General features: G+C 36.0%; 1 protein-coding gene across 1 annotated transcript; it reads left to right on the top strand.

Annotated features, from left to right (window-relative positions):
- The first annotated feature begins 29,271 nt into the window (after positions 1 to 29,271).
- Positions 29,272 to 39,854, top strand: tent5ba (terminal nucleotidyltransferase 5ba). The gene is made up of 2 exons (XM_056475680.1): positions 29,272 to 29,675; positions 36,443 to 39,854. The coding sequence occupies exons 1-2, from the start codon at positions 29,520 to 29,522 to the stop codon at positions 37,466 to 37,468; spliced, it is 1,182 nt and encodes a 393-aa protein (XP_056331655.1). The 5' UTR covers positions 29,272 to 29,519; the 3' UTR covers positions 37,469 to 39,854.
- Positions 39,855 to 72,089: the final 32,235 nt, after the last annotated feature.

Below are 72,089 nucleotides of genomic sequence, written 5' to 3'. Positions count from 1 at the left end.
TGGGAAAATGGCAATAATAATCATATTAAACAATCTAACAATGTGCTTGATTTACAGTAGTATACACTTGTACTAATGGCAGGTTGTACTTATGTTTTCTAAGACTATGGGTAGTTCACACCAGAAAATTGATATTGGCCACATTTAAAACAACAATGTTATAGTTAATACAGTATATTTATTAACAAACGATCAATGAACAATACTTTTACCATGTTTATTAATCACAGTTTTAGCATTTACTGCATTTATTAAAATCCAAAGTTGCACTGTGCGTGAACAAGAACTAACATTGAACAATTTATTTTTCATTAAGGCTAACAAAGATAAATAAATATTGTAATTAATGTGGTAGTTGTCATTGTTTGTTCATTTTGGTCAGTACATGAACTGATACCACCTTCCTTTAAAGTGTTAACTTCAGTTTTTTTTTTCTTCATTAAATATGCTGTACCAGTGTCACATTATTGGCATATTGATTCCACTCCTAACTTCAAAAGCACACCCCATGATGCATTTTCATTTCTTTTTTTTACTTGGGCTTAAAAGCAGGTTTACAGTCTTGGATTTATTAGTCTAGAAAAAGAAGAAGCCAAGGTTTCTTAGCATCTGTGTCCAATATTAAAAGTACCACATGTTAGAGTCAACTGACAAAAAGATTTACAATAATCTTTGCTTGTTATCTCACATTAAGTTTGGAGCTATATTCCTGTTTGTTAATGACTTGTTTATTATTTAAATAACCACTATTAAGGATGCTTGATTTCATATGCACCATTCATTCTGCTTGTTCGTGTGTGAAATGTAATCATGGTAAATTCTCCTATTTTAAACACTGGATTTCATGCAATGGTGGCTCATGGTTGATCAGTCAGGAAATCATACACAGTCAGGAAATCACACAGCCATGCTTTTATGCTTGTCTCATGATGATATCTATAGTTTTTTTTTTTTTTTAATACTACAAAGGGTTTGCTGGCACAGGTCAGAGGGAGAGGGCAGTATTTTATTGCAGATGTCAAGGCCAATGATTGATAATGCAAAAGCGTAATGCTCTTCAGATGGACGTGTTATATGCGGAGGCTTGGAGATCTGGGTTCATGCCCTTCTCTGTCTCTGATTCTTTCTGAGTTAGGAAAACAGGCCTGCGTTGATTTAGGCATGGCTTTTGTGTACGAAGATTTGAGATTTCAAGACGATTTGAGATTCTAGTTGGTGCACTGGCTTTTTACAGGTGTGTAAACTTAAAAAATAACACCTAACTCAAATCTTTTAGTTCAAAAGAACAATACGTTCCCATTATTTACTAAAATAAACTAAGATTGAACAATATATTTACAGCATTTATTATTCAGCTCAATATTTATTGTGTTATTAAAATTAATTCTAAATAATTCTTGGTAACTTTAGTCACTTTGAGTTAGGTAACACTAACAATGAATGACTTTATTTTCATAAACTATTGTTGACTAATATGAATAAATACTGTAATAAATGTATTATTCAATGTTTATGTTAGTAAATAGGGTTGTCAAAAGTATAGAGTATCAATCGGTACCAAAATTTTAAAAACAGCGCTGATTGGCCGTTGTGTTCACGTGCTCAACAGCACTCAAATGTTAGCAAGAAATGGATGATTTTATATTTTTCAGTACCGATTGGTACCGTAACTCAATGCTTTTGACAACCCTATTAAATACTAATGGAATCTTATTGTAAAGTGTTAGTGAACTTTTAGAAATCATTCTAATATGTTCTTTTCTCATTTTGTATGTGTGTGTGTGTGTGTGTGTGTGTGTGTGTGCGCGCGTGTGTGTGTGTGCGCGTGCGCGTGTAGGCGTGTACGTATGTATGTATGTATGTATGTATGTATGTATGTATGTATGTGTGTGTGTGTGTGTGTGTGTGTGTATGTATGAATCTGTATGTATGTATGTGTATATATATCTATAAAAATATTAGTTGCCTAATATTTTGTACTGTGGTGCAAGATTTTTATCAGGGTTGTTTGATGAATAGAACTAATAAATAGAAAGAGAATTTTAAAAATGGTGTGTTTTTAACAGACTGTAAAAGATATGGACGTAGTATCCGTGACGTCACCCATAGTTTTCTGAAGAGCGCAAATGAAGCTAAAAGTAGCCGTCGCCATTTTGTTTGTATGTCATCGCGCTGACTGGGGGTTACCAAAAAAGCGCTGACAGGTTTGTTTTGCTATGACAGGATTTTCTTTGGGAGAAATGCTTAATACTTCATTACCTGCAACTCGTTTGTGTTCTGACCACATGTGTTTGGTTGTACACTATAGCAATAAAGTGTTTAGTCTTTTAAAAACACTGTAATACATTGAGCCACCAAGCATTGTTCTTATGACGTTTTTCTACTGGAGGTAAGCTCAAATTACTTCCAAAAACTTCAGATATAGTCTGTGTTAGTAATTGCAAGGCTATTTATGAAATCCAGGCATAACACTGTACAACAATAGTTTGGATGACTGCTCTATAGCCTACAGCTAATCAATCTGTCAGATTCTGGAGTGCATTTAAATTCTAAAGAAAATTATTAATGATAAATTATCTTAAATAAAACAAATACATTTAAAGATATGGTATTTAATTTCACTCACCTAGGAGAAGGAGGCCACGTGAATGGTTTTTAAGTGCACACAGCATGCAACATTATCTGATAATTGTAGGAAATAATTCCAAAAAGCAACTGACTGTGTAAAGCTACATAAAGCAAAACAAAAATACGATACGTATATGCCGAATTCAGCGGCTAATCAGCTGGAATCAGCTGAGGTAAAGTGACAGCGACCAGCGAGACCTAGCTGTCACTCAAGTGGCCACGCCCTTAATTATGCAGACAAAACGGATGAGTTATAAAAAAAAATCATGCCCCCGCAGTTGTCATGAGGTTAATATTAGCTATATACACCAAAATAATTTTTTGTACCAGGCTGTAAACTTTTTTTCTGCTGCAAAGTTGCCCATTTTAACATTGGGTCAATAGAAATGTGCTCTATTATGGAGCCAGCCCTAGTGGAATAACCATGAATTGCAGTTTCAGTTACTTCTGTATTAGCTTCCTAGAGGAGAGCGGGATGTTGCCTCTTGATTTTAAAATAGGAAATTATTCTTTGTGTTTCTTGTGAAATATAAACCCATTAGGAACAATCTGAACAGATCTTTTTGGCTGAACTCAGACTGCAGTTGAATTTGATTGTCAGTTTACCTTTTAGATCTGTTTCCTGTTCCGTACACTCACACACAGCTCAGTAATTTATGGGAGTGACAACCAAATTAACTCTCTAAAAAAGCCATTAAACTCCCTGTTAATGGCGTAATGGATGAACCAGTAATTAAAGCAATTCACTCCTGGGTTTTAATGCAGCTGTCACTCCTAAACTTTACAATTATATGTGCCCAATATAAAAATTAGCACAAAACAACACTGATTGTTTGAAAGCACTGTGCTCGCCAGAACCTAAAAACTATTATCGTAGCACGAGGCATGTTTTTTTTTTCCTCAATGACTTTTGAATTAGTTTTAGTGAGTGCCTAGAGGAAAATACGATAAATGACAAAAGGGTAAAGTATCACATAATTGTTTGTTCACGTGTCAGAGCACCTACTTCAAACACATGGAGAAAATGAAAATGCTGATGTATTTTCCCTCAGTCACACCCACTCTGTTACATATTCCAAAACCGATCATATAGTGCTATATTCTCTTCAGCTAGCTTAAATGAAAGCAAAGAAAAACAAACAAATATTTAGCTGTTAACATTTTCAGTGTCTGTTAGTAAGAACATTCATTGACAGCTGCCTATGCTAATGAATACGACCAGATATGGGACAAAGGTAAGCCATGGTTCATAGGCCAGATCTTGTACTAGATTTGTTAATGACTTCAGCTCAGAGCCTCCCTTCACTTGTAATTAGATGAGTAGCCTGACAGGTTAAGGATTAGACAAAGCTCGCTAATAGACTGTGAGTTGCATTTACTCAATGTTAGTTCTCATTCGCATTTTCACTATACACTGGCCATTGAAAAGCAATAGTACCTTACATGGTACTGTGTTATAATGTAAAGTTAGTTTTAACAAATAAATCCATCTCTTGATTCAGGGTAGATAAAAAAAAAAAATTGGGTCAACCTTTTCCCGCTCTAAATAATAGAGTAACCACACTCCCACACTGTCCAAGGGTGAAGGTTTCAGCCTTGTTTTAAGTCAAATAATTGCATTGACAGCTGTTGTAATCCATTCACAAGGTCTTTTGTTATTGTACAATGTGTTGAAATGCTATCTTAAAGTGTTGAATTTACAATTTGTATATATAAAAGCTGTAAAATTCTGTTGTTGTTTTTTTTACCTCGTATCAAATCTTTTTTTTTTGTTTTTTTTCTTCTTCAGTGGAGCACAAATCAACATATTTTGAATAATGTTATTGCTGCTCTGTTGTAAGTCAGTGAAGAGTTCTGTTCAAAAATTTTAACTGAAATGACCACAATTTGTTTTTTGTGTGGTGTCTTTTAAAATGACCTTGCTCAGAGTCATTGACTATCTGATCGTTGTACCGAGGAACTGTAAATGATGTAGGCAATGTTGCTTAAATTAGAATAGCAAATAATTGGGCAAAGAAAATGTTTTAACGGGTTCATGAGCTATATAGGACTAGAAAGTGGCTGCAGCTGAATCACGAGTACCTTTGGTTTGTTAGCAGGTCACATCTTATCAAGGTGCTGTAATCTCTAGCTGATATGCTTTCCCTCCATCTCTAATGGAGTCATTGCTTAATATTGATGGGTATAGTGAAATAATAATGTTTGTCTAAACTCATTAGCACTTATTTCTTTGCATAAAGCTATATGCAGTTTGTGCGGATGCCCATTCAGACCAATGCTAATATATATCTATATAACTATAAAAATAACTAATAATAAATATACTTACCAGGCTGGATGTAGAAGTGGATCTGCTGTAGTTCAGTCAGAGCATGAGAATGGTAAGAATAGTGATATAAGACTTTGAACATGGCATTATTGTTGCCAAATCCTAATTCAAGAATTAGGCGCACTTCCATGAAGCTGACTAGTGTCTAGTAACTAACAGTACATAAGGCAAGCATAATGGAGACAGCTGATTAGTTGTTTGGGTGTTAAGTTAATTTTTATTCAGCAAATGCATTTCCAAATGACCTTAAGCGAAATTTGTTTTCGTGAAATTGAGGGATTTTTATTTGAAATTCTGCATTTCTATTAGTGCCATATACTGCATTGATTCATAAAGTTAAATTGTACTCTGATAACTACATAGTAGGTACGTGGCTTAGGTAAGTTCAAAAAATTTTTTATAGGACCAAAGTTGCCCAAGGTAGGGTCCGCGGGCCAAAGTTGTCCCAACCTTTGTTTTGGCCCACCATCTGAAAAGAGAGAGAGAATGATGGGGAGTTGGTTGGGGCGAATGCCTTGTAAATAAAATACCATGTACATAAAATGTATATACAATGCACAAGACATCAGTGAGCAAAATCTGTTGTTATAAATGGGATTGTTTATGTCTTTACTTTGATAAGTTATAAACCCTATTCACATTTCCGGGTCATAGGCGTCATAGCTTGGTAAACACAGAGCGCAGTGAATCAGAGAAATAATTGTTTTACAATTTTATTTGCTGAAATAATAAGAAAAACTCCTGGAGGCTGTTATCAAGACTTTCGGAAAAAGGAAAAAAGTTGTGTGAGACTGATAACCGCAGCCAGAGGAGAGAAAAACGTCAAATTTACTCTCAGCCCCATTGACCCTACATTAAAAACACCTCACATAAGTGGTAAATTGTTTTTTGTAATTTGACGCAAAGATGATATACTACATTCATAAATCCATAATGTTCTTGCATTAAAAAAAAATCTAAATATTAAAAACTTTCGAGGATTTAAGAGTATGATGACTGTTAAACGTGTCATAACAGTCTTGTGAAAAGGGTCCATAAAACATTAAAAATGATACTGCATCATTAATTAATATATTTTAAAGCAACATTTTCGAGTTGTTTTTAAATATTAGCAAATAAATTAGGGAATTACCAATGGCAAATTTAATGTAATATGGTTTGGTATATTTAACTTCCCACAGCCTTTATTTGAATTTGGTTTTTGGCCCTTTATAAATAAACAGTCTGGGCACCCCTGTATATGACTTTAAATAGTATTCCTGTTTCACTCCAGAAAAATCACAGTAAAAGCTGAGTTATCTAAAACATGATGCTTAAACGTGCATTAAACACAATACTCAGCAGTCTACATGTGGTGTTACCTCTAATTATACATTTCACAAAAAATATGATAAGTGAATAAAAGATATGATTAAACATACCTTATGGCTATTCAAGATGGCGCTGGATAAATTTTGTATCTGTATATCCTGCATTTTGCATTCTGACAAGCTCTAAAGCAATGGCTGATAGAGTCGTTGCTTAGTAACACATAGAAAAAAGAAGAATTTAGTTAGTTTAGAGAGCAAATAAAGGGTGCAACCAGAAACTAGTAGGCTTTTTTTTTAAAGTGACTGAATTTAAAAATGAGAATTCTTATTTTATTCTACTTCATTTGGTTTCTAACCAGTTTGACTTGATTCTTACTATGCAGTCTGTTCCTCAAACGTAGGTATCTTGTGACTTTATGAGATGGTTTTATAGATTTTAAGGTACTTTTAGGAGCAATTTGTAACTTTAGAGCTTGACATTGACTTGATTTCATAATTTGAAAAGCAGCACATTATTATAATTATTAAATGTCTCCGTTTGTGATTCACAATAGAAATAAAGTCATTGTTCTATTTTGAAACAATATGAGGGTGAGTAAATATAATTTTGTTTGTTTGTTTGTTTTGTTGTTTTGGGCAGTAAAATTATGTTATTTAAGCAGGACGATGAACTCCTGAAATTGGAGAACACGCAAAGTTCCGTCATGGGAACCCATAAACCTAAGCGCTTTAGTGACACATTAAACAAGCTCTCTTTGACGTCCAAAACAATTTGCTTATCATCATAAAACACCTGCTAAATCCCCATAAAATCTAAGTGAAAAGGTCAGCTTCCACAAAGTCTTACCTGAAAGCAAATTCCCCAACGTGTTATATGGTGTTGTTGGTTATCGGGTTATTCCACATTGTTAGGACGTGTACGATAAAATCTTTTTAATAGCACATCTGTTTACAGTGACTAATGGCAAAGTATGTTTTCATGAGGATAGATATTATAGATTATGTAACAGAGCCATTGCACGTTAAATGGGTCATAGCAGGTGCAATAACACTAAAGATAAGCGTTTCCATAAAACCTAATTGTGTTTAGCTAGCTAACAGAAGAGTAAGGTTTAACGCATTAGTTCACTCAAAAAATAAAAAATAAATAAATACTTGCCTTCAAGCCATCTTCTGTGTTTATGACTGTTTATGTCAGATGAACACATTTGGAACAGTTTAAAATTGTAATCAAGCTCTTCCAAATTGTAATAGTGTTAAATATTGAGTTTAATTTTGAATCTTAAAACTAACCCAAATGCCGTCAGGGGGTTAGAGCATGTCCTATGAAGTAGATAAATGTGTTTTTGTAGCAGAAATATTTCAAATCTTTCTATAAACTCCAATTACTAATTTCTGGCGACAAATGGTACGACTGATGGTATACGATGTGTGATACATGACGTAAGATACATGTATGCTCGGGCTGCACAATATATCGTTTCAACATCAATATCTGGATTTGCAATGTGGAGTTGGGCTTACAGTTGATCAGCAATGACGAATGTACAGTGCTATTTTACATTACATTTGATTATTCAATTATATACAACCTGACAAGTCTTGTTGCCTATTCAAGTTTTAGAAAGGCAAATAATGACTTGACTTCATTTGGTATCAGAAGTGGCTTATATGAAAGGCAAAGGCCTCTAGATTAGGCTTACTTTAACAAAATATGATCATGCCTTGATTTTTAATTATTTAATTAGGACAGTAAGGTCTGACTGTGCTTGGACAAAAGTCTTGTCACTTAACAGAAATAATGTAGAGTATAGAAAATAAAGTCATGGTGCAGTGGAAAAAGAATTAATATTGTGTATGACTTCCATGAGCTTGGAGGACTGCATCCATACATCTCTGCAATGACTCAAATAACTTATTAATAAAGTCATCTGGAATGGCAAATAAAGCGTTCTTGCAGGACTCCCAGAGTTCATCAAGATTCTATAAATTCATCTTCAATGCCTCCTCCTTCATCTTACCCCAGACATGATCAAAGTCCAGTCACCAGACAATAATTCCCACGGCTGTACAGCAGGAGTCACGGGACCCTCTTGTAGCGCAGGAATAAATTTCCGAATAAAACGTGGTGGCGGTCAGTAACTATGGTGTAATTTGAACGGGAGCTGGAAGTCTAGCATTATAGTGCCCCCGAGTCCCGACGTTATTTCGGAACAGCATATTTGTGATTTCCTCATTCTTATTGAGCACCGGTACAGCCAGTGCAGATGACTGTTAGCACCGGGTGAATAAAGACTGAATATACAGTGGTAGTGGTCGGGTGCGGAATAAAACCTGGCGAGAGTGGGACTAAAAAAATCTGTCCCGTACAGGCCTCTCTACACCAAACCCTACCTCTAAACCCAACCGTCATTGGGGGATAAGCAAATCGTATAAAATTGTACGAATGAGATTGTTGAATTAGCCACTAAATCAAAAAGTTCTGAATTGCCGTGAGATCATGTTGGAGATACAAACATGAATTCGGCTGCCACTGGAAGGCAGTGATTGGAGTTTTCCATTTAAACATGTTAAATACTTTAGTTATAATCCTCTGTTGGCGTATGGTTTATTTGACCACTGATTTTGGAAGCTTCAAAATAAAAACCACTGACTAACACATCACATAAATATTTACATTAGATGTAGCCTACCCTGTTGTTATCCATTGGAAGGAATGCGTCAATAGAGTGGCCATTTTAGTACAGAGTAGCGCTCTTTTGAAGTGAATGCGAGACCAAGGTCCAGTGGAGGACTGTAGCCATCCAGGGCCAGAGATATATACATGTATGCATATATCTATGATCAGGAGTTTTCCCGGTGGTCAGTATGCAAATATTTTTTTAAATGACGAAAATTATAATTTTACAACACTTTTCTACATCGATGGATGAGTGACCGCACAGGCATTGCAGACAAAGAGCCTGTGTTTGTGTGCATAGAAATGTATTATCCTCCCTCAGTGTTTAATTTGATCTAATGCGTGTCCTCATCCTTTCACTTCTCATTCTAACGGAGGGAGCAATTCGTTTGTGAATGAATCTCCATTATGAACGACTCGTTCACTTAGCCGATAATAATACAAGTTTCTCGCAGTGCAGCGTCTTGTTGTCATATTTCATTTACATTGTTTGCGTATTTTATTCAACAAAACTAGCATAAGCCTAGTATTTAGTGCGAGTTAGTGCTACTTTGCTTTATGGTCAGTGCACAGTAAGGGACTGTATTATCATCAATAACGTTACTTGAGCACAAAAGTTTGTAACATACAAATACAAAAAACGAAATCTTACCTATGAAATGTTCTGCCTTTGTGCTCTGTTTTCTTTGTTTGCTCGTTACTACACTCGTAAGCAGCGCTAAAGTCCAGCATCTTCACATTGGCTTTAGTCTTGACTAGTGCGGTTGAATGACATTTGTCTTTGTAGCACTGTACAAATGTGGCGAAGCTACTGACGCACGCTCAGAGTCCGTATACGATATCTAGTGTATATATATATCTATGACAACCTCATAGAGCACTGAAGAGCCAGGATACAATGTAAAACTCTCTGATTATGTTTCAACATTCTTCAAAGTATCTTCTTTTGAACTCAACAACATCAAACATTTGGAATCACTACTGGGTGAGAATGTTTTATTTTTGGTTGACCTATTCCTTTAAAATCTAATAATATGATTGCTGAATCCATCTGTTTAATAGAAGAACAAACATCCTGTCAAATTTAGATCCGCAAATGACCTTACGCTCATATGCACACAGTATCTGATTCATTCAAAACAGGTTGATATGGCAGCAGGGACGCTACAATAAATGAATCTGAATGGCGTGCATGTCTCATAAAGTGACTGCATGGCACAGCAAACAGATTATGAGTCACTCATATCTTTATCGTATCTCTCTGATTAAATTTGTTGCATTGGTAATGTCGGCTGGAGAGATGGAGATTGTGGCATAAATTAATCAGCTAAATGACTGTGGATTCACTAAACCTTAGCTTTGCAGTAAAAATACCCCCTTAAACAAGCTAAATTTACATGAGGAGCGTTGTTGCTAAAGTACTGAGAACGCATATATTTTGGTAGTTCTGGAACAAAACAAGGTGAAACGCATGATTTTAGGGAAATGAAAGTATGCATTATCTAATTTATTCAGTCCGCAGTGGTTGAAAGTTTCAGGAATAGATAGCATATACGGCTACACAAATGCCTTATGAAGATTTAGTAAGCGTTCAATTGACCGAGCGACTACTGTAGATCATTGTGGTTTTTCTTGGATCTGTTGTCTCTGCTCTTTACTTGCGAGCACTAAAGATGGAAGTCAGTTCTGTAATCATAGCGTCTCACTGTTTTCATTGGAAGACAATGCGTTGTTATTATGGACTTTGGCAGTAGCACAGGGAGCTGCTCAAAGTTGGATTCGGGATTTAAGGAGAAAAACTGAATATATGTCAGAACGTCGTCTGCGATTTAAGAAAAAAGGAAGTAAAATATCATCATACTGAAATAGCTCTGTCATCATGTTCCCTTCCTCTCTCCTATTGATTTCCTATCAAGACCATTCTGCACTTCTTCGCTAGATTTTCCAAGCATTTGAATGTCTGAGATTAATTAAAAAACCGTCCATGCTTTTCCTGCTAACTTGCATAATATTTTGAAAGTCTTCAGTTCTCCAGTGTGCTAAACTTGTGTTTAATGAATCCATTTCCAGACTGGTGGTACAGACTGTAGATGGAAATAATATTTTAAGTCCTCGAGGCAGAATTCCAGTCTGGCAGCTTCCCACTGCGGGGGTTGTTGGGTTTATGACACTTTCAGAACTTTTCAAGTATTGAGCGCAGCATCGCCTTAGTGCACCCTAGTGTATCTTCATGCATATTCAAGCCTCTGATGGGGTTTGCAGGCATCTAATGGAAGCTGCCATGGGCTGTGGTGATGACTTTATGACTGCACACTTCACTGCACCACTGATGACAACGACTTTGCTTCCCAGAATTTTAAGAGCTGTGGTGTCTCCTCTCTGGAACATTATTAGACATTATATCACTCTTGAACTGGGCTTATGCTTCACAGGGGACTGTATGACATTCGGCATCTTTGGCAAGAAAATAATGGGGTAGACCTTTCTTTCTTTCTTTCTTTCTTTCTTTCTTTCTTTCTTTCTTTCTTTTCTTTCTTTCTTTCTTTCTTTCTTTCTTTCTTTCTTTCTTTCTTTCTTTCTTCTTTGTCTATCTATTTGTTTGTCCGCCTGTCATTTGGTCTGTGTGTATGTCTGTCTGTCTGTCTTTATTTTGGTTCGTATGTCCATATGTCTGTCTGTCTGTTTTTGTCTGTCTGTCTGTCCGTCTGTTCATCTGTGTATTTACACTTTAAAAAGTGATTGGTTGACTATTAAAAAAGTAAACCATTTGCCTTCAAATTATTAAGCAAATTAACTTTATGCAGATTTCTAAAAATTAAGTCCACTTAATGCTTCCAAGTTACAACAGGTTTACCCAACATGCTTTTTAAGGTAATTAATTTATTCTAGGGATGCACCGATATCGACAACTGTTAACTCTTAAGATTTGGAGGCCGATAACTTGGGCCAGACGGAATCTGCGGACAGTTTTTGCTATTTCTGCAGAGAATTTTGGTAAAAATCTGCAGATTTCTACTGAATTATTTCCAGAGTATCATAACTAAAACCTTAATATGTGAAATAAAAAATAATATCTTTTTAACTTTTATTTAATGTTTACAATGCAAATCCAATTACAAAAACAAAACAAGTCTCTTATATAATATCTCTACTAAAAGACAGAAAATATTACTTTACAAACTGCATTGTACATAAATCGTATGAATATTTTCATATCAGTCAATAATATTTCTGAAATTAATTTAAAAACTGAATAAATATAGATTTACACACATTTACTCAAGTAAATAAACAGAATTAATGATGGGCTGAAAATCTGCGGAATTCTGAGCGCGCAGATTTCGTGTCGGCCTACCGATAACCAATATATTCCTACGATTATAGCCCATGAAAAAAAAATTACTTCCTTTTCTTCTCATAGCAAATTAACATGCAAATTGACTGCTGCATAAAAAGAATAGGTTAAATAACAAAATGAGATTTAATTAACAAACAAGTAAAATAAATTTATTTTAAATAAAATGAAAAAGAAAGAACTAAGAACTGAAACCAGCTCAAATGTTCTTGAATAAAATGTGTTGCAGTAGTGTAGAAATGTACAAATATGAAATGTCCGAAAACGCATCTTGACAGTTTAGAGCCACGGTGCAAGTGAAAAGCTAAATAGTGCAGCATAAATTCCTCCCATTTGGCGTTTTAGTTTCTTTTGAACATGTGTAGGTGCTTTGTCAATCTGACAATGATTCTATTTTGGTTCTTGTTATAAATTGTGGGAAAAATGATTGTGGGAAAAATGATCTATGAAAGGTTTATGATAAACCGCTGTGAGTTTGAAACTAACTGCAGGCGCTGTGTGATGCGCGTGCTTGCGAAGCGAAATCAGACTTTTATACAACACCTTAGCATTGAGCACAGATAACTTTATGACAGACACAGTGCAAATAAAGACAGAATATGGCAGACGGTAATACCTATGCTGGATTCCGTGACTGGCACACGTCTCCCCTGCTGCCATTTAGCGCGCTGTGAAGGCTCTGACGGCTCACCATGTGTGTGATAGCCATCATGTGCGCTTGTTATAAGCATTATAAATATGCCGATCAAACTGAATACAATCTTACACCAACAACACATGGCAAACAACGTGTTGATCATAACAAATAGTCATGTTAGATTACAAACAACCCAACGAGTTGTTTAGCGCGTGTGCATCGCTACTATTATGTTTACACATTTAATGTTTTTCCTGTGGCGATTTAAACCAAAATACACAATGACACTCTGTTAAACATATCTATAATGGTAAGGAATATGGTTACTTACTTAGTTATTAACGCACAGCAATACACTACAAAGAAAGGATGGATTTTGAAGGAAAAAACAATGTGAGGAAAGCTCCATTACTGGACAAGTCTGAACAAGCTTGACCCACGCATGCGCGAGCAGTTCAGTGTGATAACATAATCTATCAGCTTAAAGATACTGGTCTAATTTTGATATTGAATCGATAACGATAACATTAAAAATAGGCCGATAAGGATATGACCTATATATTGCGCATCCCTATTTTATTCCTTTTTTTACAGTAAAGTAACTACACTTTTTACAGTGTTTGACTGTTGTCTGTCTGTCTGTCTATCTACTGTATCTCTCTGTCTGTCTGTCCCTTGGTCTAAACGGGTCGGTATCTAAAAGAACCAAAATATAACAATAAAAAAATCACACACAATTCTTGATTTTTAAGGGGGGACAACTTCATTTTTTTACGTTCAATTCATTTAAATTTGAATAAACTAACTTAATTTCTTGATGTTGTCCCAACACAAATCGATTGTGTGGAACCCAGCATTTTTTTACAGTGTATTTCTGTTTTTTTAACAATGTAATACTGCTGCCATTGGAACTTATATGACGTCAGTGCTGTTAGTAACATTAGGCAGAGTATCTTGCTTGCTAGAGGATTCTTCTGGTGTTGAAGGTGGACAGCTTTGGCCATTAGTGTCCATCACTGCTTCTCCTGTTACGAGAAACCAACTTAAATACATGAGAGCAGATGCATTGCGTAACTTCTGATACGGTTCCTTTTAAGGCTGGGGTTATCTCACTGATTTGGGATGCTCTATTGGAGGGAGGCCCTGAATATAGCTTTGCACTTCCCCCTATGTCTTAGAAAGTGTGCTGTAAAATGTGTTATATGCGTTTCACAATCATATTACGTCTCTGCTGAGAACTGCTGGCTCACTGTTTATGAATGCTATATAACCAGTTGTATTCCTAAGCCGTATTACATAAACTTAAGACCTGCAGTAAGACTTAAAAATCTTTCAGGTTTGACTATTGTCTCAACCGGTCTTTTTTTTTTTTGTAAATATCCACCCACACTTTTCATTTCTCCTGCGACACACGAATGCAGATGTCCTTACGCAACAAGAGGCCCGGCAGTAAATTTGACCCTTGTGCTTAAAAGAGCAACTGTCTGAAGGCATCTACCCTCCTCCAACACTAAATATGATACAGGCCTGAAAAACAAATCCACAATCTGTCATAAACCCAGTGCTAAGCTCATCTTTTCCTTACTTTTGTAGTTAATCTATGAAAATGAATCTTAGTTATACAATGTTTAATTATGATTATTTGTTCCACTTTTTTTGGAAATTGGCAAATTTTTCCACTTAAAATTCACTTAGGGTGTACTCACACTCTGCACGGTTGCATTGAACCATGCCAGGGCACGATTGTCTGTCTATAACCATAACATTGGCGATTACCTACAGCAACTGAGAGAGCAGCATCCACTAGTATGGGTATCTGCAGTCCAGCGGGAGGTTGGGTGAGAAATAATAGTGCTTTTCAGTATTTGGATCCAAGAAATGGAGGAAAAGCTAGAGAAAAGTACATTTTCTACCCCACTAAAGGTGTCTTTCTCATTATGTAGTTAATAACACAATATATACTATGTGGCCTTGTGTTGTTTCCATGTCACTTCTTGCGTGTGTTTGGTTGTGAGATGTAGTTTGTGGACCGAGACAAAGTTGTTGGCGATTCTTCCTATTGTAAAGTCATGCAGTGTGAAACCCCTTGTCGCCAATCCATCTTACAGCGCAAACGAAATGCCACCGCAGATACTATAGTCATGCAGTGTGAAAACATCTGTGACACAACTACTTTCAAAATCATGCAGTCTGACCTCAACATAAGAGAAGCGCTCTCAGTACAGTGAAGATTGCTTTAGTTATATTGTTTTGTATTATTTTAGATCATTTTGGGATGCGGTGACACAGTCAAATCTTTTGCTGAACCGATCCACCACGTTTGACGCTCATATTTCCATAAAGTTCAATAAACTGACAGTACGCGTTCATTGAAAAGTACAAATAATTAATAAATCCATATGAAATAGTCTATTAAAAGTGATCTCACATCTTCAGTTTTGCGCTCAGGCACACTTTGCACTCACGCTACATGCGTACCATGCCAAAACACAACTGAATCGGGCTTCAGCCAGACTCTGCATCTGTTGAGAGCACTTTGACCTTAGCTTAGCATAAATCATTGAATTGGATTAGACCATTAGCATCTTGTCAACAATTTTTTGCTTGACTCCTCTGTCGTTACATTAGCTCCTTTCACACTGTGATACCGGTAAATATCCGGAAAATTTTCAGAACTACTTTACCGATAACTTTGAAAAAGTGCTGTTCACACAGGCAAGGACATTCAGGAATTTTTCCGGAAAAGACCATTCACACATCCATTCCAAAATACTGGTATATTCCGACATCAACCAGAAATGAGCTCTAAATTGCTGCGCTTGTATTTGTAAACATAGAAGGGGTCGGCTTTTGTTGATGGTTTCACTTTTATTTAAAGCTTTAGCATTCATGCAGCTGCTTTGTGAGACATTCAAAGGCAGAAACGCAAACCACAGCTAAATGTTTACACATTTGACTACATTACAAACTCAGTGGATGGATAAGTATTGTGAAAAACTTTGATGAAAACATATGGAGAAAGCTTGCAGTTTATCATAAGCATTTTTTCGATAATTTTACACAGTTGCATTAAGAAGGAACATAGAAACGTTATCTGACTAACATCTAGCAGATAAATGTGTCTGGAAAAATATTCAAGGGCTTTAATTTTTTCTATTTTCACAAAGAGCGTTGATGTAAATGCCTCTGAATGTGCTGATTGGCTGAAGTAGACGTCTCCCGTCAGAGCGTTTTAAACATGAACGCACTTTTTCAGGCAATTTTCCTTCTGCGTTCACACAGTGCAGCATTTCGGCAAGTTACCGGTAATGTTACATCTTGTCTTTCCAGAAAATTGCTGGAAGGAATTTACTGGTATTTTCAAAAAGGGTCTGTTCACAGATGATCCCTAATTTTCCAGAAAGGACTGTATGTGAGAAAGGGGTTATTGTGTACTAATACTGACAGAAAATTAAAAGTTGATATTTTCTAGGTTGATATGGACAGGAACTATACTTAATTATCTTTAAATATAAAAAACAGCTTTAAATATAACTCGTTAAATGGATGGTCCAGAGTGTATTTTTAAGGCTTTGTTGTGTTTATGGAGTGCAAAGCAATGTGTGCTTATGCTTTATTTCTAAAAAATCACGTTATTTTTTCATGTATCTTACTTTGATTAAAAACTGCTACTCTGAAAACGTCATATTTTCTAATTAGTCCGGAAGGCCCACCCTCAGGAGGCTGTGATTGGCCAGCTAACATAATGTGCTGTGATTCGCAGATCGGCTCCATGTCACCAGAAAGCGTCTCTGCTATAACATTACAGCACATCTGGCCACGCCCCTTCACTGACCGTGGTGTATGCTTGTAACCTGAAGGGTTTTTGACTTCATTAACCCAGATGTATTTTTTGTAGTCCCCAAACTTCATTCGCTCTAGGCTTTGCTAAGCTAACTCTGTAAAAGCCAATGTTTTCCTTTGCATTGAACTTTGAGCATATTACATTCAGAGATGTTGTTTATGTTCACACAGCTACATTACACATCAACTAAAGTTTCAAATATGATATCATAGTGGACCACCCTTTTAAAGTTTTACTTTTAGTTTGGCTGAAATAAAAATAATAAATAAAGAATTTAAAACTGCTAATATTATTAGCCCTTTTTAGAAAAATTTTTTGGCTACAGAACAAACCAGTGCTGTCCAATTATTTGCCTACTTAACCTAATTATCCAAGTTAAGCCTTTAAATTAGACTTTAAGCTGAACACTATTATTTATGCTAAATAATTAGTATAATATCATGTGTCATCATGACAATGACAAAAGATATTAGAAATTGGTTATTCAAACTATTATGTTTAAACATGTGTTGGAAAAAAACCTTCCATTAAACAGCACTTGGGAAATATTTGACATAAGGGTTTAATTTCGCAGGAGGGCTAATAATTTGGTCTTCGACTGTACATCGGTGGCACACCTTGTTGTCCATGACGCAAATCTTAAGCAAACATGACCAAATAACTATTAATCACAGAGAGTGGCCACTTTAAGTGTGGAGTGTTTCAAGGCCTGCAGGGAGATTATCAGGGTTGGGCTGTTCTTTTGTTTGTGCGGTTTCGTGGAGAATTAGTGTTTTGTATGCCATGACCAGGTAGAACAAATGTGTCTGTGTACTGTACTAATGCAACATTGAGCTCCGTACATCTAAAAACGTAACAAACAATATAAAAATGAAACCTAAAACACAGAGTCAAAACTACCACAGCAAATGTGTTATAAACTTATGTTTATTTTGACTTAAACTAGTCGTTAAGGTCTGTAAAAGTCCTTCAGTCAGCGTTAATCTACATTATAGATACTGTAAGGTTACATAACATGGTTGTAAAAGTTGAACAGTCTCATGCAGGGACGCCTAGATAAGAACTTGTGGATCTTATCAAACATTAACAGGAACAAGGCCTAGAATAGTTGAATGGCCTGGTAACACCAAGACTAAAAGACAAACAGTGTTGTTTTATATAGGGAATCTCCCTGGTTCATACTTGAGAGATAATGCTGTCTGCCTCAGTAGTTATCTACAAAACATGTACATAAGTAAAAGTACATTCAATGATTTAGGGTCAGTGAGTTTCAAAAGAAATTGATTGTTATTTCACAAGGATGCATTTAACTTATTAAGCATGTCAAAAAAAAAACATTTGTGTTTCAAGTAAACGCTGTGAACTTTCGTTTTGATGAAGAATACAACATTTCACTAGTTATTTCGCAAGTGCTAGTATTCATCTTAAAGTGCAGTTTAAATGCTTAACTAGGTTAATATGTTAACTCTATGCGATCTTGGTTAATTGGGCAAATCACTGGACAAAAGTGGTTTGTTCTATAGCCAATCAGCATATTTTTTGCTGCTTGTAAACTACTTATTTAAAATAAGCTGAATCAACACAATTCTTGAGGGCTTTTTTTAAGGTTCAAGCTGTTTTAGTTCAATCTACTTAAATTTGCAAAAACAATTCAGTTAACTTAATTTGTGTTGTGACAACATAAATGAATGTTGTGGATCTCAGAATTTTTTACAGTGAGGGGAAAAATCTTATTAGGGGGCTAATAATATTGACGCTAATAATTTGCTAATAAATGTATTAAATATATAATCACTGGCCACTTTATTGGGTACATCTTTTTTTTTTTGCCTTTAGAGCCACCTTAATCCTTTGTGGCATAGATTCAACAAGGTGCTGGAAAATTCCTCTGAGATTTTGGTCCATATTGACATGAAAGCATCACACAGTTGCTGCAGATTTGTCGGCTGCACATCCATGATACAAATCTCCCGTTCCAACAGATCCTGAAGGTGCTCTTTTGGATTGAGTTCTGGTGACTGTGGAGGTCTTTTGAGTACAGTGAACTCCTCGTCATGTTCAAGAAACCAGTCTGAGATGATTCACGCTTTATGATATGGCGCGTTATCCTGCTGGAAGTAGCCATCCGAAGATGGGTACACTGTGGTCATAAAGGGATGGACATGGTCAGCAACAATACTCAGGTAGGCTGGAGCGTTGATTCAGTTGGTACTAATGGGCCCAAAGTGTGCCAAAAAAATATCCTACACACCATTACACCACCACCACCACCATCCTAAACCGTTGAAACAAGACAGGATGGATCCATGCTTTCATGTTGTTGAAGTCAAATTCTGACCCTACGCATGGAATGTCACACAGAAATCGACACTCATCAGACCAGGCAACATTTTTACAATCTTTTATTGTAAAATTTTGGTGAGCCAGTGCCAATTGTAGCCTCAGTTTTCTGTTGTTAGCTGACAGGAGTGGCACCTGGTGTGATCATCTGCTGCTGTAGCACATACACCTCTGGTTTGACGTGTTGTGCATTTAGAGATGTTTTTCTGCATACCTCGGCTGTAACGAGTGATTATTTGAGTTACTGTTTCCTTTATATCAGCTGGAACCAGTCTGACCATTTTCCTCTGACCTCTGGCATCAACAAGGCATTTGTGCCTACAGAACTGCCGCTCACTGGATATTTTCTCTTTTTTTGGACCATTCTCTGTAAACCCTAGAGATGGTTGTGCATGAAAATCCCAGTAGATCAGCAGTTTCTGAAATACTCAGACCAGCCTGTCTGACACCAACAACCGTGCCATGTTCAGTCACTTAAATCATCTTTCTTCCCCATTCTGATGCTCAGTTTGAACTGTAGCAGATTATCTCAACCATGTCTACATGCCTAAATGCATTGAGTTGCTGCCATGTGACTGGCTGATTAGAAATTTGCGTTAACAAGCAGTTGGACAGGTGAGTGGCTGGTGAGTGTGTTTTTTTAATTTCTGCTAGACTAAAGAAATAAGACTTTCTCCAGAGTAAAAATATAATAGTGAATACTATTGTCTTGCTCTGAAAAATGTCAAATTTCACAAGAGGGCTAATAATTTTGAACACTTGTCCATAACTTGGGGAATTGAAGTATTTTGTGTTCATTTACAGTTTTGAATTGCATTATAGGACATTGATTTCTGTTCCAACAACTTCTGATGCTTAAATGACACAATTGTATTGTATTGTATTGGTCATGTAAATCATGGTACAAGAACAACGTTATGAGCTTTTACTGATATTTTACTGCTTGATTTCTATGTATATTATTTCTTACACAATATATTATTAAAAGCATCCTGTGAATCAAGAGCTAATAATTATCACGGCGTGGATAATACAAGGAGAATTGCTACTCTAGAAAAAGATTCTGACCTCAAGTCAACTTAGACACAGCTGAAAAATGAGGAAGTCCATTTCTTCATTATTATAGGTGAACCGATGAACAGCCAGTTATGTAATATACGTCATACGTCTGTTGTTGCTGTCCTTTTCACAAAGCTTTGCGCCTCACCCGAGCGGTAATGCGGTATGGATAAAATGTATTCAGGATCATGTGAGTCACGTTGAGATGTCAGTCTTGTGACATTCTACAAGATTTGTGTCATCCTAGTGCGTGTCCCTTTATAGGTCTTCTGCTTGTCTTTAAGAATGGGCTTATTTATTTTTCTCAATTTTCTTAATTATAAGCGGCTGGTAATGGTAATTAGTGCTTGATGTGGTCGGAAGCATACCATCCTGCAATCTAGATATGCTACAACACATTTTATGAGGCTGCATTGAACCCTTTGTGTTTATTCTTTTGATGACTTGAGTAAGTCATTGTCAGAACCTCCCATGAAAAGCTCAATAACACCAGAATGTGGGTTGTAAAATGGAACATGAGGTTTGGCCTGTTACTAATGTTCAGTGCAGTCTTAAACCTGGGTCACTATGATGACTTGCATATTCCTAGCAAGCATCTATGCATTCATAATTATATAATAATAGCATAGTGTTACATGTGATTTTGATGGTCCTTATGTTGTTACTATAGGTATCTTTGCAACTGAAAGTGAACTAACATTATTACAGTACTGCGGTGTGTTTGCACCATAGATATTTACATTAGATTTTGCCTATCCTATTGTTGCATATTGGAAGGAATATGTCAATAGAGCCGCCATTTTAGTACAGGGTAGCGCTCCTTTGAAATGAACGTGGTACCAAGGTGCAGAGGAGGACTGGTCATCCAGAGTCAGAGATATATACACATATACATATGATCGTGAGTTTTCCCGGTGGTCAGTACGCAAATATTTTTTTATATTACGAAAATGTATAATTTTACATCACTTTTGTACATCGACGAATAAGTGATTGCACAGGCATTGCAGACAAAGAGAGTGTGTTTGTGTGCATGGAAATGTTTTATCTCCCTCCCTGTTAAATAATCCGTGTCCTGAAACACACCCTCTCCTGCTTTCACTTCTCATTCTGATCGAGGGAGTGATTCATTTGGGTATGAATCTCCACGTTATGAACGACTCGTTCACTTAGCCGACAATAATACAAGTTTCTAGCACTGCAGCATCTTGTTGGCATATTTCATTTACATTGTTTGCTTATTTTATTCAACAAAACTAGCATAAGCCTAGTATTTAGTGCAAGGTGGTGCTATTTTGCCTTATGGTGAATGCAGTAAGGGACTGTATTATCATCAATAACGTTACTTGTTGAGCACAAAAGTTCGTAGCATACAAAAAAACGTAAAAAAAGAAATCTTACCTATGAAATGTTCTGCTTTTACACTTTGTTTTCTTTGTTTGCTTGTTACTCCACCCGTACACAGAGCTAAAGTCCAGCATCTTTACATTGGCTTTAGTCTTGACTAGTGCGGTTGATTGACATTTGTCCTGGGAGCACTGTACAAATGTGGCGACGCTATTGACGTATGCTCAGGGTCCGTATGCGATATCTAGTGTATATATATCTATGTGTTTGCACTTGAGTGTTTTCCATTTACTTCTGTTTTCAAATTGCATTATGGGACCTTGATCTCTGCTGACAACATTTGATGCTGAAACGTTTAATGAAGTGACTTTTCTTGCCATTTAAAAAGTACATGGACACAATACATTTTCTGGGTTGATCATGTAAATTATGGTGCCATACTGGGTAATGAATTGCCAGTGACTTTTCAGTTATTTCTTTTATTTCTCTATTGACCTTATTGTGCAATGCTGAAGTACAGTTGTTTTTGCGATTTGTTTTAGAACTTCTGATTGAGTTGCCTATAGGAGAAATGACTAGGAATAATAAACGTCAGAAAATGGTCAAACTACTCATTCTACAAACAAGTCTGTTTATGACTGTACATAAACATAATAATATAATAAGAAAACATCAAGCAGCAAAACAAGCTGTTTTAACATCTTCCAATGATGTTCCAATGACATCACGTCCCCTTGTATGTGAAGAATAAGATCAATAGTTTTTGATATATTGTTTCAAACTACTAAGAACTAAAAAAGTTACTACTAAAAATGACTTTTATAATTGTCAACATCAAAAATATTCATTGAAATAAACTGAAACAACTGAACCTGGCCAACTAATAACATTAAAAGATATATATTTTACAGTGTGGTTTGTTTGTTTATTTGGTCAAAATTGGAAGATACACTGGGTCTTGCTTGCTTAGCATTTATACAATGATTTGTAAATCCAATATTGAAGATACAAAACAAAATATATAAATAATATATATAAATAATTATTATAATAATATATAATAAAACCATATGTTTTGAGATGGAATGTTCCAAGCATCTAATCAGTGCTAGGCTAAACATGCTCATTGTACAGCAAAACAGCTCAGAGAATTACTCCATCAGACACATGATGCAAGGAGACACATTTCCTATGACTGTAACTAAAATTGGCAACATTGTGACTATGACAAAAAAAAAAAAAAGCAAAGCTGGGTATGTTTGAGGATTCTTTGCTTTTTATGGTCACATCTTGTGACATCATGTCCTCTTTTAGATTTATTTGGCCCATGCTGCATTAGTATTACAGTCAAACTGTTACACAGTTTGCTTGGAAATGTTAAGAGATCCACATTTTTATTAGTGGCCTCAGATCCACTTCTTCAAATCCCATGGCAGCATTCACACTAAAACTCCGTTTAGACTACACAACTTTTATTGTCGATTATTACAGTTACTGTGTCAGATTATGTCAATTTTGTCTAGATAAAATATTTATGTCTTGAGAATCACATGTGCCGTGCTACATTGCTTCCTAGTTGCTAGTACTATGTTCTAGGCCACAGCCATGTTGGTAATGGTGTTAGTGAGGCCAGCGGTGGGTGTTCAAACTGCAGTCGGTGTGAATCCTAATGCCCCAGTATAGCGAAGGATGATGCTATACTGTCAGTGAGCGCTGTCTTTGGGATGAAACGTTAATCTGAGGTCCTGACTCTCTGTGGTTGGAAATCTCATGGCACTTCTAGTAAAAAGCAGGGGTGTAACCCTGGTGTCCTGGCCAAATTCCCTCCATCGGCTCTTACTCATTATTCCCATCCACTGAATTGGTTCTATTACTTTTTCACCACACCTATAGCTATTGTGTGGTGAGCGCACTGGCGTCATTGTGCTGTTGCAACATTCAAGTGGATGCTGCACACTGATGGTGGAGTGGGGAGACTCCCATCATGATTGTAAAGCATTTTGGGTGTATGGCCATAACCTTTAAATGCGCTAGAGAAAGGCACATTACTTACTGTGCTATGTACTAGAAATGTAGCACTGAGTGGTCCTGCAAAATCAATGAAAAATTGACATTATAAGATGGAAAGGTCTCATGAATCTGAACACAAGCAATCAAATAAGATGTATTTGAACGATTGTTTATATCACGTAGAAACAAGAAGGCCTTAGTCAGTAGTTTATTTGGTGACAAAGTAAAGAGCATCAAAGTAAAGAGTCAAAGTCAGAGTTATTAACCTGACAGTCTTCTAATACTCTAATGACTGCTAGTTGACATGTAGATGCAAAGTTACTTAAAGTACTAACAAAACTGCCTAAAGTAAAACAGGGTGGTAGTTGCATTCCAAACTGAGAGACTAGTTTTGAATCCTTTACAAACAATTTTGGGATTTAGATGCACCCTTTCTTGGGTGTGAAACAGGGAAGAGCCTGATTGTTTGCCAAAAAGAGATGCTTTTTCTTTAAGCTGAAGATATCTGTCTACATGCATTAGGTCAGTTGGAAACACCCAGATGGGTGCTCCATGTGCTGCCATTACCGATCCACGTCTACCCTTCAGTGACGGCGAGCTGAATATCAAGTATTGCCTTAGTCTCACTCTGTTTGGATGTTCTGAGACCCTTCTAATGTCAGGCTTACCGTGCAATTTTCATATAGACTTTTCTGATGGCAGCTTGTCAGACTGTAAGAATATGATCTCCATGTCAGATTTCAGTTGTCTATGTAAGACTATATGACAATCAAGACGCATCAAAAACAGATTTACCTGTACACTAGAAGACTCATTCGGGTTTATAAATGTGTTTATACAGCACTTTTAAGGTGTATGCTTGTACACTTTAATTGACAGGAAGAGTCTTTGCTGGTAGAGAGGACAGACAGTGATGGAGTTAATTAAATGAATGGGGATGATTAGGGTCATGTCCACTCGAATACATTTTCATTTAAAAATTCATATTTATATCTTTGTTTTGACCTGTGGTCTAGCCTGGACACTGAACACCCACCGGTGACCTACTCTGACGACAGACATCTATCGTTCTCTCTGTGTCGGATCTATGTTAAGCTGCTTTGATGCAATTTACATAGTAAAAGTGCAATAAAAATAAAGATAAATTGAATTCTGGGCACACTAAGGCTGCATCCGAAATCGCATACTTCCATACTATATAGAACGCTAAAAACAGTATGCGAGCCGAGTAGTATGTCCGAATTTATAGCATTCAAAAATCAGTATGCAAGAAGTTCCTGGATAACCTACTACTTCCGGCATTATTCTGAAGTGCGTATCTGATGAAAGCTAGGCTATCCCATGATGCACAGCAAGAGAGTTCAAGAATGGGAGTGAAGCAACGCCACTGATGCAGGTAGGGCACGTGATCATGACAAAATGGGGGATGTAGTACGTCCTAGTTCCATTCATACTTCTAACATTCATAGTAGTAAATTCAAAGTAGTAGGTGATTTCAGACGCAGCCTGTGTTGTGTTTTGAGGCAAAAAACTCTATCAAAACTCTATCACTCTATCAAACTTAGAAAATTTGTCTCATTTTGTGGATTGTAAAATGGAGACTTTTAAAAACGTTGCCGCATTTTTAGCCTTGTGACTAATTGAGCTGGTGGATGATATTGTGTTGTTGTGTTGTTTTGGATGTTCTCCATTTTGACAGCATTGTTAAAGATTTATGTTCTTCTGCACATGCTCCAGACACATGTCCTTCTTCAAAGGACACCGCATGTTTACTGAGAAGTGTTGATTTGGCACTTCTCCCATTCTATATTCTTGCTTGAATATTCTTGCTTTTGAGTGTGAATGATCAACTTTCGGGAAATGACTGAAAATTATAGAGTTGATGCTGAGCAATTATTGATGAAAGCGAAGTTTTCTAAATTCATCCAGATTAGTGTGGATGGCAGTGTTTCTCAACCACGTTCCCGAAGGCCCACTAACACTGCATGTTTTGGATGTCTCCTTTGTCTGTCACACCCGTTACAGGTCTTTCAGCCTCTGCTAATGAGATGATGATCTGAATCAGGTGTGTTTGGTTAATGAGACATGTGCTGCATCCCAATTCGCATTCTTATACTACACTCTAAAAGTATGTACTTTTTGTGTGAAGGGAAAATCTATACTTTTGAGTGTGTAACAGAAGAGTATACAAGCTTTGAGACATTCTACTTCCTCGTTAACAGATCGTTATGTTGCTTAGTGAGCCCTGTTAATCATCCACACATCATCCACATTTCTTTCATATTTAATTTCCTACCTTATTGGAGAAGCAGCAGCAGGTTAATCTCCCATTCACAAGTCTTTCATGAAGAGAAATCCAAAGTCCAAACACGTCTTTTTAAAAGTTCACATTGTCACAGATGAAATATAATATACAGAATGCTATTTAAATATTTTAAATATTATGTTTGTAGTTTATTTACACTTTTCACCCGCATTTAAAGTTCTACTCAAATTCGCTTCTACACTGCGAATTTTTTCTGGTAATAGTACACTATCCAGGAACCTTTGGCATACTCTTATCAACATACTACAATTTGGGATATACTCATTTTATTTAAAAATTCTATTTAGGACGGATATTATCCATATTGGGACGCAGCAATGGAAAAAGTGCAGAGCTGGTGGTCCCCCAGGAACATGGTTGAGAAACGCAGATCTATGGGAAAGGGGTAATGAAGGGATTTTGGTCAGGACACTGAAGGTCACACTCCTACTCTTTACAACATGGCCATCGGATTTTTAATGACCACAGAGATTCCCTAAATTTAATGTCTCACCTGAAGGACAGTGCATTTTACCGTGATGATATATGGAACAATTTTTAAAGCAATAGTCCAGAGAAATATTGGAGAGCAATTTTGTGTGTCTATTTTCCTATTGAGAATAAGCGACAAAGTTGTTTCTGGAGCCCTGTGTCTCACCTGGTTGCCTACTATAGTTTTCCCATCACAAGGACCACATAGACCGAAGGGTAAGCACCCCTGCTGGCTTCACTAACATCACATTTAATGGCTACCATTTTCCCAGTCAGTCCCCCATCCAGGCACTTGGCCTACAAATTGTTATACAGTCATGTAAAAAAATTAGGACACTCTTTGAAAGCCTGGGTATTTTGTAAGGTTTTTTAATAAATGGTCATTTAATCTCAATTTTAACAATGTAGAAAGATTAAGGTAATATAATTCAATAATCTAAACGAAACAAAAAAAATCTTCTGTTAATGTAATTCTACAAAAAATGCATATTGTAACTGAGGAAAAAGTTAGGACACCCTACCCCTTAATAGCTAGTGTTGCCCCCTTTGGCTGAAATAACTGCAGGGAGATGTTTCTTGTCATCTACCAGTCTCTGACATCGGTCTGAGGAAAGTGTAGCCCATTCCTTAATGCAGAATTCTTTCATCTGTGAGATGTTTGACTGGTTTCTTGCATGTACAGCTTGTTTCAAATCACCCCACAGCATCTCAATAGGATTAATATCTGGGCTTTGACTTGGCCATTCCAGTCCTCTCCGTTACTTAGTTTTCAGCCAGTCCTTGGTTGATTTACTGGTATGTTTTGGATCATTGTCGTATCGCACGGTCTAGTTCCATTTCAGCTTTAATTTTTGAACAGATGGTCTCACGTGTTTCTCAATCACCCTCTGATTGACAGTAGAATTCATGGTGGATTCTGTAATGCTGAGCTGATTTTTGTAGAAATAAATCTACTTTTTTCAGTTTTAATTGTTTACTTATATCACCTTAATCTTTCAATATTGTTAAAATTCAGATTTAATAATTACATATTTAAAAAAAACTTACAAAATACACAAGCTTTCCTCATTTTTCCAATGGTTGTATATCTGTTGACTGGTCATAAATCAAAATGAAATAAAGTCATACAAAATGTATCAGAATTCAAAACAAATCCCACATGTGTTCTACACTCATGTTTTAGTTTAGAACAAGGCAATGTATCTGAAAACTCTCTCCATTTTATAACCCTTTAGCATGCCATACAAATGCTCCTTTTCCATCTATAACTCCATACATTAATTACGTACCATTGACATGATGAATGGTTTTCAACATTTTCTCTGTGGTAATTTAAAGTTGTCGAAATTGTGTCATCACAATCAGTACTGCTATTGATTTTTGATTTGATGGTGGTCATAGTTGAAGTTAAAGAGCAGGAAAGTGTCTGTGGGAAAAATCTGATCACAACAGCCATTAACCGACAGATTTTACTGTAGTCTTTTCCAAATTTGTTCCAGACGACCAAATTATGGGCAAAACTGCAGCGTGAACTCAGTTTAAATCACTCCAGCAATGGATTGTCAGACGCAACAATGCTCCGCTACCTCAAGGCGAGTTATTTTTAGGCATATGACGCAGGTGTCTCATATCACCACCTGCTCAGCACACTGATGAGGGCTCCCTCTTCTCTGCTGCCTGGCGACGGGGGATGCTGTTGCCGGGGGAACTGAAACTGGTTGACATCACACGCCTTCAGGACCTCCCCTGTCGAAATGGTATGCGGTTCAGCTCTCTGATCACACAGACACACACTCACACACACTAATCTATCATGACTAACCCACCCCGCTGCTGTTGCCCCAAAGGCTGATCAACAGCTTGCGAAGTGTGAGTCATCCACAGATGCCACGCTGCAGAGTTGTGCGTAACAGACTTTTCATACTCTGTGTAGCTAAATAAAGGCATTGTGAACAGATGTTTAGATGATTTTTCGGGGATCCGTACAGATGTGCTGTTAATATTATGCATTACTGACTATATTGGTCCAGTAGCAGTGAGCTGTTTGTTCAAGCAGTAGTTGCATATTTATTTTCATCAGTAGAAATTGAGGGTTCGAACTGTACTCAAAAAGATGTTTGAATCAGATGTAGTTTACTACAAACAATTCTTTGTTCAGATGTGTCCTCCTGATTTACAGAGTTTATGGGTTTTTTCTTTCTAATTGCGGAGCAGTATAGAGAAATCCTTTTATTTTGTACAGAATTGGATTGGCTAAATAGGCTTTATTGTGTGGTGGCACAGCAAGAAGGTTGCTGGTTTGAGCCCCGAGTGGATTAGTTGGCATTTCTGTGTAGAGTTTGATTGTTCTTCTCATATTCGTGTGGGTTTTGTCCGAGCACTATATATATATATATATATATATATATATATATATATATATATATATATATATATATATATATATATATATATATATATATATATATATATATACAGGACGTTTTTAGTAATCAAAAACAACAATAAAACTTGGTGTGATAACATTCACCCATTCATGTCTTAATTAGTACACAGAATATAGTATGCAGAAGTTATTTGTAACGGGAGACACGTGAATTTAATTTGCTGATTTGATTTGTTGACGCCTAAACACGACTTCTCGTGTTCGTCCCACATGATACAGATACAGATGCAGATAATAAGAGTAACACTAAAAATTTTTTAACGATTATGTTCATTTGTTTTTGGCTCCTCTCTTCAAATGTGAGGCATTACGATCTCAGTCTTTTAGTACTACTGGGGATGAGAATGTCACGCCTCCGCCAATCCGATCCAAGAATGCTGTAAAATTATTCATGAGCATCAGCATTCAACCAATAAGAGGCTAGTATGCAAATAGCAGAACTATAAATCCCATTCAGATGGCAGTTCTCAGCATAACTGTAACATTTCACTGTCTAGTTGGATGTGCGTGAATTGGGAATAGTGAATCAGGAGCGCAACTGGATGACCTCACGAACCGCGTCCATTTATATATATATAAATATCTGATAAAGAGAGCAACTGTGAAACAACTCAGCTTTTCACATTTCGGATCTGCGAAGGAAGTTCATCTGCTGGAAGGAGATCGACATCTGCGCAGAAGACGACCAGAAGTTTTTGAGATTTTTTTTTTTAAAGCTGGTTGTTCTTTCCATCGCCATGTCCTCCGGTGATGTGACAGAGCAGTGTCGGCGGTTTTGCGTGTTGTCTTGGGAGCAGGTGCAACGTTTGGACTCTATTCTCGGAGAGACGGTTCCAGTACACGGACGTGGAAACTTCCCGACGCTTTCGGTGCAGCCGCGACAGATTGTTCAGGTAAATATGAAAGCGCATCTCTCTCAACTCTTTCTGTACACTACTACGTTTGGTTATAAAGTTTCCTTTTGAGGCTATACTTCATGACGTATTTATTATTGCAATTCCAGTTTTTAATTCTTAAAACCAGTAGGCTACTAAGTACATGTTTTAACACGAATTAAAACGAGTATCATATAGGCTACTCTTACATATTTTAGCCATTCAAACGGCCGTATTTCTTAGCAGGTTTAATGGTTATTGTTAATTATACATTACTTAATTTTCCAGTAGCGATTAATATCAGAGTTCTTGCTGCTACTGGTCACTACATGTGACATGACGATAGCTATTCGGACTATTCCGGTTGTAGCCGGTGCCTATTGCAATTTTAACCAGCCTACTTATGCAACTTTTCTTAGTAGTATTTATTCCTTAGTTACTGACAGCCATTGAAATGTATTTCAGATATTCTAAAACTGAATGAATATACGTATTTTTTAAACACTATAATGCGTTTTAGTGTTAGTAATGTTTAAATCTGATTTCTAAATGTACATTTTAAATCTGCTGAAATCTGAATTAAGCGATTAAAGTAATTAATCTATTACAAACACAGTTATAAATACAGTAACTGTGATGAATATTACAATCTCATATAAAAAGTTTTAAGTACATGTGTTTAAGTAGCTGGAATTGCTACTTATACATATGGGAACTATAAGTAGGATACTAAAACCCAATGGTGAGATGCCAGTTAAAAAGACAAAAGAAACTGAAGTGAATTGAAGTGAATTGTTAATATCTGAATGACAAAAGTTAAGGTAACTCAAACTGTTTGAGGAAATCGATTGCAACAAACCATTTAAGTTCAAAAACTAATCCTAGTGAGTACTGTGAACTTACTCTATTTGTGTAATCGAAGCAATTTGAGCACAGTAAAACCCGATAAATGAAGAGAACTTAAACCGAGGACTGTAAAACTCAATAAGTGAAGGCAACTCAAACTGTTTGAGGAAACCGATTGCTTCAAACCATTTGAGTTAAACTAATCCATGTGAACTTACTCGATTTAGGTTGAAGTAATGAGGTATTTAATTAACTATTTACACAATTGTCACAATTGAGGTAGTGGTAAAAAGGGAATGAATATTAAAATGTTAATTTACATTTATCAGGTATAAATTTGTATTTCTGATTCTCGTTAACATATAACTAGTTAACTGCAAATTAAAACGCAGCAATAACTACTTACGGCATAGTTACGGTTTTATAAATGTAAGTTCATGTTAGATAAAACTTCAACATCATTTTAAGTAATAAATCTCAACAATAAACATGCAACATTTTGTACTGAAATTTGATTTATTTTGTGTGCAGTCTGACCTGCCACTGCAAGGCCAGCAATTGGTGTAATGTCTCAACCCCCCAAGGATAAGCAAAACATTCTTAGCCTTTGGCCCTCCAGCAGATACAGAAATCTGTGCACTTGGCAAATTTAAGTGACTTGTTAATGACTTGGACATTCTCACGAATCCTGCACTGAGTGTGACTCATTACCGACCCTAATTCCATGCAATGTAACACTGCTGGAGTTAGTGCTGTGATAACCTGCATCAATGCCCCTCTTCTCAATGAAAAGATTTCTTGTTCTCATACGCAAGCAGTGTGGCCTTGCATCTACACATGCAGGCAGATATTGATCTTTTCTGCAGATCGTTTCCTTGAGTATAGCTTCACCCAACAAGAGAGGGTTTGTTTTAAGTGCTTAAGGGGTGAATTCTCTCGCAGTCGAAAAGAAAGTCACGCTTCCCATATGGAAGGGAGACTGTCTGCCAATCATATCTACATCTGACATCTTTTATTTCAATGTTCTCAAATATTGCGAAAGCTTTATACAGCGACATGCTTTAGATCTCAAAAACTGGCCTAAGATTGGTTCTAATTACACGGATATGAAACTGTGGAATCTGACAGTTTCTCTTCCTTTGATCTGGTCGTGCTCCACATGGAGTGTACAGTAATGAATGGTCAATCTCGGTTTCATAATAGTCCATCTGCTAGGGTTAGAACAGATAGCAACGTCCTCTCAATAAAAGCCAACTAGGACGCCTATTAGATTTAATGGAAAACCTGTAAAAAACAACTTTGATGTTTTATTACACAGCCTCCACGTGGCATTGCAAAATTGACAAAAGATGGCTGCTTGTTCCCTGTTTTTCTGAACACTAATGATTTGCCATGGCACCGTCTCATTACATGGACTTTGTGGCTGTGGTCATTATTATTCAATCATCATCATGTGGTCATGATTGCTTCTTTGCACCTTCTGCTTTTGACTGTGAGTTGGACCATAACATGTAGGTTTTGATAGCATTTGTACACTACCTGACTAAAGTCTTGTCGCTTACCCAAGTTTTAGGAACAACAAATAATATCTTAACTTCTAGTTGATCTTTTGGTATCAGAAGTGGCTTATATGAAAGGCAAAGTCCTCTAGATTACGCTTATTTACCAAAATAAAATATGATCATGCCTTGTTTTTTAATTATTTAATTAGGACAGTAAGGTCTGACTTTGCTTAGACAAAAGTCTTGTCACGTACAGAAATAATGTACAGTATAGAATATAAAGTCATGGTGCAGTGGAAAAAGAATTAATATTGTGTATGACTCCCATGAGCTTAGAGGACTGCATCCATACATCTCTGCAATGACTCAAATAACTTATTAATAAAGTCATCTGGAATGGCAAATAAAGCGTTCTTGCAGGACTTCCAGAGTTCATCAAGATTCTTTAAATTCATTTTCAATGCCTCCTCCTTCTTCTTACCCCAGACATGCTCAATAATGTTCATGTCTAGTGACTGGGCTGGCCAATCCTGGAGCACCTTGACCTTCTTTGCTTTCAGGAACTTTGATGTGGAGGCTAAAGTATGAGGAGTGCTATCCTGATGAAGAATTTGCCCTCTCCTGTGGTTTGTAATGTAATGGGTGGCACAAATGTCTTGATACCTCAGGCTGTTGATGTTGCCATCCACTCTCCAGATCTCTCGCACACCTCCATACTGAATATTACCCCAAACCATGATTTTTCCTTCACTAAACTTGACTGATTACTATGAGAATCTTGGGTCCATGCGGTTTCCAATAGGTCTTCTGCAGTATATGTGAGGATTGGGATGCAGTTGGGATTCATCTGAAATCAGCCTTCTGCCACATTTCTAAATGATCAACTAGAAGTCAAGTTATTATTTGTTGCTCTTACATCTGTGATCGATGACAAGACTTTTTTCAGGTAGTGTAGACTGTAATGTACAGTTGGACCGTAACATGTAGGTTTTGATAAACTAATTTGGCACTATTCGCTTGCACTGCAATTGGTGGGAATTCAAGAACCTTTTACTTTCTATTTGTCTCTAGTTTGATTGATGTTCCTACATTAGTCTTTTATTAAAGCAAACACTTTTTTTGTTTAAATAAATCACGCCCTCTTTATAAATTGACCATAATGCCATTCAGGTTGATTAATTCCACTGCAAGTCTGACTGATGGTGTTTTACAGACGTGCGTAGCTGCACTGCGTTCACTTGGTCAATTGCTGCAGTCTGACCCAATGTGTAAAAATAGCTGGCTAATGATGTGATTGACAGCAGTGAGGGCAGGTGATCTGATTGACACTAATCCCACAGAGCTGTGGAAAATGAAGGTTATGTGCGATCAGGATGGGCATAATGAGTTTGATTTAAGCACGTTTTAATCTTGGAATGGTTGCAGGACAATGTAAATAGCTTGCCATGCATGAAAAGCGGGCTGTGCCAAAATCAATATTTTAGCTTTACTGAATTAGGCATTTATGAATGTGTTCCTCGTTTATCATTTGAGATTTATTAGACCTCCATGTGAACTGTTACAGCTGCCTCAGTAGTTTCTTGTATTAAGGGAGTGTTTTGTGCAGCTGTACACAGTGGTGTGTGTTCCCAAGTGAGTCTCTGTGGATGCATTACTGTCAGTCTCTGCACACTCCATATAAACAGATTAACCCTAGACTTTACAATCCACTTCAGCTCAGTCTCTTGAACACATAGCTAATAGGGTATATGCACTGCTAGTGTTTCTTCCCATAACGATAAACCTACGGTGAACGGTTAATGTGACTTTTTAAACAGCAAGGTGTAATGTTATTAAAATATAATTGACTTCAGCTTTCATTTAGTTGTTCAAGTGTAAAACGAGATGAAAAGCCGTTTACACGCACTCGCCATCAGGATCAGCAGGCCTGCGCAGAAACCTAATTGAAAATACTGGGGTAAAATTAGTTTTCATATTTTAAAGACATGGCGGGGATCAATGTAATGTTGTGCTGCTTGTACATTCTGAGACCCACTTTATATCATATATCAATCAGGCAGTGTTGATTGTTAATTTTTAATGAAAAAAGACCTTAAACACGCCGAATTTGACTCAGGTTACCCCAAAATTAAAAGTCCTTCTGCATACCTCTGCATATACCCTATATGAACGTGTTGAGAATGATTAATAGTGTAAAATCACAGTAATGTATAGTACTAAATAAAGTGTAAAATGGCATTTGCACATCAAAATAAAAACATAATCCAGCTCTAAATGTATTTATTTGTTATGTAATAGAATGTGTCCTAAATCACATTCAATGTAATAGTAGTTATATAGTAAAAAATCTTGTTGGATATATTTACAGCAATAACATTTTTAAATCATTTTATAGTTTGCTGCCATCCTTTAAAGCACTAGGTTTTATTGTTTTTAATTATTTAAAATATAATAAAATTTTATATGATCACTTATTCTTATTCCAACTATGATCATTAATTTGTACACAAATATATGTCACACTAAGTTACATTTTATATAAAATCGCATTTGTAAATTCAATTTGATGCAGACTTCAACTGGCCAATGCACATGGATAATATATTTAGCCAATATAATAACTTGTAATTTGCTAATAAATAGCAATAGCTTTTTAAAATATATATTACTTTAAAAGGAAACTATTGACCTTATTCTTCAATGCTGAAATGTGCTCGTTTTCACAATTCCTTAAGAACCTTCGATTCAGTTGCCTATGGGAGAAATTACTAGGAATAATAGACGCCGAAAACGGTCAAACTACTTGCTCTATAAACAAGTGTTTGCATGATTATACAGACAAAGAAGAATAATATAATAAGAAAATATCAGTTTGCAACATCAAGCAGCATAGTGAGCCATTTTAACGTCTAAAAATGAATGGAAGTGAATGAGACCGAAAGATTTGAGCCAAAAAGATTCAAATAGCTGCGCCCACTCATACGCGAAGAATAAGGTGAATACAATATCATATTTGTGAATATACATTAGATTAGTCTGTACTGAAGCCAAATTTGGAGCTTTTCTAACAAAATAACTTTTATTTAAACTTATCTTTTATAAATATTTTTTTTCTCCAATATTTAGCTTGAATTTAATTGTATTATCTTTCAATTTCTAAATATGTCGGTGACTAAAATATGATTTAAATAAATATATCTGTTTAATAAATCTGTTTTGTTGCACACATTGCCTATATTCACTGAGAAATGGATACAAATATTCATTTTCAAAATTGGATGTACTCATTTTTGCACTGTATGTAAAGTTCTGATGTAGTCATATGCTGTCAGTATTCCACATCAGCTTGAAGTCACAACAACAAAGAGGCAAAATCTCAAAACGACATTGGCTGCAAACTGATGTGAACTGATGTTTTGTTGATTACTCATTGTAGACCAACTGTAACTCTTATTGGGACGAGGAATAAATGTATAAATCTGTGCAATTTTTGTAATCCACAAAGAGCCGATGGGCTACGCAACACTGAAGCCTAGCAATTACGTCTTATTAGGCTATTTAGCTAACAAGGTAATTATCTAATAGCAGTGGTGGCAGAACAAAGTAACCTCAAAATGCTCAACCAAGGCAGTGCTTAGTGTTTAATGGGATAGCTCACCAAAAAGAAAATGCTGTCATTATTTACTCACCCCAGTGTTGCTCTAAATCCCATATGGATTTTTTTTTCTTCAGACCACAAGAGTGAAAATATAAACTAATGTTCTGCTAATGCTCGTCCTTGTATCGCAATGAAAAGCAATCAGTCACGCAGAACTATAAACAAATGATGTGACGCAAGGATTTTTGTGAATAAAAATTCCATTAATTAATTTAGGCATCACAACATTATGATGGCCGGCACGGTGGTTAGCACTGTCGCCTTACAGCAAGAAGGTTGCTGGTTTGAGCACCAGCTGGGCCAGTTGGCATTTCTGTGTGAAGTTTGCATGTTCTCCCCATTTTCACGTGGGTTTCCTCCGGGTGCTCCAGTTTCCCCCACAGTCCAAAGACATATGCTATAGGTGAAATGGCTAAACTAAATTGGCCGTAGTGTATGTGTGTGAAACGCAATTTCCAGTACTGGGTTGCAGCTTGAAGGGCATCCGCTGCGTAAAGCATATGCTGGATAAGTTGGCGGTTCATTCCAATGTGGCGACTCCTGATAAATAAAGGGACAACGCTGAAGGAAAATAAATGAATGAATAAACATTATGATGTACTATATGAAAATTGGAAATTCAGTTTCAGATTATCAGAAGATACATCACAAATGTTAGCGCAGTTTATAAATTTACTTGAAGTTATTGTTAAATTAACCTTAATCTAAATGTAAAAACTGTGTAAAACATTCATTATTCAGTATCAAGTAATCTCTAATCTCTATCACTGTTCCTCCAGGTGGTTCGAGCACGTTTGGAGGAGCGAGGGATCACGGTTCGAGATGTTAGGCTAAACGGTTCAGCTGCCAGTCACGTTCTGCACCAGGACACGGGCCTCGGATACAAAGACTTGGACCTGATATTTGGTGTTTCACTGTCAGACGACCAGGCTTTCCGTGTGGTGAAGGATGTGGTTCTCGACAGCCTGCTGGACTTCCTACCTGAAGGCGTCAGCAAAGAGCGAATCTCAGCACTGACTCTGAAAGAGGCTTATGTGCAGAAACTGGTGAAGGTGTGCAACGACACCGACCGCTGGAGCCTCATCTCGCTTTCCAACAACACAGGCAAGAACGTCGAGCTCAAGTTTGTAGACTCTCTAAGACGGCAGTTTGAGTTCAGTGTGGACTCTTTCCAGATAGTCTTGGACTCTCTTCTTCTGTTCGACCGTTGTTCGGAGACGCCCATGTCGGAGTGTTTCCATCCTACAGTTTTGGGCGAGAGCATGTACGGGGACTTCGAGGAAGCTCTCGGCCATCTGTGCAACAAGGCCATCGCTACACGAAACCCTGAAGAAATTCGCGGCGGCGGCCTCTTAAAATACTGCCACCTTTTAGTGCGAGGATTTCGTCCCACTTCCGAATCGGAGATGAAATCGCTCCAGCGGTATATGTGCTCTCGGTTCTTCATTGACTTTCCAGACATCGGGGAGCAGCAGCGAAAACTGGAGGCGTACCTGCAGAATCACTTTGCCGGAATGGAGCACAAACGGTACGACTGTTTGGTCACGTTATATCACGTGGTCAATGAGAGTACTGTATGCTTAATGGGACACGAGCGACGGCAGACTTTAAATCTTATCTCAATGCTGGCGCTAAGGGTGCTCGCCGAACAGAACGCCATCCCTACAGTTACCAACGTCACATGTTATTACCAGCCGGCGCCGTACGTGCGAGACATCAACTTCAGTAACTACTACATCGCTCACGTGCAGCCGCTGGTTCATACATGCAGTAGTTCCTATCCGACGTGGCTGCCCTGCAACTGACACAGTCGACATCAGCTCTCCTACATCTCCATGTGCTGGAAATGATATGCAAGCAAGTGAATATATAAACGTTTTTTTTTCCATACTCAAAAAAAAAAAGGGACGTTCTGGAGGAGCTTTTTTTTAAACAATGTCAATAGAGCATTCTTGGGACAGCGTCAAAATTGGGAAGACTAATTCTTACCACTGGTTATCTTTTTATTCGTTAATTGTTTTGTATGACAATGTCACAGCCCAAAATTAGGAATGTTCCGATCAATCAGCCGAAGAACGGTATCGGCCGATAATCACATTTCATGACTCCATCGGTACTCACTAATCTGGCCGATCTCATGAACCGATCGCAGGTGTTTGTTTAAGAGTTTACAAGCAGAGGAAGACGCATGTGTATATTATACATATCCTACAGCAGCCACATGTTTATATATGGAGCCAGATCTTAAAAATAATACATTTACAAAATAAAAATCATACATCCACAACACCATTCACATTTACAAAATCCAATTTGTAAATTCAAAACACGTTTCAACAATACACAAAATCCAATTCATTAATTAAAAAAAGCGATTCAAAAATTCACAAATCAAATTTGTAAATATGAAAAAATATTTTTAAAAATATGCAAATTCAAATCATAAATTCAAAACACGATTCAAAAATACACAAATGCAATTCGTAAATTCAAAACACGATTAAAAAATACACAAATTCAATTCGTAAATTCAAAAGTACACAAATCCAATTCGGAAATTCAAAACACGATTCATAAATATGCAAATCCAATTTGTAAATTCAAAACACGATTTATAAATATGCAAATCCAATTCGTAAATTCAAAACACGATTTATAAATATGCAAATCCAATTCGTAAATTCAAAACACGATTCATAAATACACAAACCCAATTCGTAAATTCAAAACACGATTAAAAAATACACAAAAATAAATTCGTAAATTCAAAACACGATTCATAAATATGCAAATCCAATTTGTAAATTCAAAACACGATTCATAAATATGCAAATCCAATTCGTAAATTCAAAACACGATTCAAAAATACGCAAATACAAGTCATAAATTCAAAACACGATTAAAAAATATGCAAATCCAATTCGTAAATTCAAAACACGATTCATAAATATGCAAATCCAATTCGTAAATTCAAAACACGATTCAAAAATACGCAAATACAATTCGTAAATTCAAAACACAATTAAAAAATACACATTCAATTTGTAAATTCAAAACACGATTCAAAAATACACAAATCCAATTCGTAAATTCAAAACACAATTAAAAAATACACATTCAATTTGTAAATTCAAAACACGATTCATAAATATGAAAATCCAATTCAGTGAAAATATTTATGATTTTTACTTGTATTCACGAATTGTGTTTACAGATGTACTGTGCATATATCAATTTTAGTTTGTAAATGTATTATTTTTCAGACTGATCTGGCTCCATATTTATACAGTTTAAAAGTGCTTCTGTCTTCTGTTCACATCTAAATGATTATAACAGACATGTTTAAGATATTATATGCGGCATCTTTCAGTTATTTTCTTAGGTAAGACGAGATCTACTCTTAAGGTTCATACTTTGCTTAATGTATTATAAAGCTTGAAGCATTAGAATCGGTACTCCGTATCGGCCGATCACCATGAAAAGGAATCGGCACTCGGTATCGCCTGCAAAAATCCTGATCAGAGCATCCCTACCAAAAATATTAGTAAATTCAATTAAAATATTTTTAAAGATAAGTGTGCAGTTTACATAGTTCAAGTATTGTTGAGGTGTTTCCCCATTAATTAAAACACCCCGTAAATATAATAAAGTGAATTCTGGAATTTGTCTTCCGGGTTTTGATGCCTCGACTGTAGCACTCTATTGTTCTTGTGCTAAATGTGACGTATATTAGAATGACTGTTCACTGCTGTATGTCTGATTTGAGCCTATTCTTACGTATTCTGTGAGCGAAGATCTTTTTCACATGTAGCAGGAAAAAAAAACACTTTGGTTTTTTTTTTCTCTCTCAAAGTCATGATAGATTCAGTTAAACTGTTGCAGGTTATGTAAGTGGGGAGAGAAGGCCGTGTTCTGTATTGTGAAGCTATATGTTTTTTTTTTTTTTTCCCAGACTGTGGTTTCAATCAACCTCTGTTTTACTTGTTTTTTTTTAAGGACCAAAGATATTTTATTTTCGTTGTTAAGAAAGGAATGTTTGCTGTTGTAATTCCAAGTGCCTAAAAACATTGTACAAAAAAGTGAGACCTGTGCTCTCTAAAAAACGTTTTCTGTCTCCTTGTTAATTGTAAAACTCTATTTTCAGGGATGGAGGCATGTATTTCCATGTGATTAAAAAAAGCACAAAACTCATCTTCATGTCTTTTACCTCTTTTTTTAAGCTGTATCCTACAAAATATACTGTATTAGCTACTATTTTAGCATACCTTTTTTTAAAAAGCCGTATCCTACAAAATATACTGTATTAGCTACTATTTTAGCATACCTTTTTTTTTAAAAGCCGTATCCTACAAAATATACTGTATTAGCTACTATTTTAGCATACATTTTTTAAAAAAAGCTGTATTCTACAAAATATACTGTATTAGCTACTATTTTAGCATACCTTTTTTTAAAAAGCCGTATCCTACAAAATATACTGTATTAGCTACTATTTTAGCATACCTTTTTTTTTAAAAGCCGTATCCTACAAAATATACTGTATTAGCTACTATTTTAGCATACATTTTTTAAAAAAAGCTGTATTCTACAAAATATACTGTATTAGCTACTATTTTAGCATACCTTTTTTTAAAAAAGCTGTATTCTACAAAATATACTGTATTAGCTACTATTTTAGCATACCTTTTTAAAAAAAAGCTGTATCCTACAAAATATACTGTATTAGCTACTATTTTAGCATACCTTTTTAAAAAAAAGCTGTATCCTACAAAATATACTGTATTAGCTACTATTTTAGCATCTATTTCTATATTTTGACTTAAAGTGTGTTTCTAAATCACTTCTCATGAGACTAAGTGGTCAGTGGTGAAACTGCGAGTATAGCTGTATTGTGGTCTGAATGTGCGCTGACTCTTAATCTGAGGAAATGGATCCATTGCAGTTCCAGGACATGAACCATAAGGATCCTTTCTAAAGCACAATGGCCTCTGTTTTCCAGTGACACTAAAGGTATCGCACAAAGGCTGTTTTGTTAACCCACCCATGCTGCCCCTGGAGATCGAATCCTATTTCCTTTCATAATGCCATATCCATGTCATTTATTTTGGTAAACATCAAGGAGCTGTGTTACTAGGAAGTGATATTAAAATGATTGCAGACTTGTAGACACTGTCAGGTTTATAGCTGTGAATTATATTATGCTACATTTACATCTAGTTTTGATAGCCTTAGGAGGATAATAAATTTGGCAGTTTAAAGAATATAAGAGAAGGTCTAATCTGGCAACTTCAGTTTTAAACAGTTGGGGTGATGGGTGAACTCTTCTCTTGCCAGTGTGCTCTTGAGCCTTTTTGTGCCACTTCCTATTGACTATCAAAAATGTGCAGAAATTCATACATTTATTCAGCAAAAATACTTTTTAAAAATAATTTACTTTCAATAGGAGCTTATATCTATCTCTAATACAAAAAAAACCCTCTAGAGATTAGTTTAATGCAATCCAATATAATTCTTTAACAGTTCTAACAGTATAAATATGTATAGTTGTCAGTAACAGTCTGAAGCTTTGTAAATGTTTTAATATGATTAAAGTATATATTTATTTTCCCCAAAATGTTCTATATGACCTTATACAGTGCTCAGCATATATAAGTACACCCCTCACAAATCTATCTTTTAAATTAATATTTTTAATAGGAAGCTATACAATATTATATATGTGCAAATACATTACATTAGGCAGTACTGAAGCCTGGAGCTCATCTAACAAAATAACTTACGATAACGGTCCAAAAACTAGTACACCTAAATTAATTTGTTATAGAAAAATATTAAATACAAATTTAAAAAAGAAGAAAAATCAAGAGAAGCGAAACGATTGAAAAAATTAGTTGAAATTTTGTAGGTTGTGTTTTTTTCGCAATATTATTCTGGCATTTAATTGTATTATCTTTCAATTTCTAAATATGTTCCGTGACTAAAATATGATTTTAATAATTATATCTGTTTAATAAATCTGTTTTGTTTAAATGCACCAAAATACATTGCCTATATTCACTAAGAAATGGATACAAATATTCAAAATGGCGTGTATTTATTTATGCTGAGCACTGTATAGGAAAAAATGGGTCACACTTTAAAATAGGGTTCTATTAGTTAATGTATTGAGTAACATGAACTAAGAATAAACAAAACTTGTACATCATTCATAAATCAGAGTTCAACAACATTTACTACTGTACTACTCAAATCTGAAATGCTTGTTATCCATACACACAACTTTATTTCCATTTACTAACATTAACAAAGATGAATACTATGTACTGCTCATTGTGAGTTCATCTTAGCAAATATATTAACTAACATAAACCTTATTGTTGTCCAATATTTTGCTTTTAAGTAGCTAATTACGTTTTATATTCTTGTCATTTTGGATTCTTGTAAAATTAAGTGCCAAATATACTTTGTGTGAAATGTCCTATTATAGTCCAAAAGCTTTTTCAAAGTATGTTTAGCCATCATGTTTAATTAAATTCTATTAACCCAAACAGGGTTAATACTGGTAAAAATAAAAACACAACATGTCTCAAATCATCAATTATCATCAGTTAAACATTTTATATATAATTATATTTGTTATTAATGTGGTTTATCAAATTTTTTTATTAAAAGGGGGCAAACAGTAATACCATGTTAAACCATAGTAATATTATTTTACCCCACATTCAATATTTAATGAGAATCAACAGCTCATATACAGTTGAGGTCAGAATAATTGTACTGTGTATCTTCTTCAGTTTCTATTTAACAGAAAAAAAGATTTTTTCAACACTTTTTTAATCATAATAGTTTTAATAACTCATTTCTAATAACAGATTTAGTTTATCCTTGCCATGATGACAGTATGTAATATTCTACGATACTAATTTAAGATACTATTGAGCTTAAAGTGCAATCTAAAGGCTAAACTAATTAGGTTATCAAGACAAGTTAGGCTAATTAGGCAAATCATTGTAATAATGGTTTGTTCTGTAGATAACGGAAAAAATAAAGCTTAAAGGGGCTAATAATATTGACCTTAAAATGGCTTTTAAAAACTGCTTTTATTCTAGCTGAAATAAAACAAATAAGACTTTCTCCAGAAGAAAAAACATTACAGCAAATACTGTGAAAATTTCCTTGCTCTGTTAAACATCATTTGGGAAATATTTGAAAGAGAATAAAAATCACAGGAGGGTGAATAATTTAGACTTTGACTGTACATACTGTACAAATCATTTAGACTAGATCAAATCATTTAAGTGAACTGTCCCTTTAAGCGAAAGAGTTATTTTATTACAGTGTGCCAGAGAGAAACATAGGTCAAGTTTCCTCTTTTATTTTTGGCTCACACTATTGAGAAAGGCATCAGGGGAGCAACTATACTGTCATGAATCTGAAGCAGAACTACAGGGAATAACACTCCACTTATTCCCTCACATTAGAAAAGAGGATATAAATAAACCTGCCTAGTTAAAGACTAAGGAACCTAAAAGAAAAACACAGCCGTTTGTAAAACCGTGTGTAAAGTCTTGGTCCAGTGCAAACAGTGTCACGGATGAAGCAAACTCTTGTCAGAGCGGGGCTTGAAAAATTAGAATGAGGTATTGGTGTTTAATTCAAAGGGACAAGAGAAACACAGTCATGCACAGGTACATAAAGACATGCACGGACATGTTGGGACTTGTTTTGGACAAGAAGCAACAAGCTGTGACATTTGTTTAGCCTGTGATGTAATATAGAATATATCAAGCTATTTTGTTATCTACTGTTGTCTGTAATAATTCTGACTCATGCATTGTGTAATGATTTACAGACTAAAATGTCATTCCAGAACCCTCATCAGGCATATTTAAAACAAGAATCATTTGATGACATTAAAAGTCTCAACAATTTTTAACTTTAAAATTTTTTAACACTTTTTACTTTATCAATATACATAACTTTTCAGCAGGAAGTTTTTAATAATTAAAAGTTCAATTTAAAAAATTGTGCGATCACTTTTAAAGAGCCTTTATTTTGCATTATAAAAGGTCATATTTTGGTTTTGGCGGTCTCCAACAACAGGTTGATATGCATGCAAGGTCAAAAACACCTTCATTGTCTTATTTATTATTTACCTTATTATCCCAACGACTCCCCTATGATATGTTCAGCGATTCATTTGTTCCCAAACCCCTCCTTTACGTGAGGCTACTCCACTGTGATTGGTCCGATGACCCTGTCTGTTGTGATTGGTTGGCTGGATTCAGCGCAGGACAGAGAGAAACGCCCAGCACAGCTATATAGTAGCACACAGAGTATATGTGTGAGCCCAATGCAGGAATGCAATAATGCAATGCAGTTAAACACCAGCATATTACTATATTCCTATCCTGATGGTGGCCACAGCAAAGAAAAATGGCAGGAGATCGCGAGTTCAGAAACGCAATTAAATCGGTAAAGGAAGAAGCACGTGTCATGTTTTCAACATGGTTTTGGACGCAATATGTGACTAGCCCCATTTAACCTGAGAGATCCAGTCAGAGGTGGGTACTAGTAACGAATTACATTTACTTCATTACATTTACTTGAGTAAAATAGTTGGGTAACGAGTACTCTTTGAGTACATTTAAAAATGTGTACTTTTACTCAAGTAAATTATTAGGGAAAAATCCTTACTCTTACTTCGCTACATTTGGCGGCGTTCCTCGGTTACTGTCAAATGATAATAAAGATGATTCATATGACTTGTTTGCAAATATCACGAGCCGCCGCATTGAAGAGGTTGTGTCGCGAGAGCTTGCTATAGAGACGCGTCTCCTGCTTTTGTTTAGAGCGCACGCTTATGTTGGAATGATGGCTGAAGTCAAGGAAGACATGCGAGTTTATAGTGCGGTCACGCCATGGCCATCTGAGGTTCCGAGAAGGACCGTCACGCTGTCTGTACAATGAGTTTATTGGACCAGGTCACCCTTTTTCACTCCAAGATGTCAACAAGAATAGTTTGATAATGCAATGCACGCTGTATATTGAACTGACATTGCAACATATACATGAATTCCAGCTCCAACCTGAAAAAACACGTAGTGGTAGTCTCAACATTATTCCAATTTGAACCTTATTATTGTAACTATGGGCTAACTAAAGAAACTGCTGTTTAATGGAATAACTGATTAGCCCTGCACATATAAGTCATTCACATTGTTAACTATTAAAAATATAACATTTAAATATTATTTTTAACATAAAATGAATACCAAAAAACAATGGTTTGTTCTGTATACAGTCAAAAAAAAAAAAAATATATATATATATATTTCTTAAGGGGGGCTAATAATATTGACATTAAAATGGTTTTAAAAACATTACAATTTATTTTAGCTGATATAAAACAAGTAAGACTTTCTCCAGAGGAAAAAAATATTATAGGAAATACTGTGAAAAAAATCCTTGCTCTGGTAAATATCATTTTTGAAATATTTGAAAAAGACACTTTTCTTTCTTTGCTTTAGACTGAAGATGAAGATTGTAAATGATGACCAAATTTTCAGTTTTGAGCAATTTATCCCTTTAAATGAAAAATTTAAAATGTCATAAACACCAGAATCGTGTTCACAAAGACACATAAAATGCAAGACAGTAACCTGACTGTAACTTGATATGGCTGCCTTCAGAAATGAGGGCAAAAGCTCATCATTGAGTGTTCATTTCATGGCACAAATAAACAATGTAGTTAAGTGTGATGCTATTCTGAACCCCTACAGTGTTACAGTGACCCCAAAAAGTGTTTGGACACCTGATGGAAAACAACATAAAGCAAATACAGTGTTTATGTATACAAACACTAATTCTTAAAGGGATAATTCACCCAAAAATGAATGTTCTGTCGTTATTTACCCATCTTCCACTTGTTCCAAACCGGTTTGGGTTTCTTTCTTCTGTTGAACACAAAGGAGGACATACTGAATAATGATGAAAAAATACCAGTCATCGACTTCTATAGTATTATATGGGCATACAGAATATCACGTTTTGTGTTCAATAGAAGAAAGAAATTCATCAAAGTTTAGAACCACATAAGTGTGAGGAAATGGTAAAGAACGTAAAACGTGATGTAACAGCAATGTATAATTGAAGAGTTCAGATGCAAAAACCTCTAAATGCCGTCTGGAATTACCAAAGAAAATTAGCATTTTTCTCAGACTCTTATGTTTATGTCGAGTTATTTTATTTTAAAGACCATGAAAAGAACGTATCCTTTGCCATAAAAATGAAATTACTGAACTTACGAACTGGAGCCTGATAAAAAAAGAAAATTTCAGATGCCATTTAGAGGTTTTTGCTTCTGAACTCTCCAATTTAAGGAGATTCATTTGTACTATAGTGTGCAGTGCTGTGAAAAAGTCATTTTCACCACTAAATCATTTTAAAAAGGCCATTGTGACTATATACACACACACACACACACGCACACACGCACACACACACACACAGTTGAAGTCAGAATTATTATCCCCTCATATTATTAGCCCCCCTGTTTATTTTTCCCCACTTTTTGTTTAACGGAGAGAAGATTTTTCTCAACACATTTCTAAACATAATAGTTTTAATAACTTATCTATAATAACTGATTTATTTTATCTTTGCCATGATGACAGTAAATATTAATTTACTAGATATCTTTCAAGACACTTCTTTACAGCTTAAAGTGACATTTTAAGGTGTAACTTGGTTAATTAGGTTAACTAGGCAGGTTAGGGTAATAATATTTATATATATATATATATATATAAAATTCTTTTGCACATAAACTCACACTTGGTAGTTAAGACTGGATTATGAGATATATTTGCATAATTTCTTGACAAAAATAATCAGAATTACACGAAAAATACTCTGAGATAGAAAAAACACACAATTCTGACTTTTCTACTTCTGACTTTCATCAAAACTGAGATGTAAAAAGAAAAGCCGTAGATATAAAATAAAGGATAAAAGTTAGAATGATGAGATGTAAACTCACAATTGAAAAAAATGTCAGAATTGTAAGATAAAAATGAGTTACCTTTTAATTCAGTTGTTCAGTGGAGGAAATAGAGTTCCACAATTGTCCAGATCTATGTTGTCTATAGTTTGAAATATTTGTAATAACCAACTAATTGTAACACTGTATTTTTATTTACCTCATCTGTCGATGTGATGCAGGTGAATTGAGCAGCTATAATTCAGCTAATCCCTGTGATTAGCTTTCTGTACTGCCTTTCACTCTCCTTTGTCATTTTCGTTTTGTGTTTTCATTTCCTAGTAAAATTACAACAATTATACATATATTTCCTTATTTTCTAAGTTCAACACAGCTTATTATATTTGTATTTGGTAATTTTATTTTGAAAATGGAACAGGCATTAGCTCTGGGGCGAGTCAATGCAACAGCATCTTATCTGTTTACAGCTCGTCAAAATGTATTCAGTGCCATCCCAAAGAAACATAAAGTCTGTTTAAATGTATAACATGTTAGTTTAATGTGGATATTGTGAAATGTTTCGTGTATTTTTGTAATGAGGCAACAAACACATGTAGACTGCTGAGTTTAAGTGTTTAAGGCACACTTATGCATTGTGTCATATCACTCAGCTCTGAAAGAGTTTTAAAAATTCCAGTAAACTTTAAAAACACATCTGTTAATGCAGAGGCTGATATTATTTCCTGCCTGTGTTCTCATACATGCTAAATCCACAAAATACAACTCTGAATACAACTTTGTTGTCCCTTTTTTTCTGGGTATAAATTAGTGGTGGCCCGTTATCGGCATTAGCGTGCTGCGTTAACGCAAGACTCTTATCGCGCGATAAAAAAAAGTTGGGTTGGGAGCTGGGTCTATTTTACGCAAGCTATGATGACTTTCACCTTGATATTTTAGCGCAGATGTATACCTGACCGGTGAGCAGTCTGACAAAAAAGTGCCCTTCTGAAACAAGTCAGTAGGATGGCCTTTTGAATCTTTCACTTACCTCGAAGACACTACTGAGTACGTTTACATGGACATCTGTAATCTAGTTATTTGCCTTAATAGACAATAATATAAATAAGGTGTTTACGTGAAGTGCTTTTATGTAATTTTGGGTGACTATAACTGCAGTTCTGCAGTTTCACAATCACTCATGAACATTTCATTCATGCCCCCCTGACAAATTGGGTTATTAGATGCAAATAAGGAGTAAGGACTGGTGAGAGTGTTATGAAATTTAATAACACACACCGAATGGAAAGAAAAAAACTTCCGCATTTCACGATGTGTGTGTGTGTGTGCACGGTCCTTTACTGACAGCCGCATGTGTGGATCTTGTCGGAAAATATGGCAAAAAGTCCTTTATGACGGTAATAGTTTGATTGCAGTGTTTACTTCAATAATGCAACTAATATATGCACTCCACATGTCTTAAATCCATTTCTGTTTAGTTCAGTTATGACTTTGGTCGCATTAAGGTGATCAAAAATCACTGTTTGGAGCTTATGTAGGCCTACAGTTCAAAATTCATGTTTAACTGAATAAACAGTTAGTAAACACAAGTACATCTTATTGAACATCATTTACTTTCATTACCAATTATCATAGTAGAACAGTTTCTCAAGCAGTTTGTGATGCATTTTGGAAACAGGCGATGAGCCCCGGGTCTAATGCACCACCTGGCTTGAGAAACCCCATCTCAAAGACTTATATTTAGTCATTATTTGAGTAGCACACATATTCTGAATGCCTTTGGCAGAATTCAATTGAGCCATTTAATCTAGATGAATCTAGATTTATTCCACGATTACAGTGAGATTAATCTAGATTTAAATTTTTTTAATCTATGCCCACCTATAGCACAAATACAATTTAACCTATTTTTCATCTATGACACAATTCTTTAGAAGTTTTGGCCAATTCGCTCTTAATGTGAACATCTCCTCTTCAGTTGAGAAGCTTGTCACTTGGCAAGGCATCTACTCCATTTGTTCAAACATTTTTTGACAACTGAAGTATACTTTACACATGTTTCAGAGTATATCCTGCTGCGTGAGTATCAGAGATACTGGAGCATGAGAGCAGAGCTCATTAATATTCATAACCCTTCCAAATAAGGTAAAAACTAAACATTTCATTCTAAATTCATTCTCATTCTAGATATCAGAAAACAATTTTAACTTAATAGATCAAAGCATTCTATTGCACCTTTAAATTGATAGTAAATAATACATTGTACTAAATTTTGCATTTCAAATAAATGCTATTATTTTGAACTGTCTATTTATCAAAGAACATCAAAAGAATGCATCACAGTTTCCACAAAAACCACTAATAATAAATGTTTCTTAAGCATTAAATTATTGATAGTGTTGATAAACCAAGTCTGAAGTAAATACTAGCTAAACAATGTAACTTTACAAACATAATTTACATTTAAAAGACCTTTTTCTAGTTGTAAAAACGTGCAGCCTTGCTAAGCACAAAATAAAAATCATCTTGACACCAGTTGTTTAAGAGAGCCTAGCAAATTCCACTTGGTTTATTATAAAATTCAGATATTTTGTTCAACTTAAATGTCCCAAAGTGTCCTTTGACTCAACCGTATATTCCACACATTGAAATTGCTTTGGCCTAACAGTGTACGCCTCATGTAAAAATGAAAAAAATGAATGGAAAATGAATATGATGTTTAATATTTTGGTGGGGCTGGGGAATATTTCTCCTCTGCCCATGCCAGTAACATCCATGTGTGTGAGTCATACCTGTCTGTCTTGTTTCTCCTGGAACAATGATGCTCCTTGTCTCATCCCTGAATCACTGAGGGCAGGTCAACCGGACAGCCATCGCAAAAAGTGCCATATTCGCCGTTCATAATATTGTTCGCTGCATTCATAAACCTGACAGGGTGACATTTGGAGAGAACACAAATTAAAGGGATAGTTTACCATTTACTCTCCATCAAGCGGTTTCAAACCTTTATGAGTTTATTAATGTTGAACAAAAAGAAGACATTTTGAAGAATGTTGGAATCCAGTAGGAACATTTTTCAAAATATCTTCTTTTTTGTAAGAGTAGCAAATTAAGTATAGTTGCTTATTAGCAGACGGTTATTATATTATTAGCTGCTAATTAGTACTTAAAAAGTACATCTTCTACATGATCATAATCTGTCTAGATGCCTAATCAATACCTAAATTAGACTAGTACCTAATTATTAATAAGCAGCAAAAAAGGAGTTGGAGGCAAAAGTCATTTGTTAATCGCAAGAATTAAACTTTCAAATAAAATCTCACAATGGAAGATTAAGGAGATATTGTTTTAGTTTTATAAAATAGTTTAATAGTTATATAAAAATTGTGTATAGTTTAAATATATAGTTCACTTTGTAATTAATTTTGATAACTAACCTTTCTTGTGTCATTTTGTTGTGTTTTGGCCTTTTTTATTTATTTAGTTTACCAATTAATTCCCCTCAAGTGCTTACAAACCTTTATGAGTTTATTAATGTTGAACATAAAGAAGATATTTTGAAGAATGTTGGAAATGGGTAGCCATTGACAACATTCTTCGAAAAATCTTTTTTGTCATAGTAACATATTAACTATAGTTGCTTATTAGCATGCTATCATTATATTATTAGCTACTTATTAAGTAAGATCCTCATCTGTCTAAATTCCTAATCAAACTCAGTACCTCAACTTAACTACTACCTAATTGTTAATAAGCAGCAAAAAAGGAGTTTGAGGCAAAAGTCGTGGTGAATGGTTTGTTAATTGTGAGAATTAAACTTTAGAATAAAGTGTAACAATGTGAAGATTAAGGAGATATTGTTTTATAGTTTAATAATATAGTTTAACAATCATTTAAAAAATGTGTATAGTTTATATATACAGTTATTTTTTAGTAATTCATTTTTATAGTTAACTTTTCTTGTGTCATTTTTTTGTGTTTTGGCCTTTTTTATTTATTAAGTTTACCATTTACTCCCCCTCAAGCGCTTACAAACCTCAATCAGTTTATTAATGTTGAACAAAAAGAAGATATTTTGAAGAATGTTGGAAACCGGTAGCTATTGACAACATTCTTGAAAATATCTCCTTTTTTACATGTTCAACAGAAGAAAGAAACCCAAACAGGTTTTGAACGAGTAAACGGTGAGTAAATTATGACAGAATTTACATAAACCCTTTAAGTTTCACTCGTCATGGATAATATTCTTGATCTTATGCAGCCCTTTCGACAGTGATCTCATCTCAAATTTAGTCTGGTTTAGAGTTGAATTCAAATTAAAGTAATGGTTTTAATAATGTCTAACTAAAAAGATGACTCAGTCTACCTTAATGAGCCATTTAAATAATAATGTCTGCTCTGTTGAACATTCTGTCTGAAATAGGAGATTCTGACAAAATCAATCTCCATTAATGAGGAATTCAAATTACAACCTGCCGAAAACATCTAAACAGTGTTTGCGGCTTACAATGTAGTACCTAATTCATTTTAAATAATCACACGCCTTTGACACCAAATCATTAAAACCATTTTCTCTCAAGTGCAATAAAATATGTACTTACAGTGACAGCGTTATTGCAAAAATCTTTATCCCAATATCATGTTTCATCATTCCATATCGATATTTATTGAACTTTTTTTAACAGTACATTTAGGAATATTAGGATTATTTATTTATTTAAACAATTTATTTTAATTTACCAACATTACTAAGGCATTACTAACATTATTAAGGTTTTAATAGTCAAAAACTAAAATATTTAAACAAAATATCTCATCTCTTTATAATAAAATAGACATGTTAAAGAGACTCTTAAACTTGATTAATAAAATGTTACAAAGTGTGTGCAATAGTAAAGGTAGATCCACATCTGTAAGGTGTCAATAATAATGATATAGTAAACCTCAAACTCTGTAAACAAATTATGATGATCAAATCTGAGCTTTCAGGTAAAGGAACCAGCCATCATTATTAAAGTACATACTGCAACATTATAAATTGTGAAGTTGACTACATGACTACATTACCCTTATGCTAAAAAAATCTTTCAGATGAGGAGTCAGTGGCTGCATGGGATGAACAAGAAAAAACCCAAAAAGCCACTTTGGTGAATAATTTTTTTTTTTTAATCTCCTCACTGCTACTATATGACACTCATTTTCGCGTGTGTTGTTATTTCTGACCTGAAGTGACAAGCGCGAGCGCGTGCTTTTTGTGTTTGTCTAAGATAATTAGTCTGCCGTTGTTACTGAAATGCGTATATTCCATACAAAGTGTGAAGCAGATTGTTTAGTTCTAGGTCTCGGGGCATTCGGAAAAGTTCAGATGTTTTTCAACTAGATGTACCTGGAAAATGCGCGTGCGTTACGTGCGCGCCGCGCACGTGAGAGCGACGTGCACGACGCGCACACATGAGCGATCCTGTGTGCGCGTCGTGCACGTCGCTCTCATGTGTGTGTCGTGCACGTCGCGCGCGCGCCTCCATTGGAAATGACAAACTGACACCCTAAGCTTATTGGCATTGCTTCCAAAACGCGCGCTCAGCAGCCACATTTCAATAGCTCCTCATACCGAAACTTTTATTACTTTATTACTGATATTGACAATGGTGCTCGATCAATAAATAAAGATATCGATTTTAACGCCCAGCCCCATATGTTCTCACTATTTACTTTCCCTCATGTGGTTTACATTTTTTTCCGTTGGACATAAAAGAAGTTATTTTGAAGAATTGTGAAAACCTGCAACCATTAACCTCCATAGTACATTGTAAAAGATCTAATAAAAAAACTGAAGACAACAAAATTGATAAACAAGCTTTAACTTAACTTAGTAAGTTATTCAAAATAATGACACAGACTATATAGAGAAGTTGAGCTTTTGTCAAATGCAATATCTTCCAGACATCACAAAATAACAGATGAAAGCATACAAAAGCGTGGACGCATAGTCTACATCATTATTTACTTATTTTTGTAATGGGGAAAAGAGCTCCACAATGATAACTGTCTAGTTTTGTCGCAAGGGTTGCATTTTTTTTTTTGTTCTGTCGATGAACTTACCATCAACAATCATTCACTGCTGCTGCGCATCTCGATGTTAACAATAAAGCATGTAAAGCAATAGTAAAGCATGTTGGATTATTGCAAAACAAGACAGAGATTTCATTGCAGCGATTACATGACAGTGTATGTTATTTATATTCTCCTGGATTTTATATAAGTGTGGTGGTGTTTGTATTTGATATGACACATTCACATATTTATACACATAGCTAGGCCTGTATATAGTCTTTATTGGTATTTGTAGACATGGATGGGTTGAATAAATGTTTATTACAAGCCACCTTTTCTTCTGTTTTTCACAGTTTCTTGAACTTTCCCCCCTTTATGAGCAAAAACATTTGGAAGTCTATAAAAGCTGTTCGGCATTTCTTAATTTGGCCCATTTAAACAATTGTAAACAACACAAAACAAATAATTTGGTGTTCTGATAGCGATTCCTATGTAGAAGAATTACTTCCTGCCCTCCATCTGAATTTTGCCCATCATCAATGACGTCAAAACAACATATTATTGGTTTTAATCCAGATTCACTTGAGGTGACTGTAAAAAAGAGAACAAGGGCCAAATTAAAGATCATGTTGAAATATGAAGGACATCCACTAAATAATACTTTTAGAACACTTAAGGGCTCATTCAGTGTGAGACTATAATGCCCTGATGCCCTCCACAGAGAGACCGCTGTCAGGTTTTTTAATGAAATGGTGTAATTTTTTATATATGTTTTTTTCTGTTATTTACTGTGTTGTGATGTGTAGTTGGTGCACTGTAAAAAATTATATGATCAATTAGTCATGACGGCATATGTTTTTAGGTCATTGTAACTTATCAAACTGAGTTAATCATGTTGTAACTTAATTTTATAAATTACGCAAGCTGTTTTAAGTTAGTTTAACATAATATAAGTTCAACAGACTCATAAGGTTAATTTGATTTAGCTTAAAATATTAGGGCAACCAGGATTCTTTTACAGTGTGCAAATGGTATGTTGTTGTACTGTTGTTTGGTGTAGTGTTACAGTTTTTGTGGTATTTGTTCTTTAATTATTCGCTGTATTGTGATGTTAATGGTGGCAGATGAGTTCCCCTTGTGTGTAAAAATAAAGTTCTCCACTACTACTAAGTTAATAAGGTTTCAACAATTTTTTTAAAGTTATACAAAGTTTAACTTAATATTTTAGTCAGTTTGATTGATGTTTGATTGTGCAAGATTTTTTTACAGTAGGAACAAGTATGGAAGTCAATGGTTACAGGTTTTCAGCTTTCTTCAGAAAGTCTTTTGTGTTCAACAGAAGAAAGAAAACTCCAACATAATTTAGAGTAAATGATGACTGTATTTTTTTTTTGGGTGAACAGCCACTTTAAGTATAAATGGAGGACTTTAACACTAAGTCTTTCTGTCAAACCCAACACCGATGTTGTTAATCGAGCATCACTTAAATAAGTATCCAGAAAAGTGTTGTAGAAATGGCACAGTGAAACCATAAATTCAAGACAGGAATGCGGGACGTGTGTACTGAAGCCTCGGGGGGAAAGACATAGTTATCAGATGTTTAGTGATTTGAATGAGGGCAGGGGAAAGAATGGATAAATGAAAAGGGTGAGCCTCTTTTCATAGAAAGAAACCAAATAAGTCCTATTTTTGAAGGAATGCTATAAAGCTGTAACTTGAAGATGCACAGTACACAAAAAGGTAGGTCAGTTTTTATAATGTGTTGAGATTTTTTTTCCCGGTCTGCCTTGAACTTACAAAGTATCTCATAATAGTCTATTAATATTATTATTTCAGATGTTACGCTTGTTATATTTTTCGGAGTAATAATTATATATATATATATATATATATATATATATATATATATATATATATATATATATATATATATATATATATATATATATATATATATATATATATTTTTTTTTTTATGTCTTAGTAGCATGTTAAAGGGGTGACACGGTGGCTCAGTGGTTAGCACTGTCGTCTCACAAAAAGAAGGTCACTGTTTCGAGCCAGTTGGCAGTTTGCATGTTCTCCCTATGTTGGTGTGGGTGCTCCGGTTTCCCCCACAGTCCAAAGAAATGCGCTATAGGTGAATTGAATCAACTAAATTTGCCGTAGTGTATGTGTGTGAATGAGCGTGTATGGGTGTTTCCCAGTACTGGTTTGCAACTGGAAGGGCATCTGGGGTGTAAAACATGCTGGATAAGTTGGCGGTTCATTCTGCTGTGGCAACCCCTGATGACTAAAGGGACCAAGCCCGAAGGAAGATAAATGAATGAATGAATAAGTAGCATATTAATTATAGTTGCTTATCAGCATGGTGTTATTATATTATTAGCTGCACCTATCGGTACTTCTAAAGTACATCTTTCACATGATCGTAATCTGTCTATATCCCTAATCAAACTCAATACCTAAATTTGACAAGTACTTAATTATTAATTAATTATTAAAAAAGGAGTTTGAGGCAAAAGTCATAGTGAATGGTTGGATAATTGCGAGAATTAAACTTTAAATTAAAGTGTGAGGATTTAAGGAGATATTGTTTTAGTTTTTAGTGAGTTTTATAATTATTTAAAAATTGTGTATATTTGTATATAAATTATTTTTTAGAAACTCCTTTTAATAATGAACTTTTCTTGTGTCATTTTACTGTGTTTGGGCCTTTTTTTATAACCTTTTTTTATCAATTCAGATTTAAATTTTGGTTATTTAATTTTAGTACATCAAGTTAAACTAAATAAAATATATATAAAAAATGTATATTTTATAATAAGGCGTCATTTAAGGTTATTTAAACTAAGAACAGAAATCTTCATTATGAAAACCAATTAGTCCTTTGAAATTGAAGCTTTTTATTGGCTTTTTATTCATTTTTATTTTTTTCTTCTACTTAAACCTATCTTTTGCCTAAACTTAACCAATACAACTACCTTACTAACTTGAAAGTAAGTAATATGGTAATTTAGGAGACCAATGTATTAAGACAAAAGTCTTAATTATAATAAATATGTGATCAATTTGAACAAAGATCAATAAACAGTTTGATAAATTTAATTTCTAATAGTTGTTTAGTATTAGTTATTGTACTGATGCAGTTAATGCAGCGATTCATCCATTAATTTTCCTTTGGCTTAGTCTCTTTTTTCACCAGGGGTCACCACAGTGGAATGAACCGCCAACTATTCCAGCATATGTTTTACACAGCCGATGCCCTTCCAGCTGCAACCCAACACTGGGAAACATCCATACACACACATATGCTATGACCAATTTAGTTTATTTAAAATTTAGTTTATTCAATGTCTTTGGACTGTGAGAGAAAACCAAGCACCCGGAGGAAACCTACGCAGACACAGGGAGAACATGCAAACTCCACACACAAATGCCAACTGACCCAGTTGGGACTCTTGCTGTGAGGTGACAAAACTTTAAAAAGTACATCTGAATAACAAAACAACTAGCAATAAAATACAGGACAGACATGTCTAGACTAGGCTACTTTAGGTCAGTGCAGTCACATTAAATCTCACTATGACCTAAGATATTAAGTAGTTGTGGATAGTTTTGATGGAGGTCTGGAGATCGGCATGTGCGTTCAGTAATGTGTGGTCTGAGAGTTAAGAGCAAAGCGTTGAGGGAGGAAGGCTATTGATAGGCTATTTACTCACTCCAATGGCTTTGGTCTGGCATGAGCTGCTGACTCGGGTCATAAAGCACAGGCGGTGAATCCTCGGCAGAACTGCTGGTCATCTCTGCAAACTCCCTCAGTCAGCACTGCTCCAGATGACTATCTGCTGAGACACTACTGTCAAATCACTGAAACAATGCCTGGAAGAAAGAAAGACACCGGCTTTACATTAGTGGGTCAAGTTTTAACATGCATGCAGCTAACACAATTTCCCATAGTTTAGTTTATCTAAGAATCATGTAAATGTAAGGGAGAGTAAGGCACAACATCCACACATTATTATTATTTATGACTCTCAGAGATTGTGTGAATCCACATGGGGTTTCCAGTAGGGATGGAATGATTATAGATTTTGGTTGTACGATTATAGCCTGAGGAATAATCATGTTTTCATGATTATTATGCATTTATTAATTTCAAAACACTACTAGTTTAGAAAATAATGTGAAAACTCATTTTTTAAAACTTATATTTTAAAGTGTTTTTTTGCTGCTCAGTAACCAAATAACACAGCACAAAATAATGATAAAAAACGAACAATAGTCCATTTAAACTAAATTTAAAATAGTCCATTTACTTAAAAATAAGTGGAATTGTTGTTTTTTTTGGCATTTAAACATAAGTAATAATTTTACACTGAAAACGAATGACAGAACAGTAAATAAATAAAAATAAAAATAAGAATAAATATAAAACTATATTTGTCAAATGTAAATCTAAGCCGCAAATTAGCTACATCGTGCATGTCGCTGCCAATATGCGCGTACAAGCCACGCCTCTCCATTGAAAATAACGAACTTGCAAGCACAAAACACAGAATATGTGAAAGGCCCTTAGTTAATAACCTCTGCCGTAATTAAAATCAGCCTTTAATCCAGTGTTCATGCGTGGTTTATAAGCTCGGAACTTCAAACTAGTGCACAGTTAGCATAACTTTATGTTGCAGCAGTTTTGTTCTGTGCAGAAATTTGGTGTTGAGAAGCCTTTACGATTAATTAACCGTGAGGAATTAAAGTGCGGTTAATAGGGAAATCGGTTTACCATTGCATCCCTAATGGGTTTCTGTACGGTGTATAATTTGTATATTAAAATATAAAATCAATGTTACATTTTTATTATTACGGTCTATATTAATTTTACTATCTGCAGGTACCTTAAAATTCTAAGTGAAATGTAACAAAGTTGGACACATTGTAACACGACCCAATGGCAGCATAAAATATCATCTAATCTAATAATAAAATAAATAAATAAAAAATAAACAAGAAACTTTTACTTCAGCCAAATTTATATTTACTATGGTTTTGGAAATACACCTATTGTAAATATATATTTTTTAAGTTTGTCACAATTCTTCTTTATATTGGGTTGGTATGGCAAATTGTAAATACCATTAGTTTTGTTGGAATGTGTTAGTTTGCTCAACCCTGCATAGTTTCTCTGTGAAGGTCAGGTCTACAGGCAGTTCTGCTTCACAATTGGAGATTACCTCAAAAATGCACCTGCTGTAGGCCCAAAACCTTACCCAAATATGTGAATCTAGGTAATTTTTGTTGACACAAGCCACATTTTAGACGTCATTGCTTTTTAAATATGTAAGACTTGAAACTCTTGCACATTGCACAGAAGCAGTTTAGTTGATATTATTATAAATACACACCCTTTAGCTGTTTTCCAAAACCAATAACAAAGCTAGTAATTTTAAGGTCACAAACATTGCCGCAGATATGTGAATGCAGACGCAAGCACTTTGTCAACATGCTGTCAGCATGTGCACTATTTTGAAATATTTGACGTCTTTAAAGCAAGCATTTTCCTTCAGTGTCGTGTTTAAAATGCCTCTCAGGTAGTCATTTAGTCATGTATACAACTCTTATCTCTTTGAATTGTGAAAACAATTGATTTTCTAAAGCTGTAAACAAAGCGTACACTTATAAATTTCATATTTGAAATTAATTAAATGTTAGAGAAGCTGTCTTGTGTATTTTGTTTCAACTCAACAAGCGTTCAAATCTAACGTGGCTATGCGCATGTGCAGTTCTCGCGCCTCAGTCTCAACATTGAACTAACGTTAACGACAGTGAGTGACGTTCAGTAACATTAGCCTCAATTTTTAGTAGCTTAATTCGGTTGTACCTCTCTATACATTATATTTAATGTGCTAAAACTGTTTTAGATGTGCTATCTTGCATTGGTCTAGCGTTAGCAAACCTAAGTCACTTACACTTGTAGGACAGTCGTCGGCAAATGTTTTTGCATTCAGTTCAGACGTGTGTTATTACTCCGGCTAACATTGTTGTGTTGACTTAAACTACTGTAGGTACATATACGGTTTCTACTTTTTGGCAATGGTGGAAGAACAAAAATAACGTGTTGTTGGCTAATACACCGCGCTTTTTGAAGCAAAGCTGAAAGCACACTTGCGTTATTTTGGACACGCCCTCCTGATGGCTATTCTACGAGGTAAGCGATGTGCTCCCTTTGCAGTTGCAACCATACATTGCCTTCATCAGTAACTTTTCGCTGTTGTTCTATTACTTTAGGGTTAACTGCTTATCTACCGCAAAATTATGATAAACAATAATTTTATAACATATAGGCTATTTTACTTATAATATTTACCTATTTTAATCTGATGTATACATTGAAAGACAACGAAATGATACTATGAATGGACATAAATTGACATTCTACCAGAAACGTAGATTATCTTTCCCTGACATAAAAACATATACAATGAATAAAAAGTATTTAATCCCAAAAATTTCTAAAATAGACTCATGGTTGATTTCTGTGAGTTGTTGTGTAAAGGAATATGTCATTCATTTGGTTCTCAGATTATTTTTTTCTTTATTAAAAATACTTTACAAATTTAACCCTGTCATTCTTCTTGTCCTCAGCCCAATTGAACCTACAGCTTTAATAGTTTTGTTATGATAAAAACTTTTATTTAGGAAAAAAATAAATAAATGAATACTACAAATTTATAATGCAAATCAATTTACAATTGCCCCCATGTTTCTGTCAGTCCTGTCACATTTGCATTAAATTTAACATAAAATCCACCAATACACATTTAAGGCTATGACTCGGAGTGACATCATTTGACGTAGAAGAAGCTGACAGTTCTATCATTGAATTGTATGATTTTATTTTTATTTTTGTATGATTTTTTGGAGGATGACAAGTCAGGCTTTAACATTTTTTATAAATAAAAATGTACATTTCTGGTAGAATGTCCCAAATAACGTTAAGCCTAAACAAAAATAGAGCAAGTCAAACCACCATGTTACCTTTGAAAGACACACAACTAAATATTCATGTTCATTGTCGCCTACACAAATGAATTTAAGATATTTCCTCACTAATCTTCTTTGTGAAAATATGTAAAATGACACTTTTAGTTCACCATAATCATATAAGGCTAAAAATATGCTTATAGTATGAGCAAATATAGCAAGCATCTCTCTCGCAGAGATCATAACTAAATGCGCATGCATGGCCGAGCATGCTGGTTCAAGCTTGAGCTGAATTGCATCTGCCTGAGATTGCATCTTGTCTGCAGCTAGATGCTGTTCACTAAAAGTATTTATATCATGATACCTGTAAACGAATTAAACCTTGTACAGTTTCAAGGCTTGTTCATTTGAAAGTAGTAAATATAAAGTTGAAATAATTCTAATATTATGAGAATATTTAATTAAACACCATAATTAAAACAATAAGAGCATAGAGAAACAATATCTTTGACTCACTTTTTGAACTTTTTTTCTAGCGGATAAACAATGAAAACTGAAAATCTATCAAAATCAACCAATCAAGTCAAGCATTCAAGGCAGCAGACAGAAAAAAAAATGTCTTTTTGCGCTTATCATAAGCAGAACTGTATTGTCCATTGGTGTGGAGGACACTCATGTGGTGTGAACAGGCTTTTACCCAATTTGCCAAGTGTGAACACATCCGTAAATGAAGAATGAAAATTAACGTATCGCTCCCATGAGCTGAGAGGAGGGAGCTAGATCCTCCTGTTATAATCCAATAAAGTGAAATGGCCATGACCTTGCAAGCACCTGGTGTAATGTGTCCTCCAGCCTTTGAGTCTTGGCAGGGCCAGCGTACCAGTGGTGGTTTTGAACCATGTGAGCTCACAGCTGGCCAGAAGAGCAGATGTAGTCAGACTGCAGTAGGTGTTTTTAATTAAACTGTTTTGGTAGTCAGGATTGTCATAAAGTGACATCAGTATATGGAAACTGAAGGTTAACACATGCTACTGCTCGTCTAAATCATTAGACTGACCCGGTGGGCTGACAAATGAGCAGGCACCGTCTTTCTTTATGGGCTATGTGGTTTCTAAACAAGCTAGAAAGAAAGTTCTCCTCGTATCAGCCTCTCATTGCAGATCTGCGGGCTCATTTGTGGGGAGAAACATCAAAGGGAGCTTTAAAAATCTCAGCAGAAGCCTTTCACTGATTTTGTTTAGCTCAGGAAAATATTCATTAAGGATGTCGCCCCTTGTCAATAGTCCCATATGTCAAGCTGCAAAGCCGGTGGAACTGAGAGTGCAATGCGTTTATACAAGGAGGAAATTGCGTGTGTGTGTGTGTGTGACAGGAATGTGATGTCACAGGGAATGATGGAGTGCTCGAGGAAATGCCAGTGGGGTGGACTGTGGATATGGAATCCTCATGTGAAGGAGCTCGTGGGCCTCTAAGCTCACTGTTGCTAGGAACTCAGAATAGCTCACCAGGGAGAGATCCGATCTGTTATTCCACTTCAGTCACGACCGTTATGATTGAGGCTGCTGCTGGACGTGGTAAATGGATCACTCCTGAGGAAAAGAAAAATAGTGATTTGGAGAGTGAGAGGGTTGGATAGAGAGAGCCAGGGTGAGAGAGAGAAAAGGACGGAATGTCCACCCTTCGATGTTCCTTTCCCAGAGGGGAATTGGAGCTCTGCATTCCTCACATTGCAGTCCGCTGACAAACAATCCCAACTTTATCCCCAGCACGCGGAGCAGCTGAATGGCAGCAGTGTCTAGGCCGCAGGCCTCTGGACTTTTTTTTGAAGGGGGGAGGGCTATGCCGGCCAGACCAAATCCTACTGCCCCACCGCACTTCCCTGCTCCCAAACCAAACACAGGCCTAGCTTAGGTGCTACTGTAGGCCTGACTGGACACTGTGCAGTGCTGGCAGAGGATGGGCCGCTAGGAGCCAAGGGCAAATGCTCACTTAATCTGCTTGCCTATCCAGTCCATAGTATTGGTACGAACAAAACCAGTAGCCAGTTTAAATAATTACAATGACTCATTAATGGCTCATTCATTCATTTATTCATTCATTCATTCATTTTCTTTTCAGCTTAGTCCCTTTATTAATCAAGGGTCGCCACAGCGGAACGAACCCCCAACTTATCAAGCATATGTTTTGCACAGCAGATGCCTTTCCAGCTGCAACCCAGTACTGGGAATCACCCATACACTCTCACATTTACTTACATACACTACGGACAATTTTAGCTTACCCAATTCACCAATAGCACATGTCTTTGGACTGTGGGACAAACCAGAGCACCTGGAGGAAACCCACGTGAATACAGGGGTTTCCTCCAGGCATCCTGGGTGCCTCAAACTGAAATGTCAACTGACCTAGCCAGGGCTCGAACCAGCAACCTACTTGCTGTGAGGCAACAGTGCTAACCACTGAGCCACAGTGTCACCCTTAGGATGAAATACTAGCTTGAAAGTTCAAATGTAATGTAAAACAGACCTGGCAACATTGTTCTTTAGTTATTTGATTTTATAGAAAAAAACAACTGAGCAAGGCTTGTCATTTAAAGCCAGTGGTTTGCATTGCTGTTCTTGGTTACTACTGTCCTGCATTTTGTAGTTCCTTTAGAGCTACTCTAATAAACACATCTGAACCAGTTGATAAAGGTCTCACTAAGCATACTAAAAACTTGAGGCAAACTCGTGCAGCAGGCAGTTCGAATGTGAGGCACCCAGGATGCATGAACAGTGGGCAAAATGCTCTGCCAATAGAAAACCGTTTTAAATAGACGCCTAAAATATGGCCCAAAAACATTTTCGTGTGATCGGGGTCTTGATATGGCTAGATGGTTAGCAACTAACAACCATTCATGTGCCTCATATTCACATATTGTGAACAGACATGGAAATATATATTCATTCATTTTCTTTTCAGCTTAGTCCCTTTATTAATCTGGAGTCACCACAGCAGAATGAACTGCCAACATATCCAGCATATGTTTTACGCAGCAGATGCCCTTCCAGCTGCAACCCACCACTGGAAACCACCAATACACTCTTGCATGCACACACATACACTATAATTTTCGTTGACCCAATTCAGCTATACCGCATGTCTTTGGACTGTGGGGGAAACCGGAACACCCAAAGGAAACCCACGCAAACACAGGGAGAACATGCAAACTCCATACAGAAATGCCAACTGACCCAGCCGAGGCTCGAACCAGCGACCTTGTTGCTATGAGGCGATCGTGCTACCCACCCTGGAAATATATATTCATTCATTTTTTTTCTTTTCGACTTAGTCCCCTTATTAATCTGTGGTCGCCACAGCGGAATGAACCGCATATGTTTTAAGCAGCGGATGCCCTTCCAGCTGCAACCCACCACTGGAAACCACCAATACACTCTCACTCTCTGCGCCACCGCGTTGCCCCCGGAAATATATATATAATACATAAATATTTATATGGAAAATAAAATTTGATTAACAAAACAAAACAAAATATGATTAGTTCTTGAAACAGGTGTATTAAAGCAGGGCTGGATTTGAAGTCTTCGGGAACACGGCATCAGTGTTTCACATGATGAAATTAATGACTTGTGGTTCAGTAAGTGACTCACATAGCTAAATAATGCCTCTAAATGATTTACAAATGTTTGGGGAAATAGCAAGTTCCTAACAGAGTCTTTCGTTTGAGATTTTCACTGGTTATGCTCTATGTTTGATTCATTAAAAAGAAACCCATAAATGTCCATCAGAAGCCTTAGCTTGGAAATGCATTTTTACTGGTTGTGCCCTATATTATTGCTTCACCCAAAATACAAACTCATTATTTTATGAATCAAACTTCAATGCCTATGCTGCATTTTCAGCTGATGAACTTTTTCATCATTCCTAAAACCAGGGTGCGAATTACAAGGGGGTTTAGGAGGGATTGACCCCCCTAATTAACGTTTGATCCCCCCTGAAGGACATCAAAAAAAGGTGTAAGGGGGTGGGGGGGTCAAACTGATCTGTGTTTTAAATAATAATGTTAATGATTAATATAACAGATAATATAAATACACTTGACCACCCCTATAACAGGCTGAAATCAGCAGATCTAGAGCACCGATAGACATCATAGGTGTTCACAAGACTTCAATTGGGGAAATTGGTGTTGGTATAAACATATAGCCTAAAATACAGTAAAATTAGACGCATTGTATAGTTTGACCTCCAGTAACCTGTGAAATAACTAATCAAAGGATACTGTAGGACAGACACTAAACATCCCTCAAAACACTGAACACTTAAATATGTTTTATTAACCCGATTAATCCCAAATTTTTCCTAGAGATGACATATGAATTTGTGTGGTATTTTAAAGATATTAAGCAATCAATGTCAATTTTCTATAAAAAAAATAATTGAAAAGTCCATGAAAAAATGGCTTTCATCTTTGGTCACAATTGTGACCAGTAGTAGAACACAGGGAGTCTAGGTCAATAGTGTAAATGCATTTACAAAATTAAAAATCTCTAGCCAGCAATTAGTTTGAAGACATTGTAAACATTGTCTCGCTCAGTTTCAAAAATAACAAAATAGCAATCTTATGCATCAGGTTAACACAAATATTCAAATGAAATGATGACAAAATGACAAATTATAGAAGTAAGTGGTCTGCAAATGTTTTAAGATAACTGGGCCACATTTGCCATATCTTCTCTGGGCCGCTTTAGGCTAACAGCCGCAATAGCCAGAGCTTACTGTGCCAAATATTTGCCAAAAGTGGACCACATATGTCTTAAGATAACTGGTCCACATTTGCACCTACACATGTAAGCCACTTTAGCTTTAGATCCAGATTACCTTTAAATGACTATGTCACATTTTTGCCAACTGTGGCCCACATTTGTCCTCCATCATTTGGGCCAAATCTACCATTTTCCACATGGGCCACATTAGCGTTACAGTCAGATTACATTTTGCCATAAGTGTTAAATCTTTGCTTTAAATGGTTCATATATAAATTTGAATCTTTGGCCCCATTTTGCCATTGTACAGGCGGGCCACTTCAGGCTCACATTTATTTTGTCTGGGCCGAAGGAAGACCACCAGTGCCGCATAACTGCCTTAAGTGGCCCACATTCGTATGCTATCTGGGTAAAGGAAAAAAAATTAAGGAATAAATAAACAAATGATGAAATATGAGCTTACGGTAGGAAACATGCAACAATGTCTAGAAACATGAAACAATACATTAATACAAATCAATTCACAAAGTCACAACTGTGTTCCAAGTCACCAAATGTGAGCTGGTGTGGAACTCGTTAATTAGATGACATCTCCCTCAGACATGGAGGAATTAGTACAAAACAATCACAACTGTGTACTGGTTGAACTCATTGAATTATGGATTAGATGACTCCCCTTGACATTATGGAACTTCTTGAAGCACTCAATGTGTATTGGCCTTGCACACTTCTCACAGGAAAATGTTGTGCGACCATCACAGACTGACACAGAATGACATATGGGGGACATACTGTAGACTCCCTGTGTTATACCACCGGTCACAATTGTGACCGTCTTCAATTATCAGCAGTTTGACGACAGAAAAAAAACAATGTAATAATATAATTTTAATATGTATGTATAGATAACTCTTTCATGATGATGCATGCAAAAGATGTATTGCCTATTTAAAAATAAACTTAGAAAATTTACCTGTCATTTCTGAGCTTTGACATTATCCTTCCATTCAGATGGCAATACTAGGAAATGAATGTTTATGGTCACATGGCTAAACTACCCAATCATGTTAGACCTGCCCTGAACTCATTTAGACATCTTAATTTTTCATTATATATGAACATGTGCTTTATAATAAGAGTTGCTTTTTAATACTACAGAAAAACATGCAAGCAAAAATTGTGACCAGTGGGATTAAATGGGTTAAAAATTTGATTTAATTTAAATAAATACAACACTTTGGTATGTTTGCACCATGGGCACTTAGAAATTTGAATAGTACAAAAGCATTTGTGGGAACCTAAATTATCTCCTAATTAGAACTGATGTAAGTGTACATAGCTTTGGCAATTTCATGCCATACAAAACTCCAGCAAAATAATGTAATAAACTTATACATTCAGAAAGCTCATGTTTACGCCATTTACCAGTCGCCTTTGTGCATTGTGTTCTTTTCAATACCTTGTTGACATGTTTATACATTGTAATAGGTGATTTAGTCCTCCCTTTTGCTCTTTCAAGTGCATAACAAACAAGTCGCCAGGAAAGCTCCTGTATGTACCAATGTTTCTGCTGAATGCTTTCACAGTGTTTTTATATAATGCTCCTAATTGGTGAATACACAAGTGAATCGTAATGGTACCAAACATTATGAAAATTCCTTTTATTACTTTCATTTTAATAGAACCAGCCAATAACCCTAAATATAGCAGGATAAATATGTCTGTTTTAAATTCAGGAATCCAGGAAGCATTTTTTCGGTATTTACTGATTTGCATGAATACACATTTTGTGTGAAAGAGCCACTGTTGGATCTGGCTTTATGCTATTCAAGCAAGCAGTCTACATAACCAGTTTTGAGTCACTTGGCAGGACCATTCTCAAAATTTAGAAACAACAAAATAATTTGCTGTCCAACCCAACATCCTGTGAGACAGAGCTCAAAAAATGAGACACATCCATCCCAGACGTCTAGGATAGACACCTTCTGAATGAGCTTACTGTCATGACAGGTGCTGAAAGCTGATTTGAGAACAGTTTTGGTGTTTCTGCCCTTCTCTCTGAGACCACTACTGTGTATATGGTTGGATAAAAGAAATTGAAAGCACCAAGTTTGGCAAAACAAAGAACTGCCTGATCCCAACAGACATAGTGTACTCTAATGCCGATGACGCTTTGAGGAAACAGTGAGCCGTCTGAGACTGTCCATATTTACAGTATGAAAAACTCACTCTTTCCACCCCCTTGCTTCTCAAGGCCAGATGAAAGCTGCGGGTTGTTCTGCCCATGGCCAGATGTTCTCAGGTGGGGCGATTGGCTGAAGAGATGCTCCGTTGGTTGTCGTCTCGCCCCACACGTGGTTCTCATGAAGTCTGCAGGAGGAATTAGCCTAGGATGTTATCGCAAGCTGGAGATTGAGCCAAGTGCGGTGGCCTGTGGTGTGCTGAGGGGGATGCAAGGCTGTCTGTTGGGCTATGATCTCAGACATCCTCTGTTCCCAGCACGGGGAGAGGAGATCATGGGCAAGGTCACAGAGCATCCCACTGTCTGTGCAACAGTGTCCCATTGTCTCAAGTTTCTTTCGCTGTCTTCGAGTGGAAGACTTTATAAAACTTCTGGAGGGGAATGTTTTTACCCTCCCTGAGAAACAAAATAAACACGACCTCGGGAACGCACTCAGAAGCTCGCCTTCTATAAATAACAGAGCTGTAAGACCACATTAAATTGTTTCAAAGCACACATAATTCAACAACATCCGCCCATTTCACAGTAAAACCATTTTACGGGAACGCTGGAACTCGGAGGCTTACGTGCTGAGCTTTGAGTAAAAATAAATGTCATTTAGAATGAATCAGAAATAGAAAATTGTTCATTGTTCTACTCGTGGGCACATTTTCTTTTATTTGCGTTGTGCTTGTTTGTATTTCATTTTATGCTTTGTTTTGAGAATAGGATGGTTCCTATTGCTCATTTTGTCTGTAGTTCTGTGGCTGTGCACATTTGCTTTTTCATTGTTTTTCTTTTGTATATGTACTAACAGTAAACAGTATGTTTACTTTCTTCAATGAAAGAAAATGTACACTGATGAGCCAAAATAAAATCTTCTAACAACCCAGCAGTCACACAACGTCATAAGATAGTATTATTAGGTTAGATTTAGGTCACCAACATCTAAGGACAATGATATTTTAACTTCCAATAACAACATGAAGTGACGTTGATATTTGGTTGATTTTAGGTTGATTTTAGGTTGATTTTAGATTGTGTTGGAAAAAATCCAACATTGAGCCAACATCTTAACACAACACGTCAAATTGACCTCAAATACTGACTTATTCGCCAGGTATAAGGTAGGCCAGGTCTGATAGACATAATATTGGTAACTTCCACACAATGTCAAGCTGTAACATTATTAGATGTTGATATTTTGTTGTTTTTAGGTTGCGTTGGAAAGTAACCAAAATGCAATGTCTGTCTGGCGTTGGACATTGACGTCGGACTGACAATGACTTCTGACGTCAACCTGATTTTTATTTCCAAACAAGATCCTACGTCAATCTGACGTCATGTTGACATCCTGTGCCTGCTGGGAAGGCCACATATCAAGATGCCTAACAAACATCCATTCTTGTAATTAATATCTAGGATACATGAAATGGGTTAGAATGGAGATCTGAACACTTTTGATAAGACTGGGTCAAGGTGACTGGTCAGGATATCTCTAACAGAGTAAGACTTGCGGGACTGCTCCCAGTCAGCAATGGCTCAAGGGGGGTCTAGGTGTTATTACTTGGACAAACCAAGCCGACATTTGGTCATTGAGCATCGGCAGGCCTTTGGTCATCCTCAGTCTGGCTGGTTGGTTTGGTGTGTTCCACATGTCATCTCTTTGGGTTGGGTTAACATCAGATTGACTTGGCCCGATTATACATGTAAAATTGCCGTTGGCCGGAGACAGCGTTCTACTTGGGACACAAAAAAGCCTGCTGTAATTTCACTACATTTCTCAAATGTTTTCCAACAATATGGATGATTGGATTATCAGTCATATGCTGTGTGCATTTCATCTTCGATTTCCTGGTGTGCCGGCCCTTAGGTACCCAATGAGCTTTGATTATTTGAGAAGGGTTTCTTGTTTCTATTTTCATTACTATCAGTAAGTGAGGATATCTCTGACAGAGCAAGGCTTGCAGGATTGCTCCCAGTCAGCAATGGTTCAAGGGGAGTCCAGGTGTTAGGGCTTGGACAAACTAAGCAGACAGTTTGCTGTTGGGCAGTAACAGGCCTTCGCTCATCACCGGTCTGCCTAGTTTGCTTGATGTCTTGTTACACATGTTATCTCTCTTTGGGTTAACATCGAGAACTGAAACGGATGTGTCGTAACCAAGAAGGTGCACAAAAAAGCCGGCTGAAATTTCACTACAAGTTTTACCAAAGTTTTCAAACAATATGGATTAGTAGATTTTCGGAAATATATGTACTGTTCATTTCATCTTCAATTTCCCAGAGTCCCGCCACCTAGGGGCCCAATGAATTTAGATTTTTTTGAGAAAGGTTTCTTGGTTCTATTTTCATTACTATCACATGGACAGCTGTATACACATTCACCTTGGAATGTGAAGTAAAGAAAGTGTGATATTTTGGATAAAGTTCTGCTGGAAACCATAGACCATAAACCAAGTACACCCCTTTATGACAGTGCCATTCCTTGGTGGATGTGGCCTCTTTTCAGAAGGATAATGATCCTTGCCACACTGCCCACATTGTTCAGACATGGTTTGAAGAATAAAAAGTTCAGGGTGTTACTTTGGCCTCCATGTTCCCAAGATCTCAATCAAGTTGAGCATGTCAGGGATGTGTTCAACCAACAAGTTCAGTCCATAACAGCTCAACCTCACAACCTACAGGAGTTAAAGGATCTGCTGCTAACATCTTGGTGCCAGATACCACAAGACACCTTCAGAGATTTTGAGTTCATGTCTTAGTGGGTCAGTGCTTATTTGACAGAATGTAGAGAACAACATATATTATAAATATTGACTTTTAACAAATTGTGACTTTCAGACCAAATTAGAAAATATCACGCACATCATGAGAATAATGCCGGACCAATTTCTCAATGCAATTGTTTGGTTATAGAAGTGCAGTGAACTGTCTGCTCATCCATGATATGCTCACAGCTTACGTTAGAGTAAAATGTGTCTGTTTTTGGCGCATTTGTATAAGCGGGTGACTGTGAGGACATTCACAGGAAACTAATTATAGTAAGACATCACTCATCAGAGGCAAAGCCCCAGTAAGTGGGGTGTGATTTGGATTTGGCTTCAGAGGAACACTGTGGAGATCCCATTTCCTTGATTCTTAGAAATTGCTGCTGGGAAGTAGTGCTTTTAGTCCTTGATCAAGGTTGAAAAAATATACAGGCACCCTAATGGCATCAGTCTCTTTCCTGAAGTTCCACTGGTTTTGATGAAAGTTTCCTTTGTGACTTTGTGGGTTGATTTACACAAGAAGCCGACATCAAGCACTCCAGCAAGCTGGTATATTTATTTATTGCAGGGTGTTTAGTGTCTGTACACCAAGGTTCGAAATTCCCAGTGTGTATTATGTTGTTTGTTACAGATTTCATTTAAACCTATTAGTTTCAACAGAATATGTACACGCATGCATTACTATAATGATTTTCAGTTGTTTTTTGGTCATTGTTCACTGCTGTGTATTCAAAACACTGCAGAAATGTTGCAGATATATATAGAACAGACAAGCTTATATTTTAAGTATAAATTAAAACTTTTAACACATGTTTTTTGTAAGCTTAGGAAATTTAACAGATTTTTGCTTTCAAACCATAAAAGTCAGCTTTCTTCACTATCCATGGAAGCATTCAAAATGGCATAAATGTTTTTGGGGTGCACTAAGAAGGGGGCACATAGCGCACATTTGTCATTTTGAAGATTGTTAAAACTGATCTGTTTTAAAAATAAGTTTGAGAGCAAATTAGGGAGCAAATGTGAGCAAGACATCTTTAACAGCTTTCATAAAAGTTCAACGCAATATATACATTTACAAGTAATAGTGTGTTAACATGTATTTTGCAAGTTAACGTGTGTTATTTAAAGTGTATCTGTCAGGCTGTGGCAAAAACTTTGACAGAATTGGCTCAATGAGTAAAGGCTGATTCTTGTAAGTTGAAATAACAAACAAAATAGATTGCATAAAGTTTGGACTCATGAATTACACTGTATTTTCATTAATCATTTATATGTAAAGAAGGTAACATAAAAGGTTCAAGAAACCCTTGAGTACTTTTTTTGAGATGTTAACAGATTTGTGTGTGTTGAGCATCAGTTAAGACAATGTTAGCAGCTGTTAGCTTTAATTGTGGAGAAAACTGGATTATTTTGAGCTTTTGTCAGCTAATTTCATCTTCCGGGTCTAAAATCATTTTTAGGGCGGGATCAAAATCGGTGACGTAGCACAAAACTGCAAGTGAAGCGATGACCTGTTGGTTTCTCATTATTATTCATAGCGGAGTTTTCTTATCCTATGAGAAGGGCCTGCTTCTTAATTAATCATGAGCGCACGGGCTTTCCTAAAACAGACCTGCCAAGCTGGGAGACCCAATGACTGGGTGAGACCGCAGTCGTATGTGTTTGTTTCCATGATCCACGGGGTTTGTTGCATGTTTTTCCCCGCGATGCTGTCCGGGCCGTTACAGCAAAGCTGTTGGTTTGCAGCAAGCATGTTTGTCAGGAGAGCTGTACGAGAATTTGAGAGTGGCGGACTTAGTCTTTTATCAGTGGAGTTCGTTGCCATCAGGTTAGCATTCAGACACATCACCTATATCCGTGCTGCTGTGTTCGCACGTTTAAAATCCTCCAGATTACCGGCAGGGTTAATGGTTGGAATAGACAGGGCAAGCGACTGCATTGCTATCCACTGTGTCTGCATTCAGACCCGGGGATTAAGGAGGAGAGAAGTCCTCCTCATTTATAGTGTTTATATAAACACGATTATCTTTATAATGATAGAACAATTTGTGGTTATGTGTATATGAAATTACGAATGACAAATGTAGCAGGGCATTACATTACTCACTGTTTATTTCTTTACATTTTAACTTTGTAAACTATAAAATTAGTCTCCTCACGGTTTGTGTCTCATTTTGCGAGCAAACTCGGTTTGCTCTACTCTTTTTTCCCTCAGCACTGTCGGCCACGCCCACTCCACCCTCTGCTCACAGCGCTGCTCCACGCCCATCTCTGAGAATTTTTCGAAAAATTTCTGAGGTAGACTTGAACTTAAAAAGGGGGGTTTCATGGCCCATTAATATGCAGTGTATTATGTGTATTTGTTCAAAGTTTCGGCATATTTGCAAGGCATATTTATTGCAAGGACAAAGATGCATTATAGTATGATGGACACAGTCAGTCTACAGTATATCTTTGAAAGAATTCTGTCTTGAACTGACTTCTATAATTGGAAATTCTATACCTTTCCTTTCATATAGTCCCTACATTTAATTCAGCGTATTTGTCATGCATAGGCTATACAAAGGCATATTGGCAAGCATGTATATCGAGATCACAAAGCATACTGTACTGTTTAACATTCAGCTGAATTTC

The sequence above is a fragment of the Danio aesculapii genome, chromosome 16 (assembly GCF_903798145.1).
Source record: "Danio aesculapii chromosome 16, fDanAes4.1, whole genome shotgun sequence".
Classification (NCBI taxonomy): Eukaryota; Metazoa; Chordata; class Actinopteri; order Cypriniformes; family Danionidae; genus Danio; species Danio aesculapii.
Note: the sequence above shows the minus strand (reverse complement) of the source record. Positions and strands in the feature narration are given on the sequence as shown.

Excerpts from the sequence above, each read along its gene's own strand:
- tent5ba (XM_056475680.1), top strand. The coding sequence starts at position 29,520 with ATGTCCTCCGGTGATGTGACAGAGCAGTGTCGGCGGTTTTGCGTGTTG. Across the intron at positions 29,676-36,442 it reads AGCCGCGACAGATTGTTCAG|GTGGTTCGAGCACGTTTGGA; the intron begins GTAAATATGAAA and ends CTGTTCCTCCAG.